This window comes from Leguminivora glycinivorella, chromosome 26 (assembly GCF_023078275.1).
Source record: "Leguminivora glycinivorella isolate SPB_JAAS2020 chromosome 26, LegGlyc_1.1, whole genome shotgun sequence".
In the NCBI taxonomy this organism is placed as follows: domain Eukaryota; kingdom Metazoa; phylum Arthropoda; class Insecta; order Lepidoptera; family Tortricidae; genus Leguminivora; species Leguminivora glycinivorella.
The window spans coordinates 7,224,356-7,296,444 of record NC_062996.1 but is presented as its reverse complement, the minus strand read 5'-3'; the positions used below and the strand labels follow the sequence as shown (position 1 = coordinate 7,296,444).

General features: G+C 37.3%; 2 protein-coding genes and 1 long non-coding RNA gene across 3 annotated transcripts in view; 2 read left to right on the top strand and 1 right to left on the bottom strand.

Annotated features, from left to right (window-relative positions):
• The window catches only part of LOC125239845 (major facilitator superfamily domain-containing protein 6), a 28,075-nt gene extending 4,354 nt beyond the window's left edge, over nt 1–23,721 (bottom strand). Inside the window, exons 1-7 of the mRNA XM_048147566.1 lie at nt 23,462–23,721; nt 12,810–12,955; nt 11,476–12,043; nt 10,767–10,951; nt 4,647–4,783; nt 2,656–2,771; nt 407–525 (exon numbers count right to left, since the gene is read on the bottom strand). Coding sequence (XP_048003523.1) covers nt 407–525; nt 2,656–2,771; nt 4,647–4,783; nt 10,767–10,951; nt 11,476–12,043; nt 12,810–12,955; nt 23,462–23,525 — 1,335 coding nt within the window. The 5' untranslated portion in view covers nt 23,526–23,721. The remainder of the gene's footprint in view (nt 1–406; nt 526–2,655; nt 2,772–4,646; nt 4,784–10,766; nt 10,952–11,475; nt 12,044–12,809; nt 12,956–23,461) is intronic.
• Nucleotides 23,722–23,980: 259 nt separating this feature from the next.
• LOC125239998 lies at nt 23,981–26,287 on the top strand. Its single transcript, XR_007178581.1, has 3 exons — nt 23,981–24,395; nt 25,093–25,175; nt 26,109–26,287. It is a non-coding gene; the product is annotated as an uncharacterized LOC125239998 (long non-coding RNA).
• Nucleotides 26,288–30,065: 3,778 nt separating this feature from the next.
• LOC125239958 (F-box/WD repeat-containing protein 11) lies at nt 30,066–64,965 on the top strand. The gene is made up of 12 exons (XM_048147749.1): nt 30,066–30,217; nt 35,152–35,268; nt 42,213–42,321; nt 45,876–46,062; nt 47,768–47,903; nt 49,539–49,667; nt 50,717–50,908; nt 51,680–51,823; nt 52,697–52,887; nt 53,852–53,969; nt 54,931–55,130; nt 64,822–64,965. The coding sequence occupies exons 1-11, from the start codon at nt 30,176–30,178 to the stop codon at nt 55,123–55,125; spliced, it is 1,560 nt and encodes a 519-aa protein (XP_048003706.1). The 5' UTR covers nt 30,066–30,175; the 3' UTR covers nt 55,126–55,130; nt 64,822–64,965.
• The last annotated feature ends 7,124 nt before the right edge of the window (nt 64,966–72,089 follow it).

The window sequence follows — 72,089 nt, the reverse complement described above, 5'->3', positions numbered from 1 at the left end:
CACTACGGTATATAAAGTAAGTGCCGCCATCTATCGGTATTTTTTTAACCCCGGACGCAAAAACGACGGGGTGTTATAAGTTTGACATGTCTGTCTGTCTGTTTGTATGTGTGTGTGTCTGTCTGTGGCATCGTAGCTCCCGAACGGATGAACTGATTTAGATTTAGTTTTTTTTGTTTGAAAGCTGAATTAGTCGGGAGTGTTCTTAGACTGTACTGTCTGTACTGTTTGGAATATCATAATCATAATCTTTATTGTTTGTGAGAAATGGATTACATTGCCAGTAATACTATTGTAACAGTTTTCATGGAATCACCAAAACTCTACCTTTACAGGTGTACAAGTAGTTGTGGTTAGGTTATATTGTAATTTTTCATATGTCAGGAAAAGATTGAACATCACAAACCTCAATAAACACGAGATGCCACGGGTGCTGGATGAATGAGATCAGAGCGAGACGCAGCGCGTAGCAGAAAAGAGATAGCGTTAGTGTGGCGCCGTAGCCCCATCGCTTTATTATTTTACCTGCAAATAAAAAAGAGGAGAAGGTAAGTGTGTGAAACACACCTAATAAATCCTAGCGTGTAAAGCCTACTTAACAAATTTTATCGCCTGCGTGTGGCAACACTGCCAATACCCCCCCTCTCTGTACGAAGCTCTGCGGCGAACCACACAAAAAGCATGTAAGCTTCAAATATTTTAAGTTTATAATTAATAAGACAAAGTTAATACAGTAAAAAAGGGTTTTATTGAAGTCGCCAAACGCATGCTGTTCTTATAAAAACACAAAAATCACTATATCTATGCCTTTAAGATTTGAGGAGATCCCCTGACTTCTCCAGGATCCCATCATCAGAACTGGGTTTTGGGCTAACCTGTCCTATTTTTTTATTTATTGATGAGATAATTGCCACGATTTAATTGTAAATGCCATAACTGTTACAATTAAATACATAAAAAAACATTATTTTGTTATAAAATCGTTATTTTTGTATGAAAAGGAGCAAAGATTTTTTCAGAAACGATACACACGTCCCTACATTACACGGAAATATACGATTTGCCCTAGTCGCTAAGAGCAAGAAGAAGTATTGCATAGATTTCATCGAGGGAACCGGCCCCTTCCCCTTCTCTTTGTGGGGAGTAGTCACGTGCGATTTCATGACTATTGGGCTAAATCGGATCAGTTTGACCCAAGAAACAATTTTGCCAAGCAGCATCGCCACAGGCAAAAGTGCAAAGTCGCTGGCCTTACTTATAAATCCTACTGGTCACCAAACACAAATATGGCAAAGGGAAAATGAGCATAGTTTGAAAATTATAAGTTCTAGCTATATACTTCCAAAGACAATATTGTAGAAAATTTTATAGAGAATATACTTCTCTTAGACGTTATTATTGTAGCTTTTACGGTTTTCATGGAAATATAAAAAAACTGAAAACAAGGATACAAAAGTGGGGGAAAGAGGGGAAACATTGATACCTCGGCGTGTTTCTACTTCTATTTTTTCTTATAACCCTATAAGCTATATACATGCCAAGTTTCATGCTTTCTGCCAGACGGGACTATACATTCATACTAATTATCCGTTAACGCCCCGCACTAATATAGATAAACTAGCTTTTGCCCGCGGCTTCGCTCGCGTTAGAAAGAGACAAAAAGTAGCCTATGTCACTCTCCATCCCTTCAACTATCTCCACTTAAAAAATCACGTCAATTCGTCACTCCGTTTTGGCGTGAAAGACGGACAAACAAACAGACACACACATTTTCCCATTTATAATATTAGTATGGATACATGCAAATATGTATACATAGAAAACAAGCATGACTCAGGAACAAATATCGGTGCTCATAGAACATAATTTACATAATGCACAAATCAACAACCAGCGATAAATGTTTTCTTGAAAAACTTAAATCTAAATTGGTGTCTGACGCACACTATTCAATTGATTCCTATTACGAGACCTTACACTGCACCAAATGAGTAACACTGTAGGTATACAAATATCATCATCATCCTCCTTGCGTTATCCCGGCATTTGCCACGGCTCATGGGAGCCTGGGGTCCGCTTTGACAACTAATCCCAAGATTTGGCGTAGGCACTAGTTTTACGAAAGCGACTGCCATCTGACCTTCCAACCCGAAGGGTAACTAGGCCTTATTGGGATTAGTCCGGTTTCCTCACGATGTTTTCCTTCACCGAAAAGCGACTGGCAAATATCAAATGACATTTCACACATAAGTCCCGAAAAGAAAAACTCATTGGTATGAGCCAGGGATCGAACCCGTAACCTCCGGATTGAAAGTCGCACGCTCTTACCGCTAGGCCACCAGCACTTACGGTATACAAATATACACATACATATAAAATTCGCTCGCTCAGCCTTGCCTGTTACTTATTAATTCAATTTTTAATTTAGCAGTAAGCATGCTAATACACCTGACGTGTAAAATTTTATTTTATCTATAAAGGATTTATTTTATTGCACACCTCATGAGAAGGAATGTATCTTTACCTCAATAGCCTAGAAGTCTAGCCTAGAACTACATTGAACAGCTGACTGAGGACCGCCATCTTGCCGTACAAATGTACTTGGGTGTGGTCACAGCTAATCGCTACAATCGCTAGTATAAAGTTAAATCTTACCAGAGAAGTAGAAGAATAACAGTTCTCCTATGAAGCTCTGTGCGGCGACTACAACGCCCTCTATGAGCTTGATCTTCGCCATGGAACCTGTTTCTTCTGCCAGTTCTTCTAGAAACCTGTATGATATTATTATTATTTATTTATTATTCAAATAAGTTACACAGCATAACAGTAAAAACTAAGGCACTGTGAAACTAAAAAAAAAAAAAAAACATTATATATATATAGCACCAAAGAGGATCGAGTATTATAGAGAGTTACTGCCAAAGTAAAATGTGTAATCACAATGCATAGACTGCCATCTCTCGACGCAAGCTTAAAACTAAACCTCAGTTTTGACAATTTGGCCCATAATGTTAGCTTGATAATATCAAGAATAAATAGAATATTGTTTTTTTTTTCTCTCTGTTGTGTGTTTTTTTATATGAATATCAAAGACATATGTAACTCCGTATAGACGTATAAAGTCTAAGAAAAAAACTTACCTCAAAGCCATAGAGAAAAAGGTACGGTGGCCTAGATGGCGATACACTGTACGGGGTACTGTGGGGGATGGCGATACGTGTCATATATGTGTATAAAATGTCAAATATTAATATTAACGCCATCTAGCCGAGCCTTCTTCAAAAGTGTATCGCCATCTAGGCCACCGTACCTTTTTCTCTATGGCTTTGAGGTAAGTTTTTTTCTTAGACTTTATACGTCTATACGGAGTTACATATGTCTTTGATATTCATATAAAAAAACACACAACAGAGAGAAAAATACAATATTCTATTTTGGCGACGACGTAACAGCGTGGCTCCGTTGCGTCGTCTGACTTGGCGTAGGGTTCGGCAGCTTGCCCCGGAACCGCCGAAACACGACGCTCTTCGGCCAGAAGTCTGCGCTCGCGATGGTTTCCTGCAGCGGCCGCGGCACGCGTACTACCACTAATAAGCAAAGATCGGAATTCTTCATAGCAAAAATCAAACTGTCAAAGGGATTAAAGACCTAACTGTTTTATCGACTTATCGATAAATATTTCTCACTTAACGAAACAAAGTTAAAGTAATGAAATCAGGCTTTTGGATAAACATACAAACAAATTAACGGTTAAACATTTAGAACAATATATTATAGTAGTAGTAATAGTTATTTGTTAAAGTTACAAGGCGTTAGAATACAACTTTGCCCAGTTGTATTTTAACGCCGAGTGTGGAATTGAAAAACGAGCAAGTGAAAGGATTCTATAGTTGAACCACGAGCGAAGCGAGTGGTTCGAGAATAGAATCCTGAACTTGCGAGTTTTTTAACACACGAGAAGTAAAATACATTTGCACCCGAGTGTAACACAAAACTTTTCCCCTCAATATAGGGAGGAAACTACAACGCAAAAAATGCGTTTATCACTGCTTCCAGTAGTTCCACAGGTGGTAAATCATCTTTATTACTAGATTCACCTACTTTTATCAATTTTAAAGCAGTTAATTTGACTTTATTCAAGGTCAAATTACTTTACCCACTAGTGGATAAAATGCGTTTTTACCCGCTGGTATTAAGGGACAAAACACGTGTTTCCGAGCTAGTGAGGGGAAAAACACTTTATTGTACCAGAAAATAATACAACACACAAAAAAAAGAGCTTATCACTAGTACAAAGGCGAACTTATCCCTTTATTGTGGAAGAATCTTCTTTGAAATTAAGAGAAGAATCTTTCTGTATCCATTTTTTTATTGTTTTTCTTTTAGGATTATTAACCATTTTAGTAACACGACATAAATGACATGAATTGCTTTAATATGGAGATGCAAGTTGCTTATCAAAAAGGTCAAATGTTACAGAATAATCTTTTAAGTTGATTATGGAAACCTAATGCGATATTATTCTGTAACATCGATAAGTCGATAAAACAGTTAGGTCAATCCCTTTGACAGTTTGATTTTTGCAATGACGAATTCCGCTCTTTGGTAATAAGATAAGATATTGATATATTTAATGCTACACTTACCAGAACATGTAATAAATGATGAAGCTGTCAAAAGTCCCGGCTACAACCGCGAACACAATGAAGACCAGGACACGAGGGATTCGTAGTACATCGCGCAACGCTTTGCCCGAGTCGTCAGGGCTGGTTAGCGAGGGTAGCTAGAAAATAAAATACTTTGTCTTACACTTAGGGCTACTTGCACCAAGGAAAATGGAGGGTTAACCCGAAGGTTAACCCACTATTTTATATGGAATTTGACAGATGACAGCCCACTAACCCCGTGTTAAATGTTTGGTGCAAGTGGGCCTTACTGTACTAGAAAATATCAAAGTAATAAGTTTTATCTGCAACTATGAAAACTGAGATACCGGCCGTTTAATAGGCGACACAACTAAAAAAACTAATTAGTCCGTCGGTTAGATTGTGAAGAATCTTAGATACGTATTTTTTCTTTTTTCTCGTAAACGATAAATGACGACGGTACAGTGCGTTGAAGTTTCGCGTGACGTCACGCCTAGGTACAATTTTTACTTAGAAGTGACGTCACAAGCCCCCACTCCGGAACTTTGATGCTCTATAATCTATATCTTTGTATTTTTTTAGGGTTCCGTAGTTAACTAGGAACCCTTATAGTTTCGCCATGTCTGTCTGTCCGTCCGTCCGTCCGTCCGCGGATAATCTCAGTAACCGTAAGCACTAGAAAGCTGAAATTTGGTACCAATATGTATATCAATCACGCCAACAAAGTGCAAAAATAAAAAATGGAAAAAAATGTTTTATTAGGGTACCCCCCCTACATGTAAAGTGGGGGCTGATATTTTTTTCATTCCAACCCCAACGTATGATATATTTTTGGATAGGTATTTAAAAATGAATAAGGGTTTACTAAGATCGTTTTTTGATAATATTAATATTTTCGGAAATAATCGCTCCTAAAGGAAAAAAAGTGCGTCCCCCCCCCTCTAACTTTTGAACCATATGTTTAAAAAATATGAAAAAAATCACAAAAATAGAACTTTATAAAAACTTTCTAGGAAAACTGTTTTGAACTTGATAGGTTCAGTAGTTTTTGAGAAAAATACGGAAAACTACGGAACCCTACTACACTGAGCGTGGCCCGACACGCTCTTGGCCGGTTTTAATAATTAGAAAAATCAAAAAATATGTGTTCAGTATTTTTGGACGATCTAACTGACGGATTAAACAGAATGCCATTTTTTTATGTAGTCGTCATCCCTTTTTATGAAACGTAAAGCAAAAAAAAGTGCCAATATTTCGAAAACCATCACATTTTCATAAGGTAAAATTCGCTTAATATGATAGATAATGAGATGTCCTATCACCCCTTTTAATTTTGGCGTTGGTTTACGGGACACCGTGTATGTAAATAGTACACATAAATATACCGTGTTTTAATTGAATTCCGTTAAATTCAAACAGAATAGCATTGTTAGTTTTTTTTAATTCGCAACTTTTTTCTGTAAAACACCCATAGCTGGGCACCGTTAATCAAATAGTTAACTTCGTTAATCGTTAATCCGTTACTTAAAAAGTTAACTTCGTTAATCGTTAAAGCGATACATGTCGGTAGATTTAACGGAAGTTAAAGTTAATCGATAATTCGTTAACACGTCATAAAAATAGGACTTCACTGTAGGTATTATGTATTTGTATTTACTTAGTATCCACCAAAAACCATTAAAACCTGTGACGCCAATCGGTAAAAAACCGAAATGTAATAATTACGGTCTCTTCGGGCTTTTACTGCCATTGGTTGGCTAAATCCTAGGTTTTACTTCGGATTGGTAATTATTGGGTCATTCATGCGGTCGAGATCGTGGTGCGTCGGTTCTTCAGATTGAGATTTGAGACGACAATTCGATGCTGTGGGCCACGATAACTTGGTAGAGTAATCTAAGGCCCGCCGGACTCGATGCGTCGGTTGCGCGATTTGTCTGTCATGCCTGATGATTGCACTCTATTCCCAGGTTAGTGATCGATCTAGCACGTCTAATAAGATTTAGAAGATCTCGAATAAGTGATCCAAAGTCGCTAATTGGTCTTTAGACTGTTTATAACCGACGGATCTGCTTTTACCGATAAATACTAGGTTTTGCCGTACGAGTACTACGGGCTTTTACAGTAGCAGTCAGGACGTGGTATTCGCGACGCAGCGAGCCGCTTGGGGTGCTGGATTAACGATTAACGAATCCGTTAACATTTTTTAAAGTTAACTTAAAAGTTAATCCGTTAACCGAAATATTAACTTCGTTAATTAACGATTAACGGATTAACGAGTTAATGCCCAGCTATGAAAACACCATTCACCTGCGATAGATGTTACATCAATTGCTGTTAAGAAACGGGATTTGTGTGTTCGATATGTGTACTTAGTGTGAGTTAATTGTAAAGCCCGTTTCTCAATCAGTACTTAAAGTAACATTCATCGCAGGTGTATGGTTTTTAGAAAAATCACAAATTTAAGAAAACTAACTTTGCCATTCTGTGTCCTTTAATGGATCTAACAATATGCCAAAGTTAAGACCCCTTACTCCTTAGAGCGCTCATCAATTTCACGAAACGGCCATCGATAGATGGCGTTGGCGCTCGGTACGAGAGCACCGGCAACTCAACGCGCGTTTCAACGCAGACACGAATAATCTTGATAGTTTTGAATTAAATTGCTAATAACATAATTTTCAATTTTATATGGGGACTCTTTATTTAATTTCATATTCATGGTATGGTAGTAGTAAATAAGGTATATGAATGTAGTAAAAGTATAGTATTAGTCTACATGTACATATATAAATTCAGTTTTCCTAATTGATTGATTCAACAACCAACACCGCTGAGCCGAAACTACGAAAGCTAGAAAGTCGAAATTTGTATAGATTGCATTAACAAAATTTCGAAGAGATAAGAATCGATTATGAAAATTTACACCCCTAGTAGAGGGAAAAAGCGGGTGAAAGTTTGTAGCGGGATCAATTTGTTTTTTTTTTATTACGAAAATTTTAGTTAGGAACTTGAAATTAGAGAATAGTTTAATAGTGATTTCTGTTTTTTAGGGTTCCGTAGTCAACTAGGAACTCTTATAGATTCGCGATGTCTGTCTGTCCGTCCGTCCGTCCGTCCGTCCGTCCGTCCGTCCGCGGATAATCTCAGTAACCGTAAGCACTAGAAAGCTGAAATTTAGTAACAATATGTATATCAATCACGTCAACAAAGTGCAAAAATGAAAAATGGAAAAAAAAATTTATTAGTGTAAAGTGGGGGCTGATTTTTTTTTTCATTCCAACCCCAACGTGTGATATATTTTTGGATAGGTATTTAAAAATGAATAAGGGTTTACTAAGATCGTTTTTTGATAATATTAATATTTTCGGAAATTATCACAGTTATAGTGACTTTCATATTTTTATAAGAACAGCATGCACTTACGTCCAGAACAGTGACATTTGGTGCATTGGAACTGCTCATGATGTGTCACTTTTTAACCGTCGCCTCAAATCTTCATCAAGATTTGAGGCGAGGTTCTCAATTCCTCTGTATGTTTATTTATTTTTTTCATTTTTTTATGTTTGTTCCTTGATATCTCCGTTGTTACTGGACCGATTAAAAAAAAATTATTGAATGTATATAAATACAGATTGGTCCCATTTTTCTCAGAACCCAGTTCTGATGATGGGATCCTGGAGTAATCGATGGAACTCCTCGAATCTGAAAGGCGTACGTATGGTGATTTTTGTGTTTTTAAAGGAACAGCATGCATTTAGGTACGGAACAGTGACATTTGGTGCAGTGGAACTGCTGATGATGGCCAGAACGGAACTTCTCAAATCTGAACGGCACGCTTATAGTGACTTTGGTATTGTTATAAGAGCCCAAACATGATGGTTATGATGAGGAGAATAGCAGTTCTGTTGACCACCTCCTGACTCCATCATGAGAACTTGGACCTCGTCTAGTTCGATGGTGCTCGTCAGCCCAAATCTAATGAGCCCGAACATGATGGGATTATGATGAGGAGAATAGCAGTTCTGTTGGCCACCTCCTGACTCCATCATGAGACCCTGGACCTCATCTAGTTCGATGGTGCTCGTCAGCCCAAATCTAATGAGCCCAAACATGATGGGGTTATGATGAGGAGAATAGCAGTTCTGTTGACCACCTCCTGACTCCATCATGAGACCTTGGACCTCATCTAGTTCGATGGTGCTCGTCAGCCCAAATCTAATGAGCCCGAACATGATGGGGTTATGATGAGGAGAATAGCAGTTCTGTTGGCCACCTTCTGACCCCGTCATAAGACCTTGGACCTCATCTAGTTCGGTGGTGCTCGTCAGCCCAAATCTAATGAGCCCAAACATGATGGGGTTATGATGAGGAGAATAGCAGTTCTGTTGACCACCTCCTGACTCCATCATGAGACCCTGGACCTCATCTAGTTCGATGGTGCTCGTCAGCCCAAATCTAATGAGCCCAAACATGATGGGGTTATGATGAGGAGAATAGCAGTTCTGTTGACCACCTCCTGACTCCATCATGAGACCTTGGACCTCATCTAGATCGATGGTGCTCATCAGCCCAAATCTAATGAGCCCAAACATGGTGGAGTTATGATAAGTAGAATAGCAGTTCTGTTGAACATCTCCTGCCTGACTCCATCATCATGAGAACCAGAACCTCATCCTGGTCCCAAAATATAATAATAATTCAAACTCTCAACAAACTTCACGTATAACTTAAAATCCAAAATCATATGAAAAGCATGTCAAATGCTAAAATTGCATAAGGTGTAAAAAGGATCAAGATTTGTTTAGTCGCAGTTTACGGCACTTCTCGGAACTATCGAGCTGCTTACGAAAGCTAGGTGTGCCGGACGATCAAACGCAGGTCCGTTGTCTTCGAGCGCTCGGCGCAGACTGAGCGGGCTCGCGTTAGCACAGTGTCTTTTATTCGAATTTTAGGTGTTTTAAAAACATATCTATCGACAGAAAGGTATGTCTTATATGTATGATTTTTTTCTTATAGGTCAATAAGAAGTTCTAGTTTAGGATAATATTATTTAAGAGTTACAAAAAATGCAGGAATCGCAGGAAAAATACATAATGTAAACCTCTTTTTATCGAAAAAATGGGGAGGATACGGAAGGTTATTTATCCACCATTTCAAGTAAATCTTAAAATGTCAAAGTATTAGCTAACTCGTACAGGATATAACAAATAGGATTGTGATCATTTATTACCCCAAATAACATTTTTAACAGCACAATCACGATTCTAAACGAGCTATCCCACTATGAAAATTGAAAACGTCTTCCGAAAAAACTGATTTTTCGGAAGTATAAAAAGACATATTTTAAAGTAGTACCAATTGACTTTCTAGCTTAAGATATGTACTTTTAGGAACATTATCATTTTTTTAATAATCATTTATAGTTTCTTTATAATTTTGAATGAAAAAGGTTCTATTTTGCAAAAAACGCTCGTCTTTAGGAATAAGGCCTCTTAACGGAATTCAATAAAAAAACGGTACAACACAGATAGATACAGTGGTGTAATTCCCGATAGGAAGCATTGAACAGTATTATTAGTCAGTCACCAATTGACAATACATATAATAGTTCATCTACTCGTCGCTAGATGGCACCAATAGTAGAGTGACTTCTGTGTCCTTTAATGGATCTAACAATATGCCAAAGTTAACGGAATTCAATAAAAAAACGGTACAACACAGATAGATACAGTGGTGTAATTCCCGATAGGAAGCATTGAACAGTATTATTAGTCAGTCACCAATTGACAATACATATAATAGTTCATCTACTCGCCGCTAGATGTCACCAATAGTAGAGTGACTTATTTACGTACCGCTAGATGGCACCGTAGTCCTTATCAACTACAGATACGTTGCGTAGTTCTTCCATTGTCCGCTAGATGTCTCTAAAATCAGTTTCACTCACATTAAGCGCCCTGCAGCTGTATAAATCCACAGCAGTGGCGGCTAGGGCTATAACGAAGGCCGGTGTGAAGTCCTTATGAGCAGAAGTTTCTAATTCCAAGTCACTGATGCCCTCCGTAGTTTCTAAAATCGCCGCTAGATGTCACTAAAATCAATGTTAATCCTATTACTTACATTAAGTCTTCTGCAGCTGTATAAATCCACAGCAGTGGCCGCTAGGGCTATAACGAAGGCCGGTGTGAAGTCTTTATAAGCCCCGGATGTGAGGTCTATCAGGGCTCCGCCTAGGAGCGCTGTTAAACCGTACCCGGCTGTACCCCAGGCACGCTGCGCGCCGTATTTTGAGGCGCGTTCTGTGCCTGGTGGAAAAATAAACTGATCAATATAACAGGGATAAACGACTACAAAAAAATGGCGTTTTGTTTAGTCCTTCAGTTAGATCGTCCAAAACTGCGGAACACATATTTTTCCGCTTTAACTAACAAATGAAATAACCTAACCACAAAATTTAAATTTTGAAAAACCCCCGACCGCAACATAGTGGACTGATTTTCATGAAACATGGCTAAGAACACTCCCGACTAACTCAGTTTTCAAACAAAAAGAACTAAATCTAAATCGGTTCATCCGCTCGGGAGCTACGATGTCACAGACAGACACACACACACAGACAGACAGACATGTCAAACTTATAACACCCCGTTGTTTTTGCGTCGGGGGTTAAAAATATAAAGATACAGAGCATAAAAGTTCCGCACTTGTGCCGTCACTTTTAAGTCAAAATTTTACCTAGGCGTGACGTCACGCGAAACTTAAACGCAAAGTACCGTCGTCATTTTCTCAACATGAACCTCACACATAAGGAAACAAGATTCAAACTTACCTAGCACATCGAAGCAGACGGCATCTCCTATGCAGTTGGCAACATTGAACGCCACAGTACCAACACACATCAACACAACGAACGCCCAAAACACCGACGTCATATATAAATTATCTGTGCCATCCATAGACAATGCGTTTTCCAAGTGCGTTCCATTCTGAACATTCACCTCTGTACCGTTTAATTCTTTATCTAAACATATTAAATTACAACCAGTCTTTGGAACACATATAATCTCTCCCTCTCTTTCATCATTAAAATCCATATTAAAGAGCGAGCAAGACGTATTTGCCACATCACTATCTACAAAAACTGTATTAATATAAGTTGAGTTTGACAGATAAACGTCAAAAGTGTCATTGGCACACGTCCATTGACAGCTGTATTTTTGAAGTAAGAGTTCGTCTATGGTAGTGTTGTCAACTTTTTTTAAATAGACTGTGTCGTTGAGTGCGTATACGTTTTGTGTTATCTGTGGCGGCGGGTCCGGCATTGGTAAGAACCATAGACAACAGTACGAGCCTGTCATAGTTGCTATTAGGAGCATGAAGACTAGTTTCCTGTGTCTCTGAAAAAGATAGGAAATACGATAATTAGTTCTTCACCATCCCAACTAATAAAGGCTCACTTTGCTATTCGAAAACAGATAGCAAAATTATATTTTATCCACAAGAGTGCAAATTTTAACTTGATGTCTTCAGCTAACTGGTAGATTTTACCTATAAATGATGATTTTGAATCATAAATATTGAATAAATTGATGGATTTGATTTCATTTGATGTTTTTGTTCGTGTTGGTGTGGTGAAAATTTTTGTGTTTCACTCGGTGGAAAAGTTTGTTTAACCTTCGCGCCTTGAAACCCTCGCAACGCTCAAGATTCCACTTTTTGAACCGGTTTATTCGATGAGTGGCGAGATGCACCGGCGCCGCGGGAATACCTACGTTCACGCAGCGACTTTTTTGTTTGGTTAGAACAATATTACCTACCATGCTGCGGAATAAACCGGTTCATTTTGTTCTAAACCGGTTAATCGAACGAAACCTTTATGAAAGTGTTCCCCTAAAAACCGGTTCAAAAATAGCGGTTTTTCGAGCGAAAACGAAATTTAAAGGTTTTGCCGTGCCGCAAGTACATGATAACGGTTTGGAAATTTTACCGGTATCCGAGCCCTGCTAGTAAAGTAAGTACCTAATTTTAAGGTAGGTTTTTTTGCTCAGTGTTGCCTAGCAGAAATTTTCACTAGCCGCCACTGCACGACTGCAGTGTAGCAAACTTTTTTGGGTAGGTGGCCCAGTGGGACAATTAAACTCGTAACAGTAGTCATACACGTACCGGCCAGTAATCAACAACGTAGCCAAACAGTGGCTTGGCTGCTGCCCATAATAGGGGCAACACTGACGTCACGAGACCCATGGCGCCAGGGGACACGCCAAGTTGACGCCCGAACACGTTCATTTGAGGCAGAAGTGGGCCCAGCGCTGTGGACAAAAAAAATCTTTTAATAACCACAAAATTAAAATTTTGAAAAAACCCCCGACAGCGACATAGTAGACCGATTTTCATAAAACTAAGAACACTCCCGACTAACTCAGCTTTCAAACAAAAAAAACTAAATCGAAATCGGTTCATCCGTTCGGGAGCTACGATGCCAGAGACAGACACACACACAGACAGACAGACTGACACATTGTCTAGATCCGCGTCCGCGGTCGCGCGACGGCGGACGTCCGCGTAATATGTTCCTAGCTTAAGGGCCCGGTATTCACGTCACGGTACGAACCATCTGTGCGACCCGTCGTAACAGGTTAATAGAAACGACCGATCGACAGTGTATTTCAATATCGTTAACGATTTACTTGATGAAAATATCGAGCAATTATGAATATCGCAACGATGGATCGAAAGTGTGTGACTGCGCAAGGGACGTCGCTTGGCGCGCCTGGGGGCGCGTCTTACGTCCTTCTTATACAAAATGTACTGAGGAGACGTTTTTTAAATTCCATTCAGGCGGCGTGGCGCTGACGTCCGTTCCGCGTCGGCGGACATGCGTCTCTTGAGTGTGGACGGTTCCTAAGATTCGTAAGTACATAACAAAGAGGATCGAGTATTATAGAGAGTTGCTGACAAAGTAAAAAGTGTAATCACAGTGCATAGACTACCATCTCTCGACACAAGCTTAAAACTTTTGTACCTCAGTTTTGACAATTTGGCCCATATTGTTAGCTTGATATGTGTTAAAATGTCAAATATTAATACCAGCGCCATCTAGCCGAGCGTTCCCCAAAGGTGTAACGCCATCTCGGCCACCATACCTTTTACTCTAGACTCTAGGGCTTTGAAGTACGTTTTTTTCTTAGACTTTATCCGTCTATACGGAGTTAGATATGTCTTTGGTACATAATAAGTTTCACTTTCATTTGAATATAAATGGTGTTGACCGATAACATAACTTCCTGACATCGTGTAGACATTAGCACATTTCTACACATGTAAATTACATAACACAGATAACATATACCTGCACATGTACATAAGGTAATTCACTCCCTTATCACCTAAAGACTTCTAGACGAAATAATCTATTTCATATTTACACAAAGATAACATTATAACTTGTTAATCTTAGTACAATAGCTGTTTGAAGACGTTTTATATGTGTAAATAAAGTGATCTTTTAAATTACTTGGCTGCGTTATAAAAAGTCGTATGATACTCGTATTGAGTGCTTTGAGATTTGAGATACGTTGTTTCTGACATAAAGTAATAATTGCAGAGTGCAATTTCATTACAATTGTACGTTTGAGAACGATATTGTGTGTAGATAAATACTCGTAGTTGAATGGGAAAAACAAAGTCAAACTTTGAAAACAAGTTTTTTTTTACGGGATAGGAGGCAAACGAGCAGACAGGTCGCCTGATGGTAAGCGATCACCGCCGCCCACGGACACCAGAAACACCAGAGGTGTTGGAGGTGCGTTGCCGGCCTTTCAGATGGGTGTACGCTCTTTTCTTGAAGATTTGAAGGTCGTATCGGTCCGGAAATACCGGAGTCGACAATTCATTCCACAGTTTAGCTGTGCGGGGCAGGAAGTTTCTGGAGAAACACACAGTTGAGGACTGCCAGCCATCTAAATGATGGAGATGGAAATGTTAATACTTAGTTCATACTATTATAAGTCACTAAGTGGGGTGTAGTAATAGTAACTGTAGTATGAAAAACCCGCCCGCCGAGAGTTGTATTACAAATTTAACTTTTTTTTTATTCATTACAAAATACATATCCCATTAAGGGATAAGTCCGCCTACATTGTATATTACTGACTCTGTAACTGTGTCTCTTTTGTTTCCTTTATGTACAAAAAAGCTTATACATACATATATACATACATATTATGTACATACATACAGTCATATAATATACGCCTGTATTTCCATAAACGGGTAGGCAGAGTACATGAAACTACTCAAGTTTCAGTGCCACTCTTGGCAACTAAGGGGTTGAAAAAAAGGACAGGTTGCCATCCTCTCGCCTACGCGACAATTCAACCCATATCCCACAGTCGATTTCTACGACACCCACGGACATTATAATTTAGTACAAATCTATGATCAGACTTGTAGGTATTAGATTATACTTTTTAACCCCCGACGCAAATACGAAGGGGTGTTATAAAGTTTGACGTGTCTGTCTGTCTGTGGCATCGCAGCTCCCGAACGGATGAACCGATTTGGATTTAGTTTTTTTTTGTCTGAAAGCTGAGTTAGTCGGGAGTGTTCATAGCCATATTTCATAAAAATTAGTCGACTATGTCGCGGTCGGGGGTTTTTTCAAAATTTTAATTTTGTGGTTAGGTTATTACTAAGTTGCAAAATACATTAAACAAAGAGGTAAAGGTAATAAATGTTAAGATAAGGATACACTGTGATATCACTTATCTTCTATTCATCTAATTTACCTACTTATGTCTGTTTGTAGTTAATTCATTTTATTGTTATTTGCTCATATAATCCCCTACTCATAGTGTTGTGTTCCTGCCGGTGAGTAAGGCTGCCAGAGCTCAACGAGGGTGCGGTGTGCTGATGACGGGAGGACTTACGGAACTAACTTGTTCCGTCTATTGTCCTTTTGAGTCGTCGGCAACCCAAACCCTCCTTGGAACTTGTAGGTACACTCCTTTTTGCTGTGTACTTAACACAGCAAAAGGGAGTGTACAAGTTTCTAATAGGTTGGCAACGCGCATGTGACACTCCTTGAGTTTCAGGCGTCCATAGGTTACGGTGACCGCTATCCATCAGGCGGACGGTATGCTTGTTTGCTAACGATGTACTATAAAAAAAACAGTACAGAAGACTCACTCCTTTAATGTTTACAAACTGCCGCCATATAAAATTCTTACCGTACATTAACAAACGGAACGCATGTAAGCGTTATTTATTTAATGCGATGCGCTACGGTCGTCACCACTGAATGGGCCTTGCACTCGCGGCCGCCAGTACGGTCAGCCAAAAAATTACCACTTTTCGACTCAATTTTTAAACACATAAGATCGAAAAGTGGTAAACCACTTTTTTGGCTGACTGTACTTGTAGCTCGGCGAAAGAATCACGGAGGCCCCTGGTTATAATTCACTGCCAAGGTCCCCCAACGCGATATCCTGCCGGTAACTACCCGTAATGCGATTGGGATCAACCGAGGTGATCAATCACTTTCTAGCGCACGCGGGCGGGAATGTCAAGTGTCACAGTTTTAAGGCCAGTCCAGACGGGACGATTTTTGCACAATTTTGCGGGGTACGAGATTTTTTATTTATTTACAACAACGATACAACTACCATTACAGTTACCTAATACGATTTCTGTAACGCGTAGTGCCACAGGGCCCGTATTCAGGGAAACGTTTTCAATTGGTCGATATATAGGGTCTGCATTCGTGGTACGAGAGATTTCTGTAACGCGTGCCACGGGGCCCGCATTCTGGGAAATTAAATAGTAATAGTAACTTTCATTGGTTGTTATCAGGGATGTAACGGATGTGGTTTTAACGGAACCGGAAGCGGAAGCGGAAGTTTTGAATTTAGTTTAACGGAAGCAGAAGCGGAACCGGAACCAGAAGCGGAAGTTATAGATGTTAAAAACGAAATGAAAAAATACCACATAGGTATAACATAAACCAAAACTAATTAAATTACCTAGAACTTTTAGGTGTTTACTGTTCAGCCTGTAATCAGCAGTTTGTAATCAGCCTTTAGGCCCACTTAGGTTTTAAAAACGAAAAGAAAAGTTACCTAATATTTTATCTTAAGTATATCATTCATTACAATCCAAAAATTTAAATCACCTTGAACTTTAAGATTGTTTGTTGTTTAGGTAATCACTAAAAATCACATAAGAATCCTTTTAAACCTTTATTATGCCGTAAAAGGTTTTAGAAACGAAAAGAAAACTTACTCGTAGGTAGTATAATACAATCCAAAACTAACCAGTAAAAATTATATGTGTAATTGTTAGCACACAATTAAATTTTTAAATTAAATGGAGTGATTGTAAAAGAAGTAAACTGTATTTAATATGAAGTGTGGAGCGTTCGAGGCTTTACGGGAGAGTAGTGAAAGGCGTGACTGTCCAGTATAGAATCCTTTATTGAAGGAAAATGGTTTCCCTTATATACTATGTTAGTTCTTTGTTCATGTGCAGCCACGTGTAAGATTAGCCTTGACATTGTTTAATAGAAAATAGAATATGAAAAATAAACAAATCTAAGGGGAGCTTCTAAGGGGATCATAGATAAGCCCTGCACCACTGAATAGTTGTTCACTCGCTACTAACTAGGTGGACAGGACAAATATTGGCGCGCAATGGAATGAAGCGATTAATGTTTAGTATCGCAGCACGTGGCAAGCGGAGAGATGAGCGAATGATAGGTATAGACCTGTTGGTCTTTGATGTACGCCGCTCATGTCCCACCGTCGCGCTAGGTTCCGACATCCGTTATAACTTCCGTTTGAAAAATAACAGAACCGGAACAGAAGCGGATGTGTAAAACAAAACGGAAGTTCCGCAGTAACGGAAGCAGAAGCAGAACTCCGTTACATCCCTGGTTGTTATCTCGCCTGCCGGTCCCGGCATGCTGCATACCGAACGAGTTAACGACCAATTAAATTGCACCAAATTGCATTGCAGTTGAAGGGGGTAGGGTATAGCTAGTGATATTCCGCTTTGTGTGGTAGGGCACAGCACAGCGGATATCATCTCGCTCGAATCTAGAGCAGAGCCCAACTGGGGTAGTACCTCCGCCTTACAGAAGACCGCAGCCAAATAGCACTAGACCCTACTCATAGTGTTGTGTTCCTGCCGGTGAGTAAGGCTGCCAGAGCTCAACGAGGGTGCGGTGTGCTGATGACGGGAGATTGTCCTTTGAGTCGTCGGCAACCCGAACCCTCCTTGGAACTTGTGCACTCCTTTTAACTGTGTATTTAACACAGCAAAAGGGAATGTACAAGTTTCTAATGGGGTGGCAACGCGCATGTGACACTCTTTGAGTTGCAGGCGTCCATAGGTTACGGTGACCGCTTTCCATCAGGCGGGCTGTACGCTTGTTTGCCACCGACGTAGTATTAAAAAAAAAACACTTTCATTGGTTGTTATCTCGCCTGCGGGGACTCCCCGCATGCTCCATACGGCACGAGTTATCGACTAATGAAATTGCGCCATTAGATGTATGGACTTTAAACTGAAATTGGAAATCCTACATGAGGTGTATGCTCTTTTCTTGACAGTTTGAAGCTCCTATCGGTCCGGAAGTACCGCAGGCGACAATTCATTTCCAAATGTAGAAAAATACTTTTCAGCACTAGTACTTAAATAGGTAGTGGAAAAGATGGCGCTGCTAAATCAGAAATTCACTGTAGTACCTACATTACGATACAAGTGCGTAAAAAAGGAAGTTCAAAATTAACGTGTGGCGATAACTTCGGTCGTGTATTAAATCGACACGAGTTACGAATTTCCTTTTCGCACGTGTATCGTGCGACGTTTTTCAGTACAGATGAGCCTTCAAAGTTTCGACCTGGCATATAATGAACCACTTCTCGCACTAGTGCGTAAAAAAAACACCAGCTGTACTGAACCACCAGCTGTCGTTCAAGCAAAGGCATGGACGCCTAAAAAGTGATTATATGATATTTCTGAAACTATTTTATAAAGTTCAATCTTAATCATAGCTATAACTATAAAAAAATAAAAATAAAACAAATATAGGGCAAAGTAGTCATGTACATAACAGTAATACCCCGCTTAACGCGAGTGATGCGTTCCAGGGAAAATCGCGTAAAGCGAATTTCGCGTATATCGGGGTCACTTGATTAAGGTACCAAATTTAAAATCAAACCGAAAAAAGTTTATATTTTACTTGAAAAAATACAATCAAATAGCTTGTTTAAAGAAACTTTAACATTTTACATTAAAAAAAAACAATAATAGAGTGCTATTTTTAATTAAAAAAACAATTTAATGTTTTCTGAGTGGCTGCTTCCGATCCATCAAAATTTAAAAATCGCGTTATAGCGAATCCGCGCTAACCGGGGTCGCGTAAATCGGGGTATTACTGTATATCGAATCATTTGAAGCATACAAAGTAAACACCCCGGTATGAGAATAAGAACTAGTTTTTAACCCCTGATGCAAAAACGACGGGGTGTTATAAGTTTGACGTCTCTGTCTGTGGCATCATAGCTCCCAAACGGATGAACTGATTAAGATTTAGTTGTTTTTTCTTTGAAAACCGAGTTAGTCGGGAGAGTTCTTAGCCATGATTCGTGAAAATCGGTCCAGGTCCACTATGGCAGGGGTTTTTTTATTTTAAATTTTAATTTTGTGGTTATATATGAAAAGGTTTTGCATTGGCCTTACTTAATTTAAAGGATACATTTTCTCACAAAAATGCAAAAACCACAGCTTGGCCTTGCCATCTTTAAGAATTCATTGACACAGATACATAAAGTACACTCAATTGCTAAGTTTTGCACCTTATTAGAATGCAGCAAGGTGGAAAAGTTGGTACATCTCTGTGTTGACTGTCCATAACTGTTGAATGTTAATTAAAACCATTGTTATACAAGGTGGAACAAATGGTGTTTAAATTTCTTTATTAAAACATTGTGTGTTAACTGATGTATTCAAATGTAGGTTCTTTAAGTTTATTTTTGTACAATTGTCTTTGTATAACCTTAGTTTACTTAAATTTTTTTCAAAAAAGAGTAAAACATTGCAAACAGCCGCGTAGCGTCTGTGATTGCCGCCCGGGGCCGATCACCAATTTTGCCGATATGCCGCCCCTCTTATGATCAACATATCTAGATTATTTGCTCATTATACTCGTAAGTGCGAGTTGTGCTATCGTTGTAAGGGCTCCGTACACCAGAAGAAGGGCTTAAGCGCCTCGTTTTTTGAAGGCACTTAAATCATTTATGAGAATAATCGATATTCTGAACAATTTCTAAAAAAAACGAAACAGAAATTAATTTAGTTAGATTTCAAGAGATTTGGTAACTCCTTTCAGCAGCAGAGAGTGAAATTTGAGTTTTCTTTCTTTTAAGTCCGACTTACGCTTGACTGTAGATTTATAATAGGCTTTCCTGTGTAATCCATAGATTGAAGGCTATCTCGTGTATTTTTTCTGTGAATTTTTTACCTATTTTCTTAAATTACTTGACTTATAATTATTTGAGAAAACATTTTTGAAATACTTATAAAAAGCTCTTTCATTTGATATGTAACATAATTAATAGAGTTTAAAAAACTTTAATTTTTAATTTTCATTTTCACCAACCAAAAGTGACCCCTACAATTAAATTTTCTTAATTTAAATTGCTTGTCCGTCTTTGGGTCACAGGACATATTTATGTGTGCCAAATTTCAAGTTAATCGGTTCAGTAGTTTTGGAGAAAATTGGCTGTGACAGACGGACAGACAGACGAGTGATCCTATAGGGATCCGTTTTTCCTTTTTGAGGTAATCCAAACCAATAGCTTTTGTCTTTTGTTCCTACTAAAGAAGACTGTCAACCAAATCTTGGTACTAAAAAAACGGCAAATTTAAAAATAGACGGCTCAGCGCCTAGTTAATTTCTTGAAACGCGTGCCTTCCTAAACCTTGGCGTTGGCGGAATCATCGACGAACCATATTCTAACACTTCAAAAAAAAATTGAAAATATAGGGGCGAAGGTTATTTTCTCATAGAAAATTTAAATTTCGCGCTTTTTTAGGGTTCCTTACCATAAAGGTACAAATAAAAGGCCCTTATATGGTGCGACTCTGTCCGTCTGTCTGTCTGTCTGTCACACTATTTAATATCTCGAGGACTACTTAAATTATGCTATCGCTTTGAAATATGCAATACTTATGAACATCGTTAATCTCTACAAATTGAAAGTATATTTTTTTAAATGTATTAATATTAATTACAGAAAATGGCCAAAATAAAAGGGGGGAAAACTATAAATTTCAAATTTACTCGGGCAAGTGGGGTATCGTTACAAAAAACTCAAACTATACATATCAAAACTATTTTTTTTATGATTTTTTTCTTGTGGAAAAAAAATGTTTTTGAAAAAAAAAAAGAACTTTTTTTTTACTTTATAAAAAATCCTTCCAGATTTACGTTTTCAATTTGAACACTCTTGCGGGTGTTTATTGTACCTGTATTTTTTACAGAATAAAAATGAAAGTTTTTGCTTTCAAAGAGAGGAAAAATGGTTAAAATCGGTTCACACAATAAACAATTATCCCATAAAAATCATCCTCCATACTAGCTCGCACACATTAGTTTACTTAATTTGCCGAAAGATATCGCTGTACGTTGAACGCTCATTTCCTACATCGCATTTTTCCTGATATAATGAGGTCGCTTCAGGAGCGTCCTTACATGTCGTAAACTATTGAAGTCGAGTTGTGATTTTCTTAAGACGTTGTCTAACAATAAAATTGTATATTCAAATATTACTTATGTGGGAATTGACTCTTGAGGGATTTAGTCAAGTTTGTAGAGTTATATGAATAACATTTTGATGAAAGAAAAAGTGACCAAGTCCTCTGGTGCCTGAGGCTGGAATCGAACCAGCGTACTCTCCAATCGCGGGAAATGCCTCTTTATCCGCTCGGCCACCCAGGTTTATTTCGGTTTTAATTTATATACATAGTAGTGTGACTACTTTAAGACAGCACAGGTTGAAATATTTTCAATAGATTATAATTTAACTTGTGTTCATTAGAACATTTTGATGATTCAACTATTGAAAGTTTGTACGGAACCCTCGGTGGGAGAGTCCGACTCGCACTTGGCCGGTTTTTTTAGTGCTAAAATTTGGTTGACCGTCTAATATTACTCGGTGACCTTAGCACAAAGCTAAAGTATTGTTTACTTACGCACATAACATACGAGAAATATTTCAAACTTGGAACTCAACATTCAATTCAAATTCCAAAATAGGTACTTAAAATAGACACTTACCCAATTTGACAATAAGTGAATTGAATATCAATCTACAAATCAAATGTAATATTTTCCAATTATAATTAAACTTAGCACCAAGAAGTAATTGCAGTTTTTAAAATCGAAACTTCGGAACAAAATGACGAATTTTGTTTGCTCAACTCAAGTATTCATCTGTCGTAAGTACAAAAATGTAAAACTCCATTCATTACAAAGTAAGGCTTAACAGTATGACGATAAGGTGTTTTATCGTGTAATATAGCTGCCGCTTAAGCTCTTTCGCCATAGTTTTTCGAACATTCGCCTATAGTTCGTGGAAGCTCGGCAGCTGCTCGGCAGCGCGCGGCCGCTCGCGCCCCCGCCCCGCGTCCCTCGCAGACGTGGTGCATTCGGCGCCAGCACAAAACAGAGAATTGGCGCGTTTCTCAGCGCGATTTGAAAAATGATGGTCTCATAATTAACAATTTTATTTATTAGGTTCCGTAACAAAAAGGTACAAAGGAACACTTATGGTGCGACTCTGTCTCTATGTATGTTATAATTTTTAATTGCCGATTTTGCCGCCCCCTGTCATGTGCCGCCCGGGGCCATGGCCCCCCCGGCCCCCCCCTCGCTACGCCACTGATTGCAAATTTAAGCTATTCAATATGTTACTCTAGCAATGTACAGTTCATTGAGGAGCATTTCTTTTTTTTGCCATTTTTTTTATTTTGATTGTTTTAGGGAATTTTAGGTCTTTCAATCGCACTGGGAGACAAAAAGTGTCCCAGAATTTCCATACATTTTTGTTACTTTCCTCATTTGTTACCCCATACAACATGTACGGAACAAAATAAGAAAAAATCGTATGGGACAAATTTTTTAACTACTAGGATTGGAAAAGCTAGTAATTCTGAGTAGGAATAGCATTTTTTTTTTTCAAAAATATCACATTTCATAAAAGTGACAAAAAAATAATTAATGTATAATTGTATATACATTAATTGCAGCAGTTAACACCTTTAATGATGAAGTCCCCAAATAAGACCTTAAAATAAGATAGGGTGTAAAAGAAGGTAACCTTAATTCCGTAAAAAAAAATGTATTATAAACTTTAATTTTATTTGGGTTGTAAGTAACTTATTAAACATTTTGTACTATTGTGCATATTAGAGAAACCCACAAGTTCATACTTCATGCTCATAAGCAGTAGGTATATGACAGCATTTCAAAAATAGTAAGAAAGTACGCGAGAAATGTCAAATGTAGTTTGTCTGACTTGAATATTGACCAGTCTCTGTGCAATGAACAGGTTTTAAAGTTAATCCATTTAAAAAGTATCACAAAAACTAGATAACAAGTTACGGTGTTACTTGATAGCTGAAAGTAGATCAGTTAAGTTCATTTGCATTCAGATTAGATATACATTACGATAATTGGATTAAAGCTTTTCTAATGACTTTTTAACTACTCAAGTTTTTAAAGGGAAAATTAATTATGGAACTATTGTACTCACCCGCGAAAAAGAAGAAGAAATGTGCCTTTATTGGCACTAAACTCTTGTCCACTTTCAACTTCATTTTGAAATAAAAGCTATTAGAAAGATCGCTAAAATAATCGCGATTTTATCACGAAATATCAGCTAACACTGTGTGTGTCCGCAGAAAATACTCGCGGAAGAATGCGTGAAAAAATAAACGATATACAAAGGTCATTATCCTCTCATTTTTATTGAAATATCAACAGCGAAATGATTGTTTACTCTACACAGCTGTGCACTTTGCTTATATACAACGAGTTCGACTCAGTTCGACTTTGCTTGCCTGACACTGACAGCAGACAGTGACGCATTGATGTGTTTTTTTTTTTTTTTGTAATTTTATGGCCTGGTATCTAAGACCTTTAAGCCAAGTCTTTATTTTTGATGGTGATGAGTTAGTTCTCTGTTCACTTCACAGTTCATATTTTAATATCACTAGTTTCACAATTAAAGCTGTCTTTATTTTAACGGTAATGCGTTTGTACGGTTTTTTAAGTTGGTTCACTTCACAGTTCACATATTTAAAACTCACTTTCGTTGCATACTGTCAAACCGGTGTAACGTCAAACTGAACCAAAAGTGTTTTTAACGAACTTATAAATTGGTTGATAATAGTCCACATTTTGCAACAACACTTTTAGGCGGCGGGAGGGGTCGTCTGTGACTTCAAGCACTTCCTTTTCAGTTACCTCAGTGGCCAGAATGAGACGAGCCATGGAATATGCTGGACACGAAAAGACTATATGTTGTACATCACAGATGTTACCACAGTTGGTGCATTTGTCATCACCAATGATCCCAAGTTTGGCTAGGTGTGCAGGTGTTTTAGTGTGACCAAAACGGAGGCGGTTTAAAGTTGTGATGAAGTCGCGACTTGCTGTTCTTAACTTGTGGTACCATGGCTTAACTGGTAAGTTTGCCTGGATACTTCCATACCATTTTCCTTTAATTTCCTGATCTTTTTTCCAAAACTCCTTCCACAAACTTCTTATTTCATTATTTATTGTCGAATAACAATCTGTCATTGGTATATTTATCATTAATGATACATCTAATGGGTTAAGTCCTTCATTTGCAGCCTTATCAGCTATCTCATTTCCGGTTATTCCTTTATGTGAAGGGATCCACATAAAGGAAATTTCAATTCCCTTTTTCTTATAAATAGTAATCATTTCTTTTATCTTAAAAATTATATACAAACTTTTGAAATGTATCTTAAAACTTTCTAAAGCTTTAATTAAACTTAAAGAGTCGGTGAGAATAAGAAACTTTTGATGACTATTTACATGACTTATAATTTTAATGGCCTCTAAGACTGCATATGCCTCTGCAGAGAAAATACTAAAGTTACCGTTCAGAACAAAGCTTTGGACAAATTTGGTTTGAGGATTATAAACAGCACTACGTACATGGTGATCTCCTTTACTACCATCAGTATAAAGTTTATAGACTTCTTCATTTTTACTTAAAAACTCTAACATTTCCTCATTATTATTGACTGAATCCTTAATTACTGAAACCTCACAAAACAAACAATCATATGTATGAGAATAGCATGGCCAAGGTGAAATACAGTATATTGATGGGTAATTTTTCTTTAATTCCAGCAAAATGCGAGACAGTTCGGGAGGATGGCCATTGAGAAGATCAGCACCTGTTGTTAGAGGCTCCCTACAGTTTAATTCGCAAGGTATGATTTTCTTCATTATATGTTGATTACTTGAAGCTAGTAGCTTCACACCGAATCTTTCTGCAAGTAGTAATCTTCTCAATGTAAGTGGCATAATATTAGTTTCTATCTCCATTGCCCTTATAGGGGTGGAGCACATAGCTCCTGAAATTATCCTCAAAGCCTTGTTCTGAATAATATCTAATCTTTGTACACACTTACTATCTAAATACGCTAAACAACTATAATCAAAATGACTCCTAACTATGGCTTTATACAAAATAGTGAGTATTTTTGGGTCTGCCCCCAAGATACTCCTGCCAAACATCTCATTATGTTTAGACCCTTTGCTGAATTTTGTGAAATATATTTAATGTGCTTTTCAAAAGACAGATTACTTTCAATAACTATACCCAAAAATTTATGTTGATCAACATGGGGAATTATTTCATTGTTAAATAAAATATGAAAAGATGGTAAATCTTTGCTAAAAATCATAGCGGAACTTTTAGAGGGATTTATTTGTAGTAGTAATTTATTTGAGTAATATGAATGAAGTTCCTCAAGAGCATAGTTTACCCTATTTATGGCAATGTCTACACTATGATGCACTGAGTATAATACAAGGTCATCTGCAAATTGCAAAATATTTACAAACTGTGTATTTACATATTTACAAATCTCACTAGTGTACAGATTATATAACAATGGGGATAAAATTGCACCTTGCATAGTACCCTTAGATACAGATCTTGGTCCATGTAACATGTTATTATGTTTCACATATAAAATACGGTTACTTAGGAATTCATATATCCATTTTGCAAGTAGACCGGGTATCCCCAGGCCAGTCAAGACTTTAACTAGAACACTAGGCTGGACATTATCAAATGCCCCTTTTACATCTAAGAAAGCACATACAGCACTAGAATGACTATTTTTTGCATATTTCAGGTCAGATATGAGAGAAAGGAAGCTGTCTGCGCAGCTCCTACCCTTCCTGAAGCCATATTGCACATGAGGAATGATGCCGTTAGATTCAACAAACCAGTCAAGTCGACACTTAATAATATTTTCAAATATTTTGCCTATACATGAAGACAAGGATATAGGTCGATATGAATCGGCGTTATTTGGAGATTTACCAGGCTTAAGGACTGGGATCACACATTGCGTTTTCCAAGACTGCGGAATTATTTGTTTCGACCATAATGCATTGAAGATGGTTAATAAAATATCTAGTACTGTTGAATCCAAATTTTTTATTAATATATAGGGAAAATCGTCTAAGCCAGGGCTAGTATTTTTACGTGATAAAAGACTTGATAAGAATTCATTTCTTGAAAATGGTTGCAAAAGAAATTTTGAATTTTCGTTGTTATTATTGAGATTGAAGTAATCATCAAGATTATCTAACAAAACTGTGCTGTCATCAGACAACTTGTCTAAAAAGGAGGGGACAAATTCATCACTATAAGATTTATTTTTATTTGCATTCATACCTTTAAACCTTTTAATATAGTTCCAAATGATGCTTATTGGCGTAGTTCTGTTGAAATAACTACAAAGCCTTTTCCAGCCATTACTTTTTTCCTCTGCAATAGTTCGTTTTTTTAATGCATCAAGTCTTTTGTATTTAATATAATTATCTATAGTAGGGTTAGCTCTATAGTATTTTAAAGCTTGATAAGAGTTGATGACACTCTGCTCACATTTGTCATTCCACCAAGGAGCGGGAGGTTTGCTTTTAAAAGATGATGTTTTAGTAAATTTAGGAATACATTGTTGTTTAAGAGTATCAAAACCTATGCAAAATTGATTGTATGACTCTAAAGGATTTTCATAATCAACAGTAAAATTTTCAAAGACGCTACTTGATAACTTATTAAACTTTGTCCAGTCTGCTTTGCTGTATAAATATTTATCAATAGGAGAGTTTACTTGATATCTATCAACTGAAAGTGTAATGTCGGTTATGGTTGGGAAGTGATAGCTTCCCATGTTGTTATCATTTACCAACCATTCGCATAGAGGGGCAACACTAGGACTAATTAAACTAACATCTATGGCAGAAGGATTACGATTTGGATAATTAAGAGTTGTAAAGCTACCATCATTCAAAATGCATAAGTCACACTCTTCTATCATGTCAAATAACTGACGGCCACGCGGTTTAGTGGATGCACAACCAAATGCTATATTATGAGCGTTGAAGTCGCCTGATACGAATATAGGTTTAGGTAGATCAAGAATTATTTTCTTTAATTTATTGATTTCTAAAAGACCGCCTGTTGGAGGGCAATAAACACATAAGATTGTCAACTTACCAGTTTCTACCGACAGTGATAAAGCAATTGTCTGTACATCCTCATAGAAATCTGTTTGTAATATATTGTACTTTAAAAATGGTTTAATAAGTATGGCTACACCACCATGTCCATTTTTTGCATTTTTATTATAGAAATTGTAACCAGGAATGTTAAAATTATAACCGTCTGTGAGCCACGTTTCGTTAAGTAAACAAATATCTATGTTATTTTCTTTTAAAAACTGAATAAGTAAAGGTTTTTTATTTTTAACACTTTGAATATTATGTAAAGCAATTCTTAACTGTGAAATATGAGAGGGACAAGAATCCATGTTATGACAAATTCTTTAAGAGCATATCCTTAATTATTTTGGTATTAATTGGAGAGTCGTCAACTTTATTTGCTAAATCTATTAAAGTTTGAACGATAGCCGAGGACAGGACATCATTACTCAGTAACTGCGCCTTAATATCGGCAACAGTGGGCAGTGCCGGTGGGGTCTGTGACTTATTTACAGTTACAGGTTTATTTACATTCTTTTTTACATTGGTATTTACATTAGTATTTACATTTTGCGCTCCTTGCAGCGGGGCCTTTAAGGCTGGGAAATTAGTCAGGTGTTCAGTATTTACAGTGGAGGCATAAGTGATTTTACTCCTTTTTTCATCGATTTTCTGCATTTTGATTGGGCATGCCCTGGATATCGCCATATGAGGTCCGCTGCAATTAACACAATTAAGTTCCGTTGGGGTTTCACAATCCTTGTAGTGATGATCACCAGCGCAACAGCTGCAGCGCTGTTTGCCGCTGCAGATCTTGGCCGAGTGATTAAATTTAAAACATCTGTAACATTGCTGCAGAGGAGGGACATAGTCAAAGACTCTGTACGAGAACAGGTCGTATTGGACATTATCCGGTAATGTATTCGACAAGAATGTGATGCTTACAGTTTGTAAGGGCACTCGGTCTTGGCCTACTTTTTTTGTGAATCGTCGAATCGAAATGATTTCGTAAATCGACGTCAGCTTCGAATACAAATCCTTATTAGAAATGGTCGTTGGAACAAATCGTATGATGCCAGTTTTTTCTATATGCGCCGCAGGAATGAATGCTCGCAAACCGTTTTTTTCCAGAAAAGTGGAGTTATTTATGAAATTGTTCGCTGTGTTAAATTGTTTGAACGCCACTACAATTTTATTCGCATTCACTCTGCGAATAGCCTGCACACCTTTAATACCATTTGTGAATATATGATTCAGATAAATCGGGCTTTTATTGCCAATCTTTTCCGTGCCGGTTGACTCAACAAAAACTTTAAATTCACTGTTGAGTGAGTTCTCTGGGTAAAGCCTTTTGTAATTAGGCTTGAAGTGGTAAATAAGAATTTTCCTCACCGCCGCCGACGCCATTACCCTTTTCCTTGTCCAGGTCCATTGTCTTTGTCCTTTTATTCTTTTTGTTGCTAGGGGCTGGGGGTTTCTCACCCCCGCCCTCGCCGTCACCCATTTTCTATCACTATATTACACTACTACTATATTACAGCCAAAATTATACAATATATACAAAATCTTGAAAAGTTTGAAAAATATTTGAAAATTTCCGCCCTCTCAGTTCAAATTCCCGCCAAAGAATCCCGCATTGATGTGACGTTGCACGCAGTGTTGCTAGAATAAGAAGTAAAATTCCGTCGAATTTTTAGTTAATGCTAGGAAATGTCGCCAGTATCCTTGGTACAATGCCTCAAGGGCCTATTTTTAGACATTAGCTAGCTTTGAAATTTAGTCTTAGTTTCTTATATAATTATGTAAATATGTTCATGTAAATAAAGATACTTACAATACTTAAGTAAAGTTAGTCTTAGTTATTTACTGACACCTTTACTGAACTTTATAGTGGCACCCGTACAAAATAAACCGTTATATATAGGAGATAAAATGGAAGGAGAAATAAGGCAACGGTTGTATGATGTATTTTTTTTAACTGAATTTTTTTCTGTAATAAGATTATCTCTAATTTATGCATAAAAGTATCGTAATGGCAACATTAACATTCTTTTTTTTTATTAGTTTAACATTTTCTTTGCCCCGAGTTCCTGTATTTAGCCAACTTATATGGGGGTTCCATATAAAAAATGTTTTGGAACCCCAATCAGTGTATCCGAACTACTTCAATGTTGCGTTGAAGCTATTGTACTTATTTTTCTATTTTATAAATGAGTATGAAATGAGTCTAATTTACTGTAAAATATTAACATTATTAACGTTAAATATTAACGTTATTTATTCATTACCAATTCTCAAAATATAAACAGAATTTAAACAATATGTGTTTATTTATTATACAGTTTATATGTCACATTTAATTTTATTTAAAGATTCAATTAAAAATTCTGCCTATTGATATATGTGTAGTTTTCTTAAAAAGACGTACTTCAGAAGACTATTGTTTTGAACTAAATGAATTAACTTGCATATTTCAAGTTGATTTCAAGCGTCTCAAATTCCATGACTTCCATTTCCAACACGTCACCAAACAAAGTGCAGTGACAAGATTCAGTGAAATTAGTGTAAATAGCATCAGTCATAACGTGTCAATAGTTAGTGCTTGTGCTTGACGTCATGCGAGCGATGACCATTGTAACCGAGCTATTGTGATTTAGTTATTAGTGGTGATTTTATTAGACTATTTGATGTTTTCAGTGATATAGTAAAAATGGAGACTGAAAGGATGATAGAAGATACAACGCCGCCTCAGGTATGGCCACAATTATTATTTGGAGCAATCCCATTCTGTCATGGCTGATCCGCCATCTTTGGCAGCACTCAGTTTGATTTCGATTATTTTGTGTTTTGAGGGCAACCTAATATCAGTTAACTTTGACTAGTAATATGCATCTTTAACACGCGTTTTATGCTTTTGCATACATATTGTAACGTTTTAGGCTGAAGTAGTTTATAGATAAACTAATAAAATAACTTTTCCTGCATTGCGGACGTTTCCGAGAATCATATTTTTTTATTCGTCACTTGCTTTTATCCTTATTTCTTTGCCATCCAAAGCTTATACAAGATCTTTTCTACTTAGTTGAATTCTGAAACAGTATGAGTCACTCAAATTAGTCGTTAGAATGAGTTCTAGGGTCAAACTTCTACTATCGTTAGGTACCGTTAGATTTTGCTGAAAAACGATTTCAAATGGTCAGTAATGGCTGTAAAACTATGTTTTATACCATTTGCATAGAGTAGTCTCCTGTTCCAAGTTATTTTTGTTAATTTTAAAGCATTGTAACAATGAGAAACTATGGTGTTCCACTTTCGCGTGATTTCGCAATTTACTGATGTTCAGAAGATTGCCATGACATAACTAGGTTCCGCTTCACTGTCGATTACATGCCGCCGTTATGAGCACTGATTACTTATCTGTTCACACTATGCCATAGTTACATGGTAGGCTGGTTAGTACTTCAAATATTAGTTGTCTTGGTTCAGAGTTATTAAGTTTAATTACTAATAAATTGGGCCAAAGATGCTTTTCATGGCATTTGGAATGACAAAGTCTGGTTACTCATAATAAATGCATGAACTATATGACACATTATGTTGATCAGGCTCAGATTTAGGGCCTCTAGACATATGTTACTTGGTTTTCCTAGGACCCCCAAAGTTTCAGGCAGGGTTCGAAAATATGTGATATGTATAATAAATATTGAAATATCGGATATCAACATTGATATATATCCATTTTGTATGAAAGGCATATTACTATTTTGTTACATTATTTATGACTACTAACTTTACATTAACCCTTAAATGCATATTGTTGCCATTTGGCTACAATGTATGTATATTTTGTATGTATGTATGTATATTTTGGCTAGTTTATAGCCAAAATATAAGCTGGACTTTTTTATTTATTTTTCTTAGATCCTACATCTCAATTACTAAATAAAAACATTATTTCCAACCATTTAAGAAAAAATGGCGGAAAAGTGTGAAAAAACTGGATGATGGTGATTTTTAGTACATGATTCAGGCAGATTTTTTCAGAGTTAGTAACTATTTTATGTTTAATCATTTTATCATAGGGGTTTCTCAAATAGTGTACCTTTTTAATAGTAGTAAAAGTTTTCTTATAAATTTTACTAGTAATTATATATTTATATAAGTAAGATTTAGCCTATTTTATTTCTAACACTGATTTAGTATTAAAATCGATGTTAAATATTTTTTTATTATTTTTCCTAGAGTCAGAAAACCATTGTCTATCACATTATTAATTTCTAGTTAAAAGAAAAAAATCATGCATTTAAGGGTTAAGGAAAATCTATTAAAAAAACATAACATTTAGTAGAATAACATACATACATACAACATACATACAATCACGCCTGTGTCCCATAAAGGGGTAGGCAGAGCACATGAAACTATTAATGCTTCAGTGCCTCTCTTGGCAAATAAGGGGTTGAAACTAGGGCTTGCAATATCGGACGATTTTCAATTCTGGAACTGGTTTTCGAGATTGGACTTCAATTCCGGAATTCCGGAACTAGTTCCGGAATTGAAAAATTTTTTTTGGTTTGGTTTTCTGGTGGGTTTTTGATGAAATAATACAATTTTAAATCGAAATTTATTATAAATCGACGTTTAAGACAATAACTCCGTACCTGAAAGGCATGTAACACTGAAATTTTCATTTTAGTAATTTTACAGGAAAGCCCATTTTGTGTCAAAATCGGTCTTGCAAGGTATTTCGAACTACAGTTAACGATACAAACGAGGTTTTAGTGCCAGTTTTCTGATAGTGGTCAACGTAAAAGTTATTTTTTTATCCATTGACCATCGAAATAATATAAAAGTAATAATTTACAAGACTGGCATAACGTCTTGTTCACATAACTGTAATAAAAGAAATGTTGAATTACCTTTATCAGACTCGAGTAGGGGCAAAAGATATCCAAGCTAGCCCAAAAACAGATTTTATGATTTATTCCTAGGTACCTACATGTACACCTTAATTTTTTGTAAAAAAAATAAATCATTCTTTTCATATTCATCATTTTCCATACATTTGCTTCTCAAATCTTTCGATTTTGTGGTAAGTGGTAATAGACTTAGATAGAGTTTAATAAAATATGCAGTTATGCACACGTCTTTGTGAAAAGTGTATAAAGTAACTACGACGTTATGCTTGTGAATGAATGTAATACCAAATACTACGATTTGCATCTGAACTTAAGATTTTATGCCTAAAATATTCAGTGCTATGAGAAAAGAAGTAAAATTTTGAGTTTATGCCGCTTTAATACCGATTAATTTAGATTACTGAAATTTAAGTTCGATCTAATAAATTGAGCATATAGGTAAATAACGCTAATAAAATAATAATGTACCTGATGTTATTTATTTATATTTAATTGTTCTTCAGTAATCGAGCATAACACTCAACTCCCGGCTAGTAATTTTAAATTATCACAAAACACAACTTTCTAAAACAAATATTTACTTTAAACTGATTATATATTTCATTTATTAGCTAAAACAGTTGAGAGCAAAACCAGAAAGTGACAATGGTATAATATTAGCGGGTTAAAACTACACTATCTCGCTCTAACTAGCCCTGGATGCAACCTTTTGGTCATAAAATAGGCACTACCTGAATCCGAGCAGTGTCTAACTATTGAATTTACATATCTTTTATAGACGCGGTGGTAGTTTTGTAAAATAACCAGTCTGATATTACACGTTTTCGTCGAAAAATATATCTTTTTTCAATTCCGGAATTTTCGAGATTATGTGTTTCAATTCCGGAACTGTAATATCGGAAAAATTGTCCGAAATTCCGGAATTTCGAGATTCCGGAATTCCGGAATGCAAGCCCTAGTTGAAACACAGGGTTGAAAGAAAACGAAACTGTGACATTGCAGTGACAGGTTGCCAGCCTCTCGCCTATGCCACAATTTAACCCATATCCCATAGTCGCCTTCTACGACACCCACGGGAAGAAAGGAATAAAATTTTGAAAATACCCCCGACCACGACATAGTGGACCGATTTTCATAAAACATGGCTAAGAACACTCTCGACTAACTCAGCTTTCAAACAAAAAAATTATATCGAAATCGGTTCATTTGTTCGGGGACATATCAAACTTATAACACCGTGTTGTTTTTGAGTCGGGGGACTAGTTCCATACAAAAGTAAATGTAATTCTGGTCCAAATTATCTCAGGTCATTGCCATCAGAAAACACCTGCCTTCTGTTGCATCTCATGATTATACAATATTTTTCTTTAATGTTATCCTGCTTAACCAAAAATTTTTCCCCTATTTCACATTCTACATAGTCTACTAGTACTAGTTAAAATAGCAAGAATCCATACTAATATTGGAAAGTGTGTGTGTCTGTTTGTTTGTCCGTCCTTCACAGCAAAACGGAGCGACGAATTGTCGTGATCTTTTAAGTGGAGATACTTGAAGGGATGGAGAGTGACATAGGCTACTTTTTGTCTCTTTCTAACGCGAAGCCGCGGGCAGAAGCTAGTAATTTTATAATCTATTATAGATATTTTTCAGTTTTTATCTGCTATTATCGAAACTGACCTGAGTTGACATACACAATTATGTTTTTTGTTCACCTCTATTTGTGTTCAAATGTAATTGTATGTATGCATATGGAACTAATGACAACATAATGGGGCAGCAAAAAAGTGCAGTTAGATGTCATTCCCAAAATTTATTTTAATTTAGTACTATTAGTAAAACACTTTATTGCACAAAATAAAGTACAGAGAATATAATAATTGTGTACAAAGGCGAACATATCCCTTTAAGGGATCTCTTTCAGTTACCCTTAGAGAATGTCTGCTTCTAACAGTGCTTTTATTTTATTTACTTACATCCCAGCATTTGATAATAGAGGAATAAGTAATGGAAGAGTTGTAACTCTATACATCAGTAAATGCGGGTTATTTGTAGTGACATCTAGCGACAATCACGCGTCAGCTAGCGTAAATTATCAGTAGTGCTACTTGTCAATAGATGTCGCGACAAACGAAGAGTCTAATGCTCACCAATTTTTAGCTAATATTACAAAAGTATTAATCAGTATTCTGTTTTCAATTCCTTCTGCTTGTAAGTAGGCTCAAATGATTTTAAATTTAATGTACCTTCAACTTTGTAAAGCAACTTATTGCCTAAAATCTCCAGTTTTTAAATGACACTGCAAAAACTAAAAAAAGTCCGATTTTTTTGCAGTTTTTTGCAAATAAAAATAAAAGCTGCTTGCAAAACATAGTTTCACAGTCCTCCAAGGACCCTAAATAATATCAGGGGCGGCTGACTCCGCGATTCTATTGCCGCGCTATAAGTACATGCCGGCGGCCGCGAGTTCGCGGCCCATTCAGTGGCGACGACCTTCGCGCGACGCAATAGAATTCAATGTCGGCTGCTCGTGTGCGGTCCGTTTGTTAATGTAGGTAAGAATTTAGAATGGCGGTGTTTTGTGAACATCAAAGGAGTGAGCCATATGTACTTGTACTATTATATATTCTGTGATAATATACCAAAAACGCACCTTTACATCACACTTTGTTTTTTTAGCAGATTTTCGTGTAAGATTTGACCGGCCTATAAATACATTACTTAAAATAATTACTCTATGTGCCACCACTAACCACTTTCTCCTCACCAGGTGACATCCTTAACGTCCCTGGACACTGGCGTGCGGCCTGCCCCAAGCAGCCCAGCGTACACCGCGGAGCGAGACACATGCCTCAACTTGTTCGCCAGATGGAACGAGACAGATCAGGTGAGTCATACATACAATCACGCCTGTATCCCATGAAGGGGTGGGAAGAGCACATGAAACTACCCCAGTTTCAGTGCCACTTGGTAATTAAGCTTAAATTGTGACATTGCAGTGACTAGTTGCCAGTCTCTCGTCTATACCACGAGTTAACCCATATCCCGCAGTCGATACCCGCAGTAAGAAAGGGTGCGGTGAAATTCTTAATTCTAATTTACAGTATGGTGGAAAATAAGAACTCTGAGGTCAAAAGATAAATAAATACATTTTAGGGACACCTTACACAGATCAACTTAGCCCTAAACTAAGAATAGCTTGTACTATGGGTGCTAAGCGACGATATAAGGGCATTTCTCAGGAGGCGCGTTTTTACGTGTCCGGGGCAAAAAATGTCAGAACGGACTGTTCTAAAAATCTGATTTAATTCAGGCATAATCTTTAGCCTCTGTTCTATTTGGTACACTACAAAATTATTCATTTATCATTTGTATAGAATAAGTAATAAAATATTAAATGCGAAAAATGACCTTCAGTGGTCGTGTCCCGCACCCAGAATTTGCAAAACAAAAAATCATAACTCAAGATGGAGTTGTTTATTGCAGTTGTTTTAGATATTCACGCATAAGGTATTAGTTAACCTATCATATTTTCTATATATAAATAATATGTTAGCTAAAGTCATCGAGTAAAGACAAATTTACGATGTGTCCCGGGCTAGTGACTGATTTCGGTGTAATTTTTTAAACATGACAGTACTCATACAAATTAATAAATCAGGGACACAGTGGCACAAATATAGTATGTTTTAGATATCTTTTAACCATTTAGTGTAGAGGAGATGAAGTACCGTTTTATAAAGGGGACTTTTTAAAGGTTTCTCAGTCATTCGGTGGGTTTGGTCTCATGTTTTTTAAGATTCGGTGGTTCAATTTACTCCCACAGTTTTAGGGCATTTGTCGTTATGTAAGGTACTAATAAATCCTTGAAAGAATGTTATTCGTCATTATGACATCTCCTCTCTATCATGCATGCTATTGGAGTTATCTCCAAAAAAGTGATAAAATTTGATATCAGTGGTGTTGATTTCCGTGGTTTCGGTGGATTTTTTGACCACCGATATCAAAAAAAGTGATCACCGACTTCTATTGCCACGTTGTAAACTGGTTTATTGTGCATTATTTTCTAACATTAAATTTGATACTTAAATAGTAGGATATACTTTGTAAAAACATAAAACTATGTTTGTAAGCAAATTAATCCATACTATGGGGACAAAATTCACTACTCGATAATGACTAGTATATTAACATGTAAAATTTAGTAAAATTGCGCGATTATGAGCCTTTTTACATGACCTGTCATCGAATTAAAATGAAAAACATCAATATATTGAATATTAAATTATATATAAAGTTGAAATATGGAATAATGTGTAAAAAAACTGATTTCGGTGGGGCAAATTGATTACAGTGCCCATACATAATTTCGGTGATTTTTAAATGTCAGATTTCATACAAACTATAAGGTTCTAATGGAGGCCTCCACCACCAATATTTTTTATATTTAGGCTAGATTTTAGTAAATAGACTGACATATCACAAAAGTAGTAAATAAAAATCACCACCGAAATCAGGCACCGAACGTCAACGTCATCTCTGAGAATCGCCCATAAATACATACTTAAATAGAGGTAGATAAATACATAGAAAACATCCATGACTCAGGAACAAATATCTGAGCTCATCACACAAAAAATGCCCTTACCGGGATTCGAACCCAGGACCGCGGCTCAGCAGGCAGGGTCACTACCGACAGTACCGACCTACCGACTGAGCCAGACCGGTAAAAAGATAGTGCAGTCACATGTAGGATAAGATGGTAGATTTTTAATTGTGTTTGGTACTGGGTACAGTCGCCATCAAATATGTTGGAAATGTTGGAATGGCCGAGGTGCTCAAATATACCGGGTGCCCGGTAATTAATGGACAACCTTTTAACCACTAAGAGGGCACCTTATACTGGTCCAGAAAATCGACTTTTATTAAACCTTTTTTTGACCAGTATAAGGTGCCCTCTTGGTGGTTAAAAGGCCTGTCGCCTGGTTTTCGAGATTTTCACACTTTTTAAAATTTTAATACTACCTAAAATTTTAAGAAGTGTGAAAATCTCGAAAACCAGGCGACTTTTACTAAACCTTAATGTCGGTTTTCTGAACCACTAAGGTGCCCTCTTGGTGGTTAAAAGGTTGTCAATTAATATCCATTGAAATTTAAAAAAGTGTGAAAACTGGCGACTTTTACTAAACCTTAAAGTCGATTTTCTGGACCAGTATAAGGTGCCCTCTTGGTGGATAAAAGGTTGTCCATTAATTACCGGGCACCCTGTATAAATAAAATAAATAAATATTGGGGGACACCTTACTGATCAACTTAGCCAAAACTAAGCAAAGCTTGTACTATGGGGAGTATGGTGTGCTAAGCGACGATATACATACTTAAGGCCTGACTCGTAACGGATTTGTCAAATTCAAAACTGTTTTAACGGTACCAGAGCCGGCCGAATCAAAGTATGTTTTTCTATAATGTGTTTAAAATGTATTTAAAATTTATTATTTATTAGTAAATTCATCATTCTCCATTTCTCCTCGCTCATGTTGTAAGTTTTGTTGTACGCCCTCCATCGTACATCCGACAGTGTTTTTCGACACATTCTTAGTTTTAGTCCTATCAAGGACTATCTTTTTTTAAATATTTTGGTGGCTTATGGTTGGTGTCATTTAAATGAATGAATTTCTTAGACACTCCATCCTATTCCGGTTAATAGGTGAATACTATGAGACTTCGTTAAATTAAGTTTTTTACCCGATTTGAAGAGCGTTGGCTTTAGCAGGCTGCTGGCTTCATAGCTGTGGTGGATGATATCCAGCTATTGTCAGAATAAAGTTGAAAGATCATATTATTAAATAAAATCTGCGAACAGCTTCGTTCAGCAGTTTTTGTTGTAGATTTTTTATCGAAAAGTGGTTACTTTGCTTTAAATGCTTAGTAACGGACACTGCATCGACTGAATTCCTAGTAAAGTGGATATTTGGAGACTCATCTACATTATCATTGTTTCATAGGAATCGTAAAGAAATTGCCTTTCAGATAAGGTATAATGTTGGTTGCCTGGTAGTGTTAAAAATGATTTAAATGCAAGTTTCGTCAACAGGAATCAAGTTTTTGACAGCAATTTGTCGCCGAATTATTTTCAGCGATCACTTTAATTTTATCTATCTAGTTAGTTGAGAATTGCTTTTAAACATGATTCTAACATAATAATTTTGTGAATCTGGCAATTTGAATGGTGTAATGTATATAGAAAGTAAGCTAGAAATTATACAAGAAAAAGCACTCTGAATTTGACAAATCCGTTACGAATCAGGCCTTAAATAGATAAATAAATACTTATATACATAGAAAACATCCATGACTCAGGAACAAATATCTGTGCTCATCACACAAATAATTGCCCTTACCGGGATTCGAACCCAGGACCACGGCTTAGCAGGCAGGGTCACTACCGACTGAGCCAGACCGGTCGTCAAACACAAATATACACTCGACAGTTTGGCAGTAGTGCAGCAGATATTTGTGAGCTACTTGGCTGCTCCAATATAACGGATGGTGATTGCAGACAGATTGCAAGTGACAAGTGACTGTTATTTGTACGGTAAACGCGTGCAGTCTGGCAGGCAAGTAATAAAACATCTGGCCCTTCCTATCACACTATTTGTAAGTGCGATATCGGCCAGATGTTTTATCATTTATCGCGCGACCATACTTGTCTGCCTGCTTGCAGTTTCCAATTATAAACGGTCTGTATTATATTCCATCTTGTACTAGACCTAAGACACTGAGCAGTCACCAATATTGGAGCAATTCCCGTTAAGTTTGTACATTTGGATCACGTCTCCGATTTTGATAAAAATTGGTAGGCTGATAGAGTCCATGATGCTGAGCAAGATCCACTAGGTTTCCCAAAATGTCCTATGTAGTTTGTATGAAACTTTCCTTTTTTTTAACCAGATTTCTATACATTTTCGGTAACTAAAAAGGAAAGTTTCATACAATCAACCTAGGACATTATGGGAAACCTAGTGGATCTTGCTCAGCATCATGGATTCTATCAGCCTACCAATTTTTATCAAAATCGGAGCCGTGATCCAAATGTACAAACTTAACGGGAATTGCTGATTGAGCCTGAAATTCTGGTGCCGAGTATATTATATTCGAAGTTCTGTGCCTCAGAAATGAGTGGGCAATATGAACAAAAAAAAACAAGATCAAAGTACATGACGAAACATTTAAGACAAAACAATAACGCCCACATACCTACTTTAGTAGTATGATATGCTAGTAAGTGAATCTGCCCAGTTCGGTTCAAACACGTATTAAAAAGATTTTTGAAGCACAAATATTTAGCTCTGTAGGTAAAGGACTGTTTTGTATAAAATGTTATAGATGCGAATGAATAAATGGCCACTGTACTTACTTTTTAACCCCCGACGCAAAAACGACGGGGTGTTATAAGTTTGACGTGTCTGTCTGTCTGTCTGTGTGTATGTCTGCCTGCGGCATCGTAGCTCCCGAACGGATGAACCGATTTAGATTTAGTTTTTTTTTTGTTGAAAGCTGAGTTAGTCGGGAGTGTTGTTAGCCATGTTTCATGAAAATCGGTCTACTATGTCGCGGTCGGGGGTTTTTCAAAATTTTAATTTTGTGGTTAGGTTAGGTTATTTTCAGTTTACATAGAGAAACAACATTTAAAAGAGTTTTTTTCTGGCATATCGTCACTACTTTTAAAAAATCTCGTATCTCACGCTGTTCCTCAAAGTTAAAACGCAGTAAGTCTATATGCATTCCATACATACTTACTTCAATTTTTTTTCATTGACAGACGAAGGTACAAGTTTTTTTTAAAGTAGTGACGATATGTAAGTTATGTACCGAATTGTAAGAAAGCTATTTTAATAGAGGTCCTTGTCAATTTGCTCCGTTGAGTTGGTGGTCTGTCTTGAAAGCTTACATAATGAGTATACCTAGATATTTTTCTAGCACGAACGAAGTGATACTTCTAGTGACTTCCTTCCGATATTTAGTTCATCGATAACCTACATTATAATTGATTATTATAATTATGTCATTAATTATATAATTATTGCCGTGGTACTGGATCTTGAGTAGTTTCATGTGCTCTGCCTACCCCGTTTAGGGAATATAGGCTTGAATTTAGGTGTATATAACATTAATGTTTTATACAAATGTCACATGTTTTTAAATAAATGGACAATAATAATAAAACGAACCATATTTTAATAGTTTACATAAGTTCTTACATTATTATTCAAGATTTTAGAGGTTATTATGAGGGGTAATTAATAACCTCATGTAAGGCTATTCATCAATAAAAGGATTGTCGATGTATTTATTTTGTCAAGCACTTACACCTTGACGTTCGTGACAGAAAAATATCTAGGTATTAGCGATGTACCAACTATTGATTTGGCCGACTAGGCCGACTACCGACTAGTCGGCGCTTGGGTGGCCGATTAGTCGGCCGATTAGTCCTTGGTTTTGGTCCTTCGTTCGCGCTTTTCATGATTTTTTAGGGTTCCGTAGCCAAAATGGCAAAAACGGAACCCTTATAGTTTCGTCATGTCCGTCTGTCCGTCTGTCCGTCTGTCCGTCTGTCACAGCCGATTTACTCGGAAACTATAAGTACTACAGTGATGAAATTTGATGGGAATATGTGTTGTATGAACCGCTACAAAATTATGACACTAAATAGTAAAAAAAAAAGAATTGGGGTGGGGCCCCCATACATGTAACTGAGGGATGAAAATTTTTTTTCGATGTACATACCCGTGTGGGGTATCAATGGAAAGGTCTTTTAAAATGATATAAAGTTTTCTAAAAAACATTTTTCTTAAAGTGAACGGTTTTTGAGATATCAGCTCTCAAAGTCGTAAAAAGTATGTCCCCCCCCTCTATTTTTATAACTACGGGGTATAAAATTCTAAAAAAAATAGAGGTGATGCATGCTAATTAACTCTTTCAACGATTTTTGGTTTGATCAAAGTATCTCTTATAGTTTTTGAGATAGGTTGATTTAACTGTAATTTTGGCAGGTGTATAAATTGACATAATAAGTTTATTATATTTGCTGCTACGGAACCCTTTGTGCGCGAGCCCGACTCGCACTTGGCCGGTTTTTTGATAATATGAATATTTTCGGAAATAATCGCTCCTAAAGGAAAAAAAAGTGCGTCCCCCCCCCCTCTAACTTTTGAACCATATGTTTAAAAAATATGGAAAAAATCACAAAAGTAGAACTTTATAAAGACTTTCTAGGAAAATTGTTTTGAACTTGATAGGTTCTGTAGTTTTTGAGAAAAATACGGAAAACTACGGAACCCTACACTGAGCGTGGCCCGACACGCTCTTGGCCGGTTTTATTTAAGAGTTCAAACCACCATGACAATAATGATATACATTTTTCATTTTTAACAACGAGCTTATTTCTGTGATGATTACAGATATTTATTGTTTTGACAAAGAAAGGAATTACGAATAGGGTACATAATTCAACCATAATCTTCAGATGATAATTAAGTTTTGTACTGTTTTTCTATCACTAATGAAGTGCCGACTAATCGGCCTTTTTTGCCGACTAGTCGCCGACTAATTGCCGACTACAAATGTGGCCGGATAGTCGGCTTTCCTGACTAGTCGGTACATCCCTACTAGGTATAATAATGGGTCATTAGTGCTATTTCCATTATAGCTTAAATATAAAATCGGCGTCATCAACAACCGTCAATTTTGATTGAATACCTTTGGATTGAAAAGGTCACAATTATGTGAACACTAATAAATTACTAGTCTTATAATAATGTGTCTTTCCAGGTGGAGTTTGTGGAACAACTCCTGGCACGCATGTGCCACTACCAACATGGACACATCAACGCATACCTCAAGCCCATGCTGCAGAGAGATTTCATCAGCATGCTGCCCAGTAAGTCCCTTGAAACACCTTATATCTTATCTGTATTTCTACTATAACACTTTAAGTTCTCGCGCTTTGCACACATATTTAAAGTCACACACAGGTCACGGCCAGTGCAACCTGGCCGAAACGTTGGGAAAAACCGGCCAAGAGCGTGTCGGGCCACGCTCAGTGTAGGGTTCCGTAGTTTTCCGTATTTTTTTCAAAAACTACTGAACCTATCAAGTTCAAAACAATTTTCCTAGAAAGTCTTTATAAAGTTCTACTTTTGTGATTTTTTTCATATTTTTTAAACTTATGGTTCAAAAGTTAGAGGGGGGGGACGCACTTTTTTAGGGTTCCGTAGCCAAAATGGCAAAAACGGAACCCTTATAGTTTCGTCATGTCCGTCTGTCCGTCTGTCCGTCTGTCCGTCTGTCCGTCTGTCACAGCCGATTTACTCGGAAACTATAAGTACTACAGTGATGAAATTTGATGGGAATATGTGTTGTATGAACCGCTACAAAATTATGACACTAAATAGTAAAAAAAAGAATTGGGGGTGGGGCCCCCCATCCCCATACATGTAACTGAGGGATGAAAATTTTTTTTTCGATGTACATACCCGTGTGGGGTATCAATGGAAAGGTCTTTTAAAATGATATAAAGTTTTCTAAAAAACATTTTTCTTAAAGTGAACGGTTTTTGAGATATCAGCTCTCAAAGTCGTAAAAAGTATGTCCCCCCCCCTCTATTTTTATAACTACGGGGTATAAAATTCTAAAAAAAATAGAGGTGATGCATGCTAATTAACTCTTTCAACGATTTTTAGTTTGATCAAAGTATCTCTTATAGTTTTTGAGATAGGTTGATTTAACTGTAATTTTGGCAGGTGTATAAATTGACATAATAAGTTTATTATATTTGCTGCTACGGAACCCTTTGTGCGCGAGCCCGACTCGCACTTGGCCGGTTTTTTTTTCGTTTAGGAGCGATTATTTCCGAAAATATAAATATTATCAAAAAACGATCTTAATAAACCCTTATTCATTTTTAAATACCTATCCAACAATATATCACACGTTGGGGTTGGAATGAAAAAAAAATATCAGCCCCCACTTTACATGTAGGGGGGGTACCCTAATAAAACATTTTTTTCCATTTTTTATTTTTGCACTTTGTTGGCGTGATTGATATACATATTGGTACCAAATTTCAGCTTTCTAGTGCTAACGGTTACTGAGATTATCCGCGGACGTACGGACGGACGGACGGACGGACGGACAGACAGACATGGCGAAACTATAAGGGTTCCTAGTTGACTACGGAACCCTAAAAAGGTAAAAATAATGTTAATTAATCGCGTTCGACCTGTGTGTGACTTTAAATATGTGTATTTCTACTAGTTTCTATCTTATCCTACCAAAGGAGCGGCAGCTGAAATCCATGAGAGTTCATTACACTAGTCTATTCTTTGACTAGTAATAATATCTGGTGCAAGAAGTACAATGTATTATTTTATTATAGCTTCAACTACGCGCAGGTAACGTCTTTGGAGTCTTAGGCTTCTGTAAGCTATATTAGTGACTGCTAACAATCAGGCGTATGCTTGTTTGCCACTGATGTGGTATTCAAAAAAGTTTAGTCCACATTGTTAACTGCCTAAGTTTCTTTAATCGTCATATAAGACTCTGTTCCTTAAACCTACCAACGGAGCGGCAGCTGACATCCACGAGGGTTCATTACATATTGTGCTTAACCACTACAAATCATCATCCGGAATGCTACTGAACATGAAAATTCCTGTGACATGCTAAAATATACACTACTAGATTCAGCCCGCGGCTTCGCTCGAGCTAAATTCTAAAATTGCGGAATTCTCCATACAAACTTCCACCCTCCATTTTAGGGAAATGGGGGGGGTTAGAAAGAGACAAAAAGCCTGTGTCACTTTCCATCCCTTCAACTGTCCGTACTTAAAAAATCACGACAGTTCGTCGCTCCGTTTTGCCGTGAAAGACGGACAAACAAACAGACACACACACTTTCTCATTTATAATATTAGTATGGAAGTATGGATTATTATGGATAGTATGGATTCTGTTCCTTCGGGTGCATTGTTGTGGTATTTCACCAAATAATAACCATTTATTATCTAACCACAATTCAATAAAATCAAACACAAATAAAATAACACTTCCAAGTGAAAAAGTAATAAAACCTGAGTGCCGTTTTTAAATATTATTCAACAGTTGATATATCTTGAAAACTTTCCTCTATGTTGTTGTATCTTGCACATGTTTATCTCCATAATGTGGCTTTCTAGTATAAAAGTCTCCTTATAATTTCATTTTAAGTCCTTTAGGACCTGAATCCTAAAATTACAATAGAAATTTTAATGGTGTTCACGATCGTCGAAAGATGGCGTTGTAACAAGAGCATCAATTTCTACATCGCGTTATTGAATGTATGTTTGATTTGGAATGTTTTGGTGATAATATTATAGTACTAGGTTTTTCCCGCGGCTTCGCTTGCTTTAAACTTCTAACCCCCATTTTAGGGAAGTGGACGGCTCTCTCTCCGCTTAAAAAATCACGTCCATTCGTCGCTCCGTTTTGCAGTGAAAGACGGACAAACAAACAGACACACTTTCTCATTTATAATATTAGCATGGATTTTTATTTGCGACTGGTTGCAATAGTCAATCCTCCACTCGGCCTTTTATCTGTGGCTTGTCAAAAATGTGTATTTACTGAGTGACCTTGGTCTGCTCAATGTCAGACAGACAATTTGGGTCACAGAATATATAATAGTACAAGTACAGAAGGCTCACTCTTTTGATGTTCACAAAATGCCGCCATTTTAAACTATTACCTACATTAACAAACGGACCGCACTCGAGCAGCCGACATTGAATTCTATTGCGCCGCGCGAAGGTCGTCGCCACTGAATTGGCCGCGAACTCGCGGCCGCCGGCATGTACTTGTGGCGCGGCGTGACCCGCCTCTGTTTGGGTCTAGCCACAGGCCAGAGGGTACAGTGCGCCTGTTTTGATCGATGATGCTTTTTGTACACGAGACATGAGAACCCTTCGCTCATGGCAAGCCACATATCTCATTTCCCTACCAGATTGTTCACAACGCGAAAACGATGGAGATAGCATTGAATCGCAAATCGAAGTTAAACCTATTTGAATTTTAAATTCACTCTGTCGTAAACAAATTGATATTCCGTGTTTTTAAAATAGGTATTCTTGTATGTCTTGCTGAAAGGTTAATCTCAACTTCACGGTTTTTTTAAAAACCCTGATTTAACGGTTTAGTAGTAGTAGTATTTTACCTTAGATTCCATTACATAGTTATTCAGGTCGACCTAATAAAAGCGATATTAGCGACCGATACGACCTTCAAATCTTCAAGAAAAGAGCGTACACCCATCTTAAAGGCCGGCAACGCACCTCCAACACCTCTGGTGTTTCGGGTGTCCATGTCTGGCGACCTGTCTGCCCGTTTGCCTCCTATCCCATAAAAAAAAGCGTGTGAAAAATCAATTTTATTGTCTCAATTATTTCTCTTTCTCCACAGAAAAAGGTCTCGACCACGTCGCCGAGAATATTCTCTCGTACCTCGACGCCAGCTCTCTCTGCGCTGCCGAGCTGGTCTGCCGAGAATGGCAACGAGTCATCTCGGAAGGCATGCTGTGGAAGAAACTTGTGGAACGGAAGGTCCGGACTGATTCGCTGTGGAGAGGCCTCGCTGAGAGGAGAGGATGGTGAGTCCTCTTATGATATATGCACTCCTGGTACTTCCAATGTTTTGATCTGCCATTAAACATAGTAAAAACTAGTCTAAAGGAGGTGATAGGTCTGGCATATCTATCTAAACTATCTGGGTTCGCTCGTATGTGTGAGTAGTGGGTCATCTGAGAAGGTATGCTGTGGAAGAAACTAGTGGAACGGTAGATCCGGACTGTGGAGAGGCTTGCTGAGAGGAGAGGATGGTGAGTGTCATCTCTTACAATAAATGCGCTCCTGGTACTTTTGTAGTCTTGGGTAGTCGGTCATCTCAGAAGGCAGGCAGGCATCGCGGACAGGAGAGGATGGTGAGTTCTCTTTTAATATATGCACTCCTGGTACTTCCAAAGTTTATACTACCATTAAAAGCCGTAAAAGTTACGGCAGGTGGAAATGGTCAAGAAATGATTATTCTCAATTACTAACAGTAATTTCTAACACATATAAAAGCTCTCTCACAGCCTTGAGCATTTAAGGAATTTTTTTTTATCTTGTAGCAATAAAATGGCCGTCTGGCTGAACTAGGGTTGCAAAAAAACGGTTTTTTTCTGGCTTGAAAAAAAAAAACATGAAAAAAACCGTAAAAAAAACCAGTTTTTTTTCTCGAGTATGTTTTTCAATATTTGCAAAGCAGTTAATACTTTTATACGGTTTTTTAGACTTAATGTTAACTATTAAACGAATTTAATAAAATAAATATAATTTCTGGTCTTATAAAAGTAACATTTACGAAATCTGTAGTTGGTAGTTATCACTATTTACTGTTGGCAACACCACCGCCTCTCCACGCTGCACGCCGCATCGGGGATTCCCCAATAAACGTTTGTATACTGAATGTTAATCGAATTAAAATGTACTTTATTGTTATTGAAACACGTTACAACTCACGAAAAACCGTTATTGTCGAATTATTTGTTCATCTGAAAAAAAAAAACCGTGGTGCTCAGTTTTGTTTTCATGTTGTTTTTTTCATAATTCTGAAAAAAAAATGTTTTTTTTTTTTCTATTTGCAACCCTAGGCTGAACTAGCTAATACATTATCTAAGTTTCATCTTGGAGAAAATGAGGAAGGTCTGACGGCTCTGGGTTCTCTTAGCCTAATCGTCTTAGTAGTGTTTATCTTATACTATTAAACGAGCAATTCTTGTATATTTATTTATTTATTTATTTATTTATTTATATATTTATTTATATATACCGACGATCTCGGAAACCGCTCTAACGATTTCGCTGAAATTTGTTTTGTGGGGGTTTTCGGGGGTGAAAAATCGATCTAGCGTAGCCTTAGATCCCGGAAAACGCGAATTTTCGAGTTTTCATGAGTTTTTCTTTCGCATTTGTAAACGTAAAATATGGTCCTTAATTTCGCCGCGCGCGCATCGATTCCGCTTAGCTCAGTCGCACGAGGTCGGTCTAATGTACGCAGATAGATCGTAGGTGTCAGGGTTTCGAATCCCGGCCAGAAATTAAGTTTTTGTTTTTTGTCTTTTTTTTTTTGTTTTTGTATTTATAAGAGTTTTTTTTATCTAAAGACGTGATATATTAAAATAGAACCGAGCGAAGCTCGGTCGCCCAGATATTACATTCAATAAGATTAGTTAAAATATTGCCATTTGAATCTACCTCTAATTTAATTTGTTCACAGTAACAAACCAATAAATTCATTCTATATATTTATTCCAGGATCCAGTATTTATTTAAGCCGAAGCCAGGCTGCCAGCACCCCTCACACTCGTTCTACAGACAGCTCTTCCCCAAGATCATACAGGACATACGCTCCATTGAAGACAACTGGCGAATGGGACGACACAATTTACAGGTAAAATGACAAAAGTACAATAATGCAAAGACAAAGTTTATTACTACTGTTTCTATATCGGTATTAAAAATGTATCGGCCGTAGTTTCTGTTTCAGTACAAAAACTGCCGAACTTTTTTATCGCACCGAATATTAAGAATTTTTCGCAGTTTCGATTCGCTCGGATCGCGTTTCGCAAAATATGGAACGGTAGCGATGGTCTCCTTTCCAAAACAGAGTCGTTAAAGGACTTCTTTTTCTCTAGAAAACTTATATATACTACTAGCTTTTACCCGCGGCTTCGCCCGCGTAATAAAAGTATTCATTAAGATTTTCATTTGGATCCGTAGGGACCGTAGGTTTCTCTGTAGGTATATTTATCTGCGATTATTTCGATTGCACATAATACTTTTGCTTGCAATGATTGTAGAAATATTACACATCGACCACAGCGTAGGTAATTCTATATACGCTGGGGAAACCTTTATAAACATCCGTAATAGCCCGTATTTCGACACTATGATCGGTGGGTGTAGGAAGTACTTTTTTCTATTATCCCTTACAATTTTTTACATTTTGATTATACTTATCGCAAACCAATCGCAAACGTAATCTTCAAGCAAGCAAACAACGATCGTCTTAGAGCACATTGATTGTAAGAGACCGCCGAGCGATTATCCGTATCCCTCTAACGATACCCATATTATCCGTATCCGTATCCGTATCGCTATCGCTATCGCTAACGCTATCGCTATCCCTATCGCTATCGCTATCCCTATCGCTATCCCTATCCCTATCCCTATCCCTTATCAAGATAACACTTTAAGTTCTCGCGCTTTCTACACATATTTAAAGTCACATACAGGCTGAACGCGATTAATTAACATTATTTTTACCTTTTTTCCCAACGTTTCGGCCAGGTTGCACTGGCCGTGGTCGCGGAAGACTGACGTCCCAGTAAAATGTCACCGGAGATGTAAACAACACAAAACTACCCGATATTAATATATATAAATGTTCGGGGTAGACAAATAAATATAATCTACCCGCTTTTAGTTAATGTTTATTTCCCACCGCACGACACACAAAAAAAAAAAAGGTAAAAATAATGTTAATTAATCGCGTTCGACCTTATCAAGATGTTTAATGATTTCTTATCAAGTGCTAAAATATAAAGTTTCATGGTTTTATCTTTTAAAATTAAGAAATCCCATACAAACTTTCAACCTCTTTTTCAACCCCTTCATCCCTTTTTTTCGAAATAAAAAGTAGCCTATGTTCTGTCTCAGGGTCTAAAGATTGTCTGTTCCAAATTTCATCAAAATCGGTTGCGTGGTTTAAGCGGGAAAGCGTAACAGACAGACAGACAGAGTTACTTTCGCATTTATAATATTAGTATGGATTACTAGGTATTTTTAAATATTTCTGCGATGTGTAGATATTTCATTGTTCATACGCAAAAAAAGAACGGCCCGTTGACATTTTATTCAACATTTTTTAAAATATGTGTATAAAAATTTCTTTTTCTGACAAAACTAGACTCAGAAGTTCGAATACTAACCTTCGTTTTCTCCAAAAAAATACATGTTTCGGTTGAATATAATGTCTCCTCTTGTGTTTTCTACTACATACATATTTATATTTATTTTGTTTCAGAGGATAAACTGCAGATCAGAAAACTCGAAAGGCGTGTACTGTTTACAATATGACGATAACAAAATAGTGTCCGGGCTCAGAGACAACACAATCAAAATATGGGATAGGAAAACGTTACAGTGTGTTAAGGTATGTATAGTTCAAGCAAAGACATAATTATATAACTGTACTAGCTTTTGCCCGCAGCTTCGCTCGCGTTAGAAAGAGACAAAAAGTAGCCTATGTCACTCTCCATCCCTTCAACTATCTCCACTTAAAAAATCACGACTATTCATCGCTCCGTTTTGCCGTAAAAGACGGACAAACAGACACACACTTTCCCATTTATAATATTAGTAGGGATTAGTATGGATCTGTATAGACAGATAAAGTCTAAGAAGAAAACTTACCTCGGAACCATGAAAAACAATTGTAAGTTCGTCTAGATGACGCTACACTTTCGGCTGATATTCTAATATAAATTATTGTCAATTTTAACACATCTTAATTTAGGAATATGGGTTAAGAACAACATAAGTTAACCCTTAAATGCATGACCTTGATAAAGATTCAAATTTCAATTTTGACGTGCTGTCAATACAGTCAAAAATGCATGATGCATATATACATCACTATGTATTTAAGGGTTAAGATTATGGGTCAAATGGCCAAAATTTAGGTACAGTCAAGTGTAAAAGTATGGGTGTACACATGTTACTCAAAAATATGTCCCATAGCATCTTAGTCCGGTGTAATAAGAGCGTAGTACCATATTTATGAGACGATTATTACGATACATATTTTTGCACTTGACTGTACAAAAGTTTTAATCCCGTGTCTGAGATGACAGTCTATGCACTGTGACTACACATTTTACTTTGACAGTAATTCTCTACAATGGGTTACCCTCATCTGGCAGAATAATTTTAGTCCGAAACACTTCTACATACAATTCTACATACTCGATCCTCTTTATTAAAATTGAACGCGATTGTACAAGGTACGCGTAGTTTGGAGCTAAGTCTATTATTGTAAGATGGCCTAAGAAAAGATGGATGGGCTGTGTGAGGAATGATATGAGAGTAAGGTTTTTTTTTATTTTCATTTTTAAGAACTATGGAAATGACAGTGGAGAGAGAGGAATGGAAGGAGATCTGCTGCGCTGACCTCAAATAATGATGATAAATTTCTCCCTTCAGGAACTTCAAGGCCACACGGGCTCCGTCCTCTGCCTCCAATACGACTCTCGCGCCATCATCTCGGGCTCCTCAGATAGCACCGTTCGCGTCTGGGATGTCAACACCGGAGCCATGCTCAACACGCTCATACACCATTGCGAGGCCGTGCTGCATCTACGCTTCTGCAACGGCATGATGGTCACATGCAGCAAGGTAGGCCTTTGATATACTTTACCACCACTTATCTATAAGAAAACTAGACTAAATTTGTATGTAAAAGACAAAATAGTAAGCCTTTATAAAGATTATTTCAGAAATCCTAGTCATTTGGTCAACATTAAATACAATATTAGCGAAAAACAAGAAAAAACTTATGGTGTCGCACAAGGTAGTGTCCTAGGACCAACTCTCTTCATAGCTTATATCAAGAATTTTACTGAAGTAACGTCAGCACCGGCGCCACGCTCAACACGCTCATACACCACTGCGAGGCCGTGCTGCTTCTGCGCTTCTGCAACGGCATGATGGACACATGCAGCAAGGTAGGTCTTTGATATACTTTACCACCACATATCTATAGAAAAACTAGATTGAATCTATGTAAAAGACAAAATAGTAAGCCTTTTCAATGATTATTTAAGATATCCTAGTCATTTGGTCAACATTAAACACAATATTAGCGAAAAACAAGAAAAAACTTATGGTGTCGCACAAGGTAGTGTCCTAGGGCCGACTCTCTTCGTAGCGTAATATCAGCAGTTTTACTGAAGTAACTATAGATCCCCAGGTAGTGTCCTTGATCCGATTCTTTTCTAAGCCTAAATCGACGTCCTTACTGAGCTGGTTTTAGCGGTTTTTTTTTTTTTACCCTACACTTATACACTTTTTAAGTACCCCGGAGGCTTGGACCAACTATAATTAGCCTCAAAATAAAAGCTTTTAAAGAATGAATAAACCATTTATTTTCATTATGTTTTGTTGCAGGATCGTTCAATAGCAGTCTGGGACATGACGTCGACGACAGAAATAATGCTTCGCCGTGTACTAGTCGGACATCGCGCCGCCGTCAACGTGGTCGATTTTGACGAGAAATACATCGTCAGTGCGAGTGGAGACAGGACCATTAAGGTGAGGGATAGTTGACCTTATACCTTTTCCTTGGCTCGTTGGGTGGACGACATTCGAAAATCTGCGGGGCACTTCTGGATGGGATTAGCCCAGGACGGGATAAGTGGCGTACACGAAGGTAGGCCTATGCTCAGCAGTGGGCGATTAATGGCTGAAATGATGATGATGATGATGATGATACCTAGGTGATAGGGCTCAAGGAATGTAGCTAAAATTTTTCATCACACTTGCTCAGTAACTGCATTATATAGGTCGAAACTTTAAATAAAGACATGCACTGTAAAACGTCGTAAGACACACATGCGAAGAAGATTTTTTTATTGTGATTGTGATCAAAAACATTGATTTAAAACTAGGGGCGTAAGTATATTGCAAATTCGAGTCTGTACGCTCGTTTACAATATTTGCTGGTCTGTTTCAGCTAATAGGGGCTATATTATGCTATATATCTACTTGTGACTTTTATTTTGAGTAAGAATGCATTGAGGCACTTTGTTCGGTGCTTAATTGTTTATTTTCTTTCTGACTCTTTGAGACCATATAAATCTCTAAGAAAAAAAAAGATAGATTAAGTATAAATTTATTATCTTTAGTTTTTCTTATTTTTTATATCAGTTCGTATTTATTTTTTCACCATGTTTAATTTTTAATTTAAAGTAGCTTTTAAATTTGGTTGTGTCCGTATTATTTATTGTAATGTTGACTTGTGAAAGTGCCCCTGTGGCCTACTTACTGAATAAATGTTTTAGATTTTTTTTTGTTGCACAATGGACTATTTTGACCGGGAGGTGGTCAATAGTCCATTGTGCATTATCTGATTACCAAACACTTTGAAATATTTGAAGCATGGTTGTTTAAACTTTTTTTTCCCAGGTCTGGAACACATCGTCATGCGAATTCGTCCGCACGCTAAATGGGCACAAGCGCGGCATCGCGTGCCTCCAGTACCGGGACCGGCTTGTGGTCTCCGGGTCTTCGGACAACACTATCCGGCTTTGGGACATCGAGTGTGGACAGTGCATCCGGGTCCTTGAGGGCCATGAGGAGCTTGTCCGCTGTATACGGTTAGTACTAGCCTCAATAGTTTCTTGACTTGGGCTCTCGTCTGAGAACTATGGAGGAAAATGGGGGCGGCCTAACGGCTCAGCCACGACATTGGTCTAAGCGCGACAGCGGTGAGCGGTGGCCATTCATTGGAGCGAAACACAGCGACGGGACTTTTCATTCGCACGTATGGCTGCCGCTCACCGCTGTCGCGCTTAGACCAAAGTTGTGGCTGAGCCGTAAGTGCAACCAGATAAAATGGCTGCAGAAAAAGGCTTAATTTGTTATGTGTCGGAGACATCATTATGTTATTGTGGCACAGTGTATACTAGGAGCTTGTCCACTGTATGTGATCAGCATCAGCTTCTGAGAGTGTCCGAGACTGGCTTATTGTATCTGGGTCCACGGACAAAACTATCCGGCTGTGGGACATTGAGTGTGGACAGTGCAACCGGTTTCTTGAAGGGATGAGGAGCTTGTCCACTGTGTACGGTCAGTACTAGCCGCTAGTATTGTTGTGAGAGAAATGTAAGAGCACCCAAACAAAATGGCATTGCTGAAAGACTAAACTGGTATGTAAGGGAGAGCATGAAATAAGGGATCATTCGGATATTGTTTTCCACAGTTTTCAATTCCAGCCTTCAGTAGTATGTTGGACACCATCCATTATTGGATAATGTGTGTGATCCTTTTACTGGTTCAATAGACTGCAAAATAATGAAAAACCGTCGCATTTTTCACTGCTTTAAATATATAAGGTTTAAGGTTTAAGATCATTTAATCTCATTAAGAATTTTAATATTCACTTATACGAGATAAAACATTAATAACTTAAAACATTGTTATGATTATGAGTGCAGGTAGTAAATTATAAGTAATAAAAGGGTACTTGAACAAAAATCTCGCAGCAAGTGGTCTTTTTTTTAGACGAAACGCGATTTTTGACTTTTTTTGAAATAATTATCATAATTATTTTGTTTGCAGATTCGATAACAAGCGGATAGTAAGCGGCGCGTACGATGGCAAAATCAAAGTTTGGGACCTTCCCGCCGCGCTAGACGTGCGGACCCCGCACCAAGAGTTATGTTTAGGGACTTTGGTGGTGAGTTACTATTATTATTTTATTTCTTAATTCTTTGCTAAATGCCATTCAAAATAAAAAAAATATATACAAGATAGATAGATAGAGGTAGATATTCAAAATGTCAAAAGTTATGAAAAATTAAATTCTGCTATGAGCCCGATACAAGTTGCAATATTGGCCTTAGACTTTTTTTAAATTGTTATATGTCATGATCTCAAGTTTAGGCCAACAATGTTGTACGAACTTATTTCTAACCAGGCCTTTACTAAAATTTAATAGCCGTTCCTAAACTTTATAATTTTCAAGGCACATAGTATCAAAACAATAGTTCCTGGCATGTTTGAGGAACACAGCACCTGCCGCGATAGTATTGGACGCTGGTTCGATTTCTAAGTCAGAAATAACCTAACCACAAAATTAAAATTTGAAAAAACCCCCGACCCCGACATAGTGGAACGATTTTCATGAAACATGGCTAAGAACACTCCCGACTAACTCAGATTTCAGACAAGAAAAAACTAAATCTAAATCGGTTCATCCGTTCGGGAGCTACGATGCCACAGACAGACACACACAGACAGACAGACAAACAGACAGACAGACAAACAGACAGACAGACAGACACATCAAACTTATAACACCCCGTCGTTTTTGCGTCGGGGGTTAAAAATTAAAATAACAAATAAATAAAATAAAATAAGCTTTATTTGTTCCACACATACTTAAAACATTAATGAGAAACAATTAGCGATAAGATAGAAATAAAATTAACTTAAAATTAATATGTGCGCCTCTTTCGGGTAAAAGCCTCCCCCAAGGAATTCCACTCCTCTCTGTCTTGAGCTGTCTCTGTCCATTTTTGACCTGCCGTTGCCACTAATTCGAAACAACACAGAAGAGAATGGAGAGAAGTCTACTAGGGTTAAAAATTACAAGTAAATATAGATCGTTCAGTGTTAAATACATTCCCGTTCTCCAGGAGCACACCGGGCGCGTGTTCCGGCTCCAATTCGACGAATTCCAAATCGTGTCGTCATCACACGACGACACGATCCTGGTGTGGGACTTCCTCAACTACGGCGGCGCCTCCCCCGCCGCCGCGCCGCCCGCGCCCGCGCCCCCCGCGCAGCCGCGCCCGCGCTCGCCCGACCAGGACCGCGACCTCTACGACTAGCGCAGGTGACCTTCTACTGCTTATGGTGCCCTGGTACTTTCAGATCCCAATATTCACCTGTGCACGCGAATTTCGGACAAACTCCTGATGTTCCATGGTAGCCTGGTAATTTAAAATTGTAATTGGGTGTTTTAAAAGGTTCTGACGTGATTTGTGGCTTTCAATGTCAAAAGGATCCGTATGCTTTATGAAATTGGGAACCTTTTTATCAAATTTTTTGTTGGAAGTTCGAAAAGAAAGCATAAAGACCCTTCTGAAGTAGAAAGCCACATTTATTGATTTGAGAGAGTGACAGTGACGTAATATAATAGTCCTAAAGGAGCGATCAAAACCTAGAAATACACCCGGTCGAGAATCTAGCGTGTGTTAAGATAGTTTTGAGCACCTTGTCCGCTCTTATATTACCGACGAAACGATCCTAACTGCGTAAAACTTCCGCTTGTAACTTGTAACTTTCAGTTTTAAGAAATGAGACCCGGGGCCCGTTTCTCGAAAGGTACAAGCCTTGTATTACAAGTGCGCGAACTGTCAAATCGTATGGGTTGTCATGGAAACACACTTGTAATACAAGGGCCCGTTTCTCGAACGGCACAAACCTTATATTACAAGTGTGTTTCCATGACAACCCATACGATTTGACAGTTCGCGCACTTGTTATACAAGGCTTGTACCTTTCGAGAAACGGGCCACTTGTTATAAATCTATTTTTCTATCCTAGTAACAAAATATCAATTAAGTATAACCACTAGCGCCATCTGTGATGACGATGTAGTATCGTGTTTTTTTTAAATAAAACGTCAGTTCATTTGCAACCAAACTTGAAGTTTCATTAGGTTATGGGCCCAGCGCGAAATTAATTAGTTTTTGGAGTAATTTCAGTAGTTTTTTATAGTGCACAGTGTTAAAATGTCAACGAACTATTCAGTGAACGTACCGAAGTTAAAAGGGCGAGAAAACCACCACCATAACCATACCATAACCATAACCATAACCATACCACCACCAACCATAGATCCATCGCTTTATGTCCATATTAAAGGCGAGACAAAGGTGAAAGGGACATGGAAGAAGCTAAAGTCATTGTTTGACGACTCCGGTTATACGCGCAAGATTAGCTTACTAAGGAATTTAATTTCCATACGTCTAGAAACAAGTGAATCAATGACAGCGTATGTGACACAGTTAGTCGAAACAGCACAGAAATTAAAAGGCACTGGTTTCGAGATCAACGATGAGTGGATCGCTTCTTTGTTGTTGGCGGGTCTTCCAGAGAAATTTAGCCCGATGATTATGGCTATTGAGCATTCGGGGATGACATTAAGTGCAGATGCTATAAAAACAAAGTTATTGGATATGGGTACAGATTTTGAGGTTAAAACAGAAACCGCTTTCATTGCTAAAAATTCGCACAAACGAATTGGAGGTAGCAATAGAAATTTTCAAAAGAACCGTTACAATACTGGAAGTAACGAAACGCAATCTTCAGGTTCATCGACATCTGTCAACGGAAACGTCAAAGTGTCGAAAACGTCAATTCGTTGTTATGAGTGTAAAAAGCAGGGGCATTATAAAAACCAATGTCCAGAGAGGCAGAAAATGAAGATGAATGCGTTTAGTGCAGTATTTTCAACAGGAAATTTTAGTCCAGATGATTTTTATGTTGATTCGGGCGCGAGCGGACATTTTGTATCGAATAAAAACATTCTATCCAATGTGAGTTACCAACCGAAAATGAAAGAAATAATTGTTGCTAATAAAACTAGTGTACCTGTAGTGTGTTCAGGAGATACACAGATTACTACAGTGGTGAATAGTACGGAGTATGACATTCCAGTTCGTGATGTACTGTGCATTCCTAACCTAACCACGAACTTGTTATCAGTTAGTCAGCTGATCGCGAATGGAAACGAGGTTCATTTTGGAAAATATGGCTGTCATATTGTAAATGCACAAGATCAAGTGATTGGAAAGGCTGATTTAATAGATGGTGTGTACCGTTTAAACATTAAACAAATGAGTATGCTAGCAGCAACAGCATCTTTAAGTGATCAAGTTTGGCACAGGCGATGTGGTCACATTAATGCAAATGATCTCAATAAAATGAAAAATGGAGCAGTGGAAGGTGTCTCATTTCAAGAAAAAAGTGGCTTGTTAGATAAATCCAGCTGTGTAGTATGCTGCGAGGGAAAACAAGCAAGACTGCCATTTCCTCAGAGTGCAAGCAAGAGCAAGGAGGCCCTGGAATTAATCCACACGGATTTATGTGGCCCAATGGAAAATAAGTCACTTGGAAATGCAAGATACTATCTCTTATTTGTAGATGACTATAGCAGAATGTGTTTTGTTTACTTTCTACAGTCAAAACATCAAACATTCAGATACTTCAAAGAGTTCCAGAAATTAGTTGAGAACCAGCAGTCTAAGAAAATAAAAGTGTTAAGGAGTGACGGAGGCGGAGAGTTTTGCTCAACTGAAATGGAAAACTACTTGAAGCAGTGCGGTATAGTGCATCAGAAAACAACTGCTTATACGCCAGAGTCTAATGGCCTCTCGGAACGGTACCATCGTTCCTTGGTGGAGAAAGCACGGTGTCTTCTCTTCGATGCTCAGTTCGAGAAGAAGTTTTGGGCAGAAGCGATAAACACAGCAGTGTATGTGAAAAATAGATCACCAGCATCAGGACTAGATGGAGATACTACACCTTATGAAAGGTGGACAGGCAAAAAGCCAAACATTGGCCATTTACGGATCTTCGGCAGCCCAGTGATGGTGCATGTTCCAAAGCAAAAGCGCAGAAAATGGGACAAGAAAGCAACCAAGATGTTCCTTGTTGGTTATTCAGAAACCACTAAAGGGTATCGTTTGTACGATCCAAATTCTCAGGATATAGTTATCGCCAGAGATGTGATAATTATGGAAAATATTGGTGAACAGGATACAACACATGTGGTAGGAGAAAATGAAGTGGAAAATAGTGAGTGTGTGACTCTAGAGGCACAGAGTAGCCGGTCTAGAAGTACGTCACAAAGTACTGAAAGTACCAGAGATGACAGTGTTCACGAGAATAACAATGACGTGACATATGTTCCAAGTGAAGATGACAGTTTTTATTCGCCAGAAATGGATTCAACACAGGTGACAGAGCAAGAAATGCAGGAGGTGTCCAAGCGTGTTCGACGTCAACCAGATTACTATGGCTATGCAGCCATGTGCGTTGATGAGGTTCCAGGTGAAAATATTTCACTTACCGAGGCAGTGACAGGTCCAGAAAAAGTGCAGTGGCAAAGTGCGATGAAAGAGGAGTTAAAATCTTTCAGTGATAATGACACTTGGGTGCTAGTCGATAGGCCGAAGGACGGTACTGTGGTAAAAAATAAGTGGGTGTTCAAAAAGAAATTTAACAGTGATGGTGAAGTGCGTTATAGAGCAAGACTAGTTGCCAAAGGTTTCACGCAAAAGAAGGGTATAGACTTTACAGAAACCTTCTCACCAGTGTTAAGGTACTCCACTCTAAGACTCTTGTTTGCTCTAAGTGTACAATTAGATTTACATATGAATCATTTAGATGTACCAACAGCTTTTTTGAATGGTTTTATCCAAGAAAATGTTTACATGGAAATACCAGAATGTTCAAATTTTGTTAATTGTGACAACAAGGTATTAAAATTAAAGAGGGCAATTTATGGCCTAAAGCAGTCAGCCCGGGCCTGGTACACTAGAGTAGAGGAATGTTTGTTGAAATTAGGCTATCAGAAATCAAAGTATGAACCCTGTTTGTTTATAAAATGTGAAAACAATGTAAAAGTATATATTGCATTATTTGTGGATGATTTCTTTGTCTTTTACAATTGTCAACATTCATATGAGGAGTTAAAGTCTGAACTTGTTAATAAATTTAAAATTAAGGACTTAGGCCAGATCAAGCAGTGTTTGGGAATGAGAGTAAAGGTCAAAAAAGATAATATTACTGTTGACCAGGAACAATTTGTTGAGAATATTTTAAGAAAATTTAATATGCAAAATTGTCATGTATCAAGTACTCCTATGGAAATAAATTTAAAATTAGAAAAGGAAAATAATTGTGATAAAAGTTATCCCTATCAACAATTAATAGGAAGTCTTATGTACTTGTCTGTTCTAACGAGACCTGATATAGCTTATAGTGTAAGTTTTCTTAGCCAATATAACAATAGTTATAATGAAACTCATTGGAAACATTTAAAAAGACTTTTGAGATATTTACAGAAAACAAAAAGCTATGGTTTAGTTTATAGAAAGAGTAATAGTCCTTTGCATGGTTTTGTTGATGCCGATTGGGCTGCATGTACTATAGACAGAAGATCTTACACCGGTTATTGCTTCATAATGTCGGGATGTGTAATATCTTATGAATCGAGAAAGCAAAGAACTATAGCCTTATCGAGTTGTGAATCGGAGTACATGGGATTAAGCGAAGCTTGTAAAGAGGCAATATATTTGAATAATTTATTAAATGATATATTGAAACCTTGTGAGAGTGCACCGATATGCTTATACAGTGATAGTCAAAGTTCAATCAAATTAGCAGCAAATCCAATATTCCATAAGAGAACAAAGCATATTGATGTACGCCATCATTTTGTCAGAGAATGTATAATGTATAATAAAGTCAAGCTAGATTATGTACCTACTGCTGACATGCCAGCTGATTTGCTCACAAAAAGCCTTTGTGCAGATAAGCACTATAAATTTATGAAACTTATGGGCATAGTAGTGGGGACGTTTATCGACAAAAAGAGGCCAAACCTTCTTTTTCTTGACCAAAGCATGAAACTTGGCACAGTTGTTCCTTAAATCAAAATAAGCCGATTAAGATCGGGAGCCTTCGGGAGCCTCCCCCCTGGGGCTCGGGAGGGGGGGTCAAAGTACCGCTTCACCCGGCTTGCTTTGAAAAATTCTAACATAGCCCGTTTAGTTCATAGGTCATGTTTGGTATCGTTTTCGAGTAAATCAATAACGTAGAATTCATTTTTGGTACTAAAATTATGATTTAATGGTAAATAAAATAAAAAAAAAATTAAAGTTTGAAATTTTCATCTACGATTTACAAATTCAAGTCATCATAAATGTCAAACTGTTTGCTTTTTCTACAAATAAAAAATATGATATGAAAGCCTATTTAATATAGATTATGAATAATATAACTTTTACCCACCTTTACTAACGTTAAGTTTCATAAAAAAAACTTTAAGCCGCGCGGCGTCGGGACGCCGCGAGCGTAATTTTAAAATACCTTTATTTAAAAAACTCTATTAGAACCCGTTTAGCTAGTAGGTCATATTTAGTATCGTTTTCGAGTAAATTAATAACGTAGAATTTAGTTTTGGTACTAAAATGACCATTTAATGTTAAATGAAATAAAAATAAAAAAAAAACATTTTCTCATACCTGTTATTTATTCATTGTAGTGAATCCTGAAAGAAATTTATATAATAGTATTTTATACAATCGTGATATAATACAAAACTTTTCAGTCGAGTACCATGTGTAGTACGGTACGAGAGTGAAAAGCTTAATTATATCACTATTGTATACAATACTTTTTCTACGAGTCATCATCTTCATCATCAATGGACGGAAATATCACCATTCATACAAGTTAAAATTAATGTCAATAGAGTCGTTCACCGTTGTATTAACACCGAATTACCTAGCAACCAATTGTTTGTAATAACCGTCTCTGATTGGCCGATAACGCGACAGATAAAAAAAATGTGTTTCAGATGCAGGAAAATTTGCCAGGTATCGCAAATTAGTATAGAAATTGTATGAAGTTCTATTTTTGAAATTATTATAGTTAACTAAAGTCAATTATAATGAGCTTATTATAATTGAGTCGGAACTGCCAAAGAGTATCCAACACTGAAAAGTTAGCACTTATAGTTTAGTCTGTGGTGTCCTAATTGACAGATTACTCATACTTATACTCATACTATACATTCCCTTCACAAAAACATAGCTGGGTACATATGGAACTGCATAAAAAAGGCTCTACCCTCTTTATGCAGTTGCATCGGTTTTTGCAACCTGATTTACATTTACATCTTGTAACTTCTAAGCATATACTGGCCACTTCAGTATTGTCTGACCAGTGTGGTACCCATTCGTCTCCTTCTTCCTTCCATCCCCAAGAAGACGGACTTGGCAAATTTTGGTGTGGCACCAACGCCAACGCCTGACTCCAAACAAGAACGCCCTGAGTCCCATTTCTCAAAACTGAAAGTTACAAGTTACAAGCGGAAGTCTCTTTCCAACTTGTCATATTAGACATTGACAACCAGTTGAAAATTGTAACTTGTAGCTTCGAGAAATGGGCCCCTGGTACACTGTGCGCAGTATATGCTGATCCAAGGCAGCCTCTGAAGGAGGTATGTTCTCCAATTGTCGATCTTTTTTGGTACCTAAAGAGGTAGGTACTTCGACCACTCATTCACCGTTGCGCAACGACTTGGTCTGAAACAATATGTGCATTATCATTTTAGAGTCTACAACTATCAAATTACAACTTTTTGGTGGATCACGTAACCTTCAGTATTACCCACTTACGTTACGTATCATAGAAAATTATTACAAACTTTAGTAGAATCTGATTTGCCTCTGATATTGATCCATCTTGTAATAGTTTGACACCTTGGGTGGCCTGGCTAAGCTTCAAAGCCGAAAGAAAACGTTTCTAGATTAGACATAGTATGGGATAGGTACGATAAACGCAGCTTGAAACGATCAACAAGGGAGAAACATGGCCACCCAAGGCTTCAAACTATTACGAGATGGAGCAATATCATAGATAGGCTAATCAGATTCTACTAAAGTTTGTAATTATTTTGTATGATAGGTAAGTGTGTAATAGTGAAGGTGATCCACCAAAATGTTGTAATTTGATAGTTGCAGAATCTGTTTAAATAAAATGACAATGCACATATTGTTTCAGATCAAGGGTCCTTACGCAACAGTGAATGAGTGCCGGAAGAACCTCTTTACTAGAAAAGATCGACACTTGGAGAACATACCTCCTTCCGAGGCTGCCTTACTTCATCATATACTGCCATTTGTCTAAGACTGGGGCTAAAGACATGCCAACCACACCCTTGCTGCCGACGCATTAGGACACCACGGACTCCACTGTCAGTCTATTGCTGGCCGAATTTTGTGACACACTGCACTTAACGATTTAATCCGCAAGGCTCTCGGCACAGCGAACATGCCGACAACCCTCGAACTTGTCGGCTTGTCAGCAGCAGACGGAAAGCGGCCTGATGGTTGCTTGCTTTTGCCTTGGTTTCTGGGACGACCCTTGGCGTGGGGCGTGACCTGTGTGGATACCTTGGCTCCGTCCAACGTCTAACGCTCGGCCCAGAAACCAGAGACTGCTGCTGCAAAACGCCCAGTTTAAACGCGCAAATATGCATTTTTAAAAAACAACTACATATTTGCGGCAATTGCATTTGAAACATTTGGACCATGGTCATCAGACACCAAGCAGTTCGTAAAGGAAGTTTCCACCAAACTTGTCTGGGTGTTTGGTGACATAAGAGAAAAAGCAAACGGTTGACATTTTTGTTGACTTGAATTTGCAAATTATAGATGATTTTTTTTTTTTAATTTATTTACAATTAAATTATAATTGTAGTACCAAAAATAAATTCTTTGTTATTAATTTACTCGAAAACTATATCAAACATGACCTAATAGCTAAACCGGGTCTAATAGAGTTTTTAAAATAGAGGTATTTTAAAATTACGCTCGCGGCGTCCCGACGCCGCGCGTCTTAAAGTAATTTTTTAGTGGAACTTAACGTTTGTGAAGGTGAATAAAAATTATATTTTTTATAATCTATATTAAATAGGCTTTCTTATCATATTTTTTATTTATAGAAAAAGCAAACAGTTTGTCATTTATGATGACTTGAATTTGTAAATCATGGATGAAAATTTCAAATTTTAAATTTTTTTTTAATTTTACTTACCATTAAATTATAATTTTAGTACCAAAAATGAATTCTACGTTATTGATTTACTCGAAAACGATATCAAACATGACCTAATAGCTAAACGGGGTCTAATAGAGTTTCTAAAATAAAGGCATTTTAAAATTACGCTCGCGGCGTACCGACGCCGCGCGTCTTCAAGTAATTTTTTTGTGGAACTTAACGTTAGTAAAGGTGGATAAAAGTTATATTTTTTATAATCTATATTAAATAGGCTATCATGTCATATTTTTTATTTATAGAAAAAGCAAACAGTTTGTCATTTATGATGACTTGAATTTGTAAATCATGGATGAAAATTTCAATTTTTTTAATTTTTTTTATTTTATTTACCATTAAATGATAATTTTAGTACTGAAAACGAATTCTACGTTATTGATTTACTCGAAAACGATACCAAACATGACCTATTAACTAAACGGGGTAAGTTAGAATTTTTCAAACCAAGCCGGGTGAAGCGGTACTTTGACCCCCCTCCCGGGCCCCAGGGGGGAGGCTCCCGAAGGCTCCCGATCTTAATCGGCTTATTTTGATATAAGGAACAACTGTGCCAAGTTTCATGCTTTGGTCAAAAAATTTAAGGTTTTTCAATAAACTCCCCAACTATAGCTGGAATGTAAGCCTTAAAATAAATGCATTACCTATTGTGTTATGTTCATTCTTTTTAAGATTGAAAAATTGTATAATGTTTGGTTTATTTTGTTAGGACAGGATGTTATAAATCTATTTTTCTATCCTAGTAACAAAATATCAATTAAGTATAACCACTAGCGCCATCTGTGATGACGATGTAGTATCGTGTTTTTTTTAAATAAAACGTCAGTTCATTTGCAACCAAACTTGAAGTTTCATTACCACTGATATTCCATGGTAGCCTGGTACTTTCAGGTTGCTAAATACTCAGCTGGTGGACAACATCCGAGTTGGGAAAACTCGTGATATATAGCCTGCGAGGCTATCACTATCATGCTTGCAATTTTATCACTTATCATCGTGGATAAGACATCTGTCACTCTTACACTGACATAGTTGCCAAAATGTGACGGATGCTACCACGTAGAAGTGATAAAATTGAAAGCATAAGACACTGCTCCCATCGCGAGCTAGTAAACTATGAGCTATCGGCTACAGTAATCAGCCTTTTATAGGCAAAATAGTTGAACGAAATTGTACCTTTTGACCATCTTACTGTACACTATTTTATGCATAGTACATTACATCAGAGGCCGGGAAAATGAGGATTTCCGGCCAAGTGGGTATATACCGGATAGGGATACGAGGCCGGGAATCCGTTTTCACGCCGAGGCATGTATAGTGCTTTTCTCAAACATACAATGAAATAAAAAAAAATGCTCTAAAGGACAATATTTTATAAAAAAAAGTTACTTTGCAGGGCTAGGCCTAAAAAATAATATGAAATCCCTTTACAGTCCTCTCGAGTTGTTGCGCCCAAAAAGCGATACTTCCCAGCCCATTTTAAGGAACGTAAAGACAATATTTCATTGCATGTTTGAGAAAAATAAGTTACTTACTTACAAAAACGAACAAAAGATAGGCACTCCCGTGCAAATAAAAGAGACACGGCGATATTGATAGCTCACCGCTGGGCGAGTAGCTATGAACATAAAATTTTATGGAACTAAAAATTAACTAGCCTGTTTTGTTTCCAGGTAATCATAGGAGACCACAAGGAGACTATTATAATATTTTAACGATATAAGTGCGATGTGTCGTGCGATAGATCTAAACTAATCGTGGACGAAAATAAATTATTATTAAATATTATTATACTATTAAATGTTAATTTTAAACTGTTCCGACGTTACCAATTGACTTAGTGCCCTAGAAAATGAATTTGTGTATTGTATGAGCTAGTTGGTATAGTAAACTGTCCCATATCTCGAAGTTACAAGTTACAATTTACAAGTGGTTGTCAATGTCTAATATGACAAGTTGGAAAGAGTAACTTGTAACTTTTGTGTTTTGAGAAATGGGCCCCAGATAAAGGTCCTTATGTTTCAAGTACAATAAGCACATTTTTATTTTAAATTGCAACAGATTTTTTCATAAAATGAACCTTATTGGATATGAAGGATAAACAAGTAAAGAAGTATCAAAGAAAAAACGAGCATATTATAAATTCAGATGAAGTAAATGTTTTTTTTACTAGCTGAAATGTTTTCGCGCTAGTATGGACTCGCGCGATATTGTAACTAAGGCCGCTTTTACACCTGAAAGTTGCTTACGTAAATCTTTCCAAAGACATATCGTCACTACTTTTAAAAAAACTTGTATCTTCGTCTGTCAATGAAAAGAAAATTGTAGTAAGTATGTATGGAATGCATATAGACTTACTGCGTTTTAACTTTGAGAAGCAGCGTGAGATACGAGATTTTTTTAAAAGTAGTGACGATATGTAACTCCGTATAGACGGATAACGGCTCAGCCACGACATTGGTCTAAGCGCGACAGCGGCGAGCGGCGGCCATACATTGAAGCGAGACACAGCGATGGGACTTTTCATTCGCACGTATGGCTGCCGCTCGCCGCTGCCGCGCTTAGACCAATGTCGTGGCTGGGCCGTAAGGTCTAAGAAATAAACGTACCTCATAGCAGGGGCGGCTCACTCCGCGTTTCTTTCATACATTCCGGCGGCCGCGAGTTCGCGGCCCATAAAGTTTGACGACCTTATCGCTGCGCAATAGAACTCAATGTGGTATGCAGCCCGTTGACAGGTTGTTGACAGTGAGCCTTCTGTACTTGTACTTTTATATATTCTGTGCTCATAGTCATAGAGAAAAAGGTACGGTGGCCTAGATGGCGTTACACCTTTGCGGAACGCTCGGCTAGATAACGCTAATATTAATATTTGACATTTTAACACATATCAAGCTAACAATATGGGCCAAATTGTCAAACTGAGGTTCATAAGTTTTAAGCTTGTGTCGAGAGATGGCAGTCCATGCACTGTAATTACACATTTTACTTTGACAGTAACGCTCTATAATACTCGATCCTCTTTGATCTTTCGTAAGCAACTTATGGATCCATTTACACTTATGAAAAACTTATCGTAAGTTTTGCTTAAGGAAGTTTACATTGTTGCAAGCAACCACAGTTGAAAAGAAAAAAAAACCGCTCTAGTTACTTATTCGTAAGTCCAAAACTTATCAATTTATTTCGATAAGGTGAGTTGCAAGCAAACTAGTACCTATTTATTTTACAGTTAAAAGTTTTCAGCTTACGAAGTAAGTAGTTAAAACTTGCCGTAAGCTGCTTACAAAAACCATTTACATTTGAACGTTTTGCGTAAGTCGCTTCCGTAAGCGTATAACTCACAGGTGTAAAGGCGGCCTTATGCTAGAAGATCTGGAAATTTCTAATGCTCTATAATATTTATTTTGATTTGAATATCATGGTTTTAAATAAAAAATATGGCTATAATATACGCTGGACGTGATATTGCTATGAATTTAAAATGTGATCCCGGCATTTTGCCACGGGTGGATGGTGATGGATTTTAATTTTTTGAAGCAAATGGTAGTAATTTATTATGCCAACTAACTTGTAAGTGATTATGAGAAGCTAAGAGTGCCCCTGTTCCGTATAGGGTGACTATGTGACTATGATTTCGTTTCTTCACCTTGCCATAAGGTGCCGAATTATCGCAAAATAAAGCAAGCTTGTGCATAGGGAAAACTCAAAATCGGCAAGCTGTCTGAATCGAGTAACCGACGCTACGCTACTATAAGGGCATATTCAGTATTTGGGTCCCCCCAATTAGCAAAAAGTTGTTAACAAAAATTAACTCACTGTCAGTTTTGTGACAATTAAGCACGAAATCTGTCTAAAAATTTATTTTGTCACATTCTGAATGTAGATTATTTTAAAGTAAAGTAAAGTAAAGTAAAGTAAAAGTAAAATGTATTTATTGTATGAAAACAGGTTATACAGATGGTCGTATTACATAGTAGGTATCTCCATTTTCTACCAGTGTAAGGTATACAATAGTTAGGTACACATCTTATCATGCAGGACAAAATACAAACTTAAATTAATTATGAGTACTTGTGAAATATTCGTTAAGACTATAGAAACACATATCTGTTAGCCAAGCATACATTTTCTTCTTGAAAGCCTCCAGTGGTAACTTCTTTAAATCATAAGGAAGATGATTAAAAATTTTGACACCCATTGCCGTGACACTATTTTTGTACGTTGCTGATTTATGTTTTGGGCAAATTTTATCCAATCCATACTTGGCTTGCAGCCTAAGCCTGGGTTGTTTGAGTTCAAAAAGGTGACTATTGGCTTTAACAAATATGGAAACTTCGCTAATATACAGGCACGGCAAAGTTAACAATTTTAGATTTTTAAAAAGTGGCCTACACGAATCTCTTTGTCTTAATCCGTATATGGATCTAAGACATCGCTTCTGACGCCTAAACACAGTATCCCTGTTGGATGAGTTTCCCCATATCACAAGTCCATATCGAAGATTCGACATGACGTAAGAGTGATAAGCTAGAAGTGCCGTTTTCTCTGAAGATACTTCTTTGAGTCTTCTAAGGGGATACACGAACTTACTAAGCTTATTTAATATGTGTTCGGAATGCGCGTTCCATGTTGTATGACAATCAAGTACTATTCCTAGGAATTTTATCGTTTTTACATTTTCTATTTCAATGCCTTCATACCTAACGTTAACGTTAGGAGGCGTACCTTGTGGAGCATAAAACTGCATATATTTTGTTTTTGTAACATTAACCTTCAATTTATTCGCTTTTAGCCATTGCATGACATCATGAAAAGCACTATTTGCTACTCTATTATGCTCTTCCTCCGTGCCTCCTTGAATGATAATAGAACAATCGTCAGCAAAAAGGACCATCTTCTGATCCGTAACTTTAGGTAAATCATTTATATACAGTATGAATAAAAGTGGTCCCAAAATACTGCCTTGTGGCACGCCTGTTTTAATGCTCCTTAGATTTGATCTGTATATTTCTAGTGACCTTGTAATGTCAGAGTAAGATACTACTTCCGTATATTGCGTTCTATTCTCAAGATATGACTTCAGCCACAGGTAACAATTGCCTCTAATACCATAATTGTAAATTTTTTTTAGTAGTAAATTATGACTGATTCTGTCAAAAGCTTTTGACATGTCTAAAAAGATCGTTGATACTGGAGTTCTTTGATCTCTACATTTGGCTACAGTATTAACAAGGTCAAATATAGCATGTGTCGTGGATTTTTTTGCCCTAAATCCATACTGAACATCTGAGATTACATTATTTTTTTCAAGAAAGTTTATCATTCTACTGTAAATAACTCTTTCAAAAATTTTGGAAAATATAGGAATCAGAGCAATAGGACGGTAATTATCAATATTTTTTTTATCGCCTTTTTTGAAAATTGGTTTCGTTACGGTAGTTTTTAGGTTTTCCGGAAATACCCCGTCTTTTATTGATAAATTTACGATGTGATAAAGAGGATAAACAAGAATATCTGCATTTTCTTTTATTAATGATGTCGGGATATTGTCATAGCCAGTAGACCTAGTATTTCGTAGTGATTTAATGATTTTAAAAATTTCCTTAGGGCTCACAGGCTCTAAGAAAATAGAATGTGCAACTCGAACAGTTCCGCGGCAATTTATTTTCGGGGTCTCTGCAGATTCATTAGCCTCATCTACGAATTTGTCATTAAATGCGTTTGCGATTTGAGTTGGGTTCCTAATAACCAGGTCGCTCTGGTGAATTATGCCCACGCTTTTGCTTATTTGCTTATCAACAGTATTATTCTTTATCACATTCCAAGTGGCTTTGGTTACATTATCAGACTTTCTAACGTATGTAGCATTTGTGATTCTTTGTGATGTTTGGACACATTTTTTAAGGATCTTCGTATATCCATGGTAACTATTTATTAGGTTTCCATTTCGTGTGCGTATATATTTAAGATATAATTGTCTTTTGTTTTGGCTTGAGTTGATTGCTATTGCTTAAAGTTTATGTAATTAACACAAAAACAATATTTTTATTGTAATTTCATTCTTAATTATCGTCACAAAACTGACAGTGAGTTAATTTTTGTTAACAACTTTCGCTAATTGGGGGGTCCCAAATTCTGAAAATGCCCATAAGAGCCAGTGAAGATAGACTGCAATGCGACAGATTTTTTTATAAAAACTTCGCGGTCCGTTGCGGTTCAGATATAGATTGCAGTCGGGCTGCATCTTTATCGGCCCTAACACAAAACCTCTTTTAGTTTAGAGTTTTGAATAATTCACTATTATTTTTATAATACTTATATTGACCGGGATATAGACCGTGATTACCTTATTGATTTTTGTCGAGCTCTCGATATTTCGACGCGGTTTCACGCATCATGTAAACAAAAATACATCGACAAAAAGGTAATGACGGTCTATATCCCGGTCAATATAAGTCTAATAAGAACCGTTTTAATCAAATTTTTTGATGGATGGAAGTCACATATGTACCCTGAACTTAAGACTGAGAAACATCTAAATATATAATTTTAATTGTAATAGTAAAGGTTTTACATAGACCAGGGGCACTTCTTAAGTTTTTGTACAACAGTGAGTATAGTCAAAGAGCTCAGTTCAAATATTTCATTTTTCATTTTTTCATTTTTTCATTTTTCATTTTTTTTTTTCAAATCTGGTTCAGAATAATATCTGTGCCTCTGAGGTAATTTATCGTAATGTTTTTGACTATATTCACTGCTGTCAAAGGAAAACGGACATGGACGTAATGGTTTTAAATAAACCTAAATTGTTACTATATTGGCCTTGCAATTAATATGGTATTCTAAATGAGTGGATTAACATAAGGTGACCGACCGGTAAAAAAGTCCTATAAAAGGCCTAATTAGCTCTGAAATGAGTAAGGGCCAGTTGCATCAACCACAGTTAACAGACATAAAAACGTTACGCAGCAGAAATCCTATGGAAGTTCCCATGCAAAAAAAATTGCAAACGCAAAATTCGGTGACAGATATATGGTTTGATGCATATATAAATTCGGTGAGTTGATGAGTAAATGAGTTAAATTTAAAGATATTCCGAAGTATGTAACAAATCAGGTTTTTAAGTAGTAGGAGTACTATATATAAATTATAAACTGAAATAGATACCATACACTAAAGAAAAAGCGATAAGCCCACTGGTGGCGAAGCCGGGAATCGAACCCGGGTCTCCAACTATCGCGGCTGACAAATCAAAAAATATTTAATAAAAAGATTTGTTACATACATCGATAGATGGCAGCACCATCTCTCTCGCTATATCGTAATCCTGCAAAGGATTCGTATAGGAGGTGCAAGCACAAATTGCTCGCCCTTAGAGTTGGTCAAAGGCGCCTAGCGACGGGTAAATTTCGACGGGTACCTCGGCGGTCGGGGTGGTGTAGCGGTTTAGCCCCGATAGCTGGAGACCCGGGTTCGATTCCCGGCTTCGCTACCAGTGGGCTTGATCGCTTTTTCTTTAGTGTGTGGTGTCTATTTCAGTTTATAATTTCAAGATATAGTTAAAATTATTCACTCACTCTTGGTTCTACCGTGCGCGTCGCGAAACTTGTCAAAATGCACGGTTTTAAAATGGGCTGTAGCGGCGCGCGTCAAAGCGAGTGTAGAGGTAAGGAAATACTAGTTTTTATCACATATAGTCAACCAATTGGAACCTAGTCTAGGCCACTGTAGAACTATGTCATAGTGACGTTATAAATGAGATTGTAAGAAATCTCTTACTGCTTTTCATTTTGACATGGTTGTAGAGTGGCCTAGGGTTCCAATTGCTTGACTGTACATACTACTGATTGATTGGCACTGAAACTAGAGTAGTTCATGTACCTACTCTGCCTACCCTTTTATGAGATAGAAGCATGTATGTATGTACATACTACTGACGCCTGTATTTCCAAATAGGGTATGCAGAACGCATGAAACTGTTCAAATTACTGTGCCACTCTTAGCAATTATGGAGTTGAGAGAAGTGGTATTGCATGGACAGGTTGCTAGCCCAACCACCACGCCACAAATTCAAACCCATATCCCACAGTCGACTTCTACGACACCCACGGGAGTAAAGGGGGTAAATACTTACATCATTCTTGGATTAATCAGTAAAAATATCGTGCTCATAGCTGAACTAGATGGCGCTTTATGTCATAAGGTGACCTTCGTGACTTATGTTAATCTGCTCAGTTAGAACACATTTAGTCCAGTTTAATATTTAAAATAGGTAGTTCAGACTAAAAAATACTATGAGCTGTGTTACACGCTAAATATAGAAAGACTTTAAATCGAATAGAGTTGAATAGAGTCGGTCCAAAATAAGTTTGCAACGACTGAAAACTCGCCAGTGTAAATGGGTAAATCAACTTTGTCTTGCCTGTTATTGCCATGGTTACGGTCCCCTGAGTCAGGCAGGTTTAATGCAGAATTATGCTACTTAACCAACAGGCAAGAAACAGTTGATTCACGCAATAGTACATTTCGATACAAGTGCGAAAAAGAGGAAGTTCGAAACGAGTGGCGATAAATTAAAACACGACCGAAGGGAGTGTTTTAAATCGACACGAGTTACGAATTTCCTTTTCGCACGTGTATCGAACGACGTTTTTCAGTACAGATGAGCCTCCAAAGTTTCGACCTAGCATATAATGAACCACTTCTCGCACTAGTGCGTAAAAAAAACACCATCTGTACTGAAATAGTTATTTGTTATACAAGGGGGCAAAGTTGTATTTTAACGCCGAGTGTGGAATTGAAAAACGAGCAAGTGAAAGGATTCTATAGTTGAACCACGAGCGAAGCGAGTGGTTCGAGAATAGAATCCTGAACTTGCGAGTTTTTTAACACACGAGAAGTAAAATACATTTGCACCCGAGTGTAACACAAAACTTTTCCC

Excerpts from the sequence above, each read along its gene's own strand:
- LOC125239958 (XM_048147749.1), top strand. The coding sequence starts at position 30,176 with ATGGAGACTGAAAGGATGATAGAAGATACAACGCCGCCTCAG. Across the intron at positions 35,269-42,212 it reads GATGGAACGAGACAGATCAG|GTGGAGTTTGTGGAACAACT; the intron begins GTGAGTCATACA and ends GTGTCTTTCCAG. Across the intron at positions 46,063-47,767 it reads CTCGCTGAGAGGAGAGGATG|GATCCAGTATTTATTTAAGC; the intron begins GTGAGTCCTCTT and ends TATTTATTCCAG.